General features: G+C 32.7%; 2 protein-coding genes and 4 long non-coding RNA genes across 6 annotated transcripts in view; 3 read left to right on the top strand and 3 right to left on the bottom strand.

The window, feature by feature from the left end:
• LOC127711849 (matrix metalloproteinase-19-like) overlaps positions 1 to 4,937 on the bottom strand; it is a 10,866-nt gene extending 5,929 nt beyond the window's left edge. The window contains exons 1-4 of the mRNA XM_052218013.1: positions 4,747 to 4,937; positions 3,263 to 3,351; positions 1,097 to 1,256; positions 383 to 468 (exon numbers count right to left, since the gene is read on the bottom strand). Of these exons, the coding sequence (XP_052073973.1) occupies positions 383 to 468; positions 1,097 to 1,256; positions 3,263 to 3,351; positions 4,747 to 4,884 (473 nt within the window). The 5' untranslated portion in view covers positions 4,885 to 4,937. The remainder of the gene's footprint in view (positions 1 to 382; positions 469 to 1,096; positions 1,257 to 3,262; positions 3,352 to 4,746) is intronic.
• A 10,873-nt stretch (positions 4,938 to 15,810) lies between these two features.
• On the bottom strand, positions 15,811 to 27,341 carry LOC127710983 (uncharacterized). The gene is made up of 2 exons (XR_007986434.1): positions 27,050 to 27,341; positions 15,811 to 16,370 (listed from the first exon to the last, which is right to left on the bottom strand). It is a non-coding gene; the product is annotated as an uncharacterized LOC127710983 (long non-coding RNA).
• On the top strand, positions 20,207 to 21,984 carry LOC127710985 (uncharacterized). Its single transcript, XR_007986436.1, has 2 exons — positions 20,207 to 20,587; positions 21,442 to 21,984. It is a non-coding gene; the product is annotated as an uncharacterized LOC127710985 (long non-coding RNA).
• Positions 23,919 to 26,984, bottom strand: LOC127710984 (uncharacterized). The gene is made up of 3 exons (XR_007986435.1): positions 26,781 to 26,984; positions 24,394 to 24,462; positions 23,919 to 24,016 (listed from the first exon to the last, which is right to left on the bottom strand). It is a non-coding gene; the product is annotated as an uncharacterized LOC127710984 (long non-coding RNA).
• Positions 27,342 to 29,687: 2,346 nt separating the features above from the next.
• LOC127712457 (ABC-type oligopeptide transporter ABCB9-like) lies at positions 29,688 to 60,979 on the top strand. The gene is made up of 11 exons (XM_052218897.1): positions 29,688 to 30,326; positions 30,917 to 31,031; positions 35,225 to 35,355; positions 36,177 to 36,382; positions 42,718 to 42,915; positions 45,741 to 45,869; positions 47,854 to 48,081; positions 48,663 to 48,836; positions 51,366 to 51,558; positions 52,259 to 52,365; positions 59,750 to 60,979. The coding sequence occupies exons 1-11, from the start codon at positions 29,693 to 29,695 to the stop codon at positions 60,068 to 60,070; spliced, it is 2,436 nt and encodes an 811-aa protein (XP_052074857.1). The 5' UTR covers positions 29,688 to 29,692; the 3' UTR covers positions 60,071 to 60,979.
• On the top strand, positions 54,651 to 57,683 carry LOC127712458 (uncharacterized). Its single transcript, XR_007987090.1, has 2 exons — positions 54,651 to 55,301; positions 57,139 to 57,683. It is a non-coding gene; the product is annotated as an uncharacterized LOC127712458 (long non-coding RNA).
• Positions 60,980 to 61,262: the final 283 nt, after the last annotated feature.

The following is a 61,262-nucleotide window of genomic DNA, read 5'->3' as shown; positions in this document are numbered from 1 at the left end:
CATATGCTTCGACAATGGAGAACAGTTTAATTTATTGATCCTTTTAAGTGGTTCTCAAGTAGAAGTTCAAAAAGTGAAAAGTTTACGGATGAAGGACGCCGAATGTAATACATCCGATATGAAATCTTTCTATCATATGCCTCAACAGAGGAGAAAAACAACAGTATAAAATATTTTTTATATTGACGATTAAAAATAATCAGCAAAACATAATGAACACTGTTTGGAAAAGTCAACATTTGTAAAGTAACTTGCTAACTCATACTGGAAACTTTGAAAAATCCATTCGGCTCTTGAGCTGATATTGAACCTAGTGCTGATAATACATCGGATATGAAAAATGCCATGTAATAATCTGATAATATCAAAGTGCATATTTTACCTTTGTGTTGAGGACGGAAGCTTTCTAGAATATCTCGTAGTTTTCCAAGAAATGATGTTTTTATTCCACTTATAACCTACAGTGGATCAACATAATAATAAATACAGGTCGTAGGTCAATGTCACAAAAATATAAACTTTTTTTGTGCCGAATACAAACAAGTTTATATTTTTCTGACATTGACCTAATATTGTTTTTATATTGCAGCTTAAATTAATACATTGATCGCTATTTAAATTGCAACACAAATTTCAAACTTATTTTCATCCCTTAATGAACCCCTGATTGTGGAAAAAGTGATCCATGATGAAATTGACATTCCACAAAATATAGCTTTGTTACTATATTTAGGAAATAACCACAACTAGTTGCATTATAAATACAGATCGTATGTGAAAAATTCTAACAAAAATATGTCTGAAAAAGACTCTCATGTAGTATTGACTATAGTACCATCAATTTGTTCCAGCTTGTATTTAAACAAATACATTGCTGGTGGGTCGCAGTGTCATTCATAGCCGGTAAACAAAACAAAAACAATGGTTTTTTTTCCCGGAAAGTAATGCTTTTATTACCATTAACACTTGCCCAAATATAGCTTTATATGACTGTACTAAAGTATGGAGTTTATTATTAATCAAACCACTGAGCCAACCCGCTATACATTTTTAATTATTTATGTTAATGTGTGGCAATGACAATATTACATTAGGACAATAAGTGCTGGATATATTTGCCTTGGGCTGTAAATGGTGCAGGTCCATTTGGTCCTTTGCCCATATCTGGAACTCCACAACGAGGTCGTTTCATTTGGACAATAGTATTCTTATCCATAATTCCAGAAACTGCCAAACCGTAATATTCTTGAAATAACCTACAATGTCGTAAAGGATTCAAATACAACAAGTAAAAGATACGAAGACAAATCGATGTTCCCTTTGAAAACAAATGTAGCGATGTAGAATACTTTTTAATTTTGGTTTCTTTTTGACTGCGATGTACTATGTTCTTTTCAAATATTATATTTATCGTTATGTCGGAGCATACATGAAAAACATCTTAAAGATGTGAGATAAACATAATTTGCAATTTGTTTGTTTTGAAAACATATCTTATTTGTGTCGATAACATATAATTATATTAAATATAAGCAATGTAAACAGTTTTCTCATCATATGTTAAACTGGATAAATCATGAAAACAAACATGCGTATGAGATTTTGTTCATTGCTAAAGACCGTACGTTGACCTATAATTGCTTACATCCACGTCTAAAGCTTTTTTTTTTTTACATCTAAACCATTACTGGTTTATTCTCGAGTAGCGGACTTACAAAAAATGCATGCAACAAAGCAACATACAAGCACTTAATTCTAAAACTAATGTATATATTTTTTCAAGTTTTATTACTGTAAATGTAATTGTAATGAGGCAACGGATATAGTTACTTCTAGATTTATCGAACGCTCATTCCATTTAATATGGAAAGTCCAATTAGATAAGATGTCTTTTACATGAAACTCATTTTTGTTTTCTTACTCATAAAAACTAAGCAGAGGATACCGAGGGAACATCCAAAACTCATAAATAGAAGAGAAACTTACAACGCCATTACAAAATCCGAAAGTCGATGAAACGACAAAGAAGTCAACAAAACACTAGAGCGAAAACTAAAGACTGAGCAACACTCACCCAAATTTAAACAGACAGGGTAAACAGATCCTGCTCCACCACTGGCACCAGTCATGTTGCTCATGTTAAGTACACATTTGGTAATAAGTCAAAATCGAGGAGAGGTAGGCGGGATTGTGTTTACTACAATTGGAACATTTCCCTGCACTACATAGAAATGGACTGTTCACAATTGGGTTCTGAAACAATCCCTTTTGTCGTATGGTGGTGATCTCATTATCAACTTCTAGATGATCCAAGTCATGAGAGGAGAGAGAGTTAAACTGTATATGTGGTATCTTTTATTTCAATTTCGTTAGGATAGATGTTTTTAACATATATAGTCACCAAGCTTTGAATTATTTAGTGGAATTATTCATCAAGTGTCAACAAAATTATCATATATTCCTCTCGTTTCTCGTTTTTTGTATAGATTAAACCGTTGGTTTTCCTGTTTGAATTGTTTAACACTAGTCATTTGAGGGCCCTTTATAGCTTGCTGTTCGGTGTGAGCCAAGGCTCCGTGTTGAAGGCCGTACTTTGACCTAAAATATAAAATGGCTTACTTTCTATACAATTTGACTTGGATGGAGAGTTGTCTCATTGGCACTCATACTACATCTTCTTATCTATATTTATCAACTCGAATAACATTCATAATTTCAATAAAACAAAATATGATGCTTTATAAGTATGCAATTAACAAAATCTAAATTGCTGCCTGATAAGTAAAGGAACTAGGTGATTTAGAGTTGACTTACGTGAGTTTCTATTTACTGCTGACGACCGTAGGATGATGATTACAAAGTTCGTTATGGTTGATTCCTGTTAACCCTGATTTGCAAATGCCATTGTCTCGTTACCATTTACCTCCTATTCTGTTTGAGTAACGGCTTGCCCCTTGTTACCGTTCGCCTCTTATTCCGTGGATTATAATATACTATATAACTTGATATTCTGTTGTTTATATAGATTGAGAATACGATAGCAACAAACCTACACATTCTACACATCAAAAGCTGAAAATCTAAAGGACCATACTACGCAGAGATTACTAGCAACGGGCTAATATATTTACTTGTCATCCTGGCCGAAACTACGGACAAGTGAAAACAAAGAACAACAAACAAGTATTATAACTTTAAAGCTTAACTTATTATGCTAATATAAACTAAGTAATACATGAAAATAAAAGAAAACCGCATGTACCTTACAGCTCTCTCTCTACTTTCAGCAATGTGAGAAATGTTTCCTTCTGATGTTGGCATTTCCATATATCCAAACTTCTCTAGAAAGTTCTTAAATTCAAAAAGAATAAACCAATTTTTAAACACTGTTCATGTAATTATGAAAATAAAAAATACACTTTATAAATTGCATGCGTTCGATATGTTTTTCTGGATTTACCTTCATCCAGAACGCTCAAACCCAAAATTATTAATTCAGTGATGTCAAATACTTGATGCTTAATATGACCAAAGATCATACAGGCATAGGTCAACTTTGACTCAGGGAGTTGGAAACATATTATCATAAGAAGTTTTAATTTGTCAAGTTAGAATTTCAGAAAAGATATTAGTATTTGTAAGTAAAATCGGGAGAACAGAGTCTACTGTTTTCATGTAGATGTAGTATTACTATCTATATTTTTCGGCCTTATCGTAATACTAAAACAACGAGATGTTTTTGGTTGCTTTGAAGTTCGGGTTTTGATTATCGTAAGAAACATGTCAATAAAACATTCTGTTCCTGTCCCAAGTGATTGATTGATTGATTGATTAATTATTGATTCATTGATTCATTGATCGATTTGTTATTGATTGATTGATTGATTGATTGATTGATTGATTGATTGGTGTTTAAACACGCCACTTTCAACACTATTGGTTATTTATTGGTGGTCAATTTTATTATTACATGGTGGATGAAGCCGGAGTGCCCGGAGAGAACCAATGACCTTCATCAGTTAAACTGACAATCCTAGTCGAGCGATCCTGCAAACCCTCAGTGTTTACAGGCTAGTGATACAGTAGTTGGACTACTTAGACCGAGCCCAACTTCGGTTGTTGCTTTGTACATACATCAGGCCGTTGATTTACTTATTAGAATTGTTTTACATTGTCGGTGCATTTTATAGCTTGCTATGCGGTATGCAGTATGGGTTTTGCTAATTGTTGAAATCCGTACGTGACCTCAAATAGATAACATTTACGTCATTGTGTCTCTGGTGGATGAATTTGTATTGTTGGTATTCAAACCACATCTCCTTATTTTACTAAGATTGATGTCCGTGTGGCTGTTTGGGATATATAACTACACAGTCACGCTCAGTCTAAATGAGAATGTCAAAGCCGAAGTCTTGTGTAGGTAGAGCCCCATACTCTTTATTTGTTATAGAACATTTGCAACAACTCTTTTATAGATCCGTAGATGGTCGGTTTCTGTCCTTATTCAACATACCTTCTGTTTCTAGTGGCAGTGTACAATTTCAGACTTTCATTCTGGCCGCCCTACGTTACAGATCTTCTTGTGGTACTGTTTGTTATTTTTATTTCACCCTGAATACGCGTGAAATAGTTGCCGCTGGACTTTAAACATACAACAATCAATCTATATACTGCAGTAATTCATGAGAGTGTAATTTGATGTTCAGTCTTTCTATATATATGTTTTTGAAGAATATAAACACTTACATCAGCACTGAAGTGGAAATTTCCGAGGGATGTGTCGATGTCATTTGTACCATTTTCATTACCATTCACTTGACTAGTTTTCGATGGTATAAATCCACTCATTAAACAGATACACAATATTGAAATGTGAGTTTGCATCGCTACTTCTTTTTAAAATTTATTTTTTTTTATCATTAAAACATTGCTTATTTATACAAAACAAGCTTCCGGATGAACTTTTATGAAATCATCTGTTTTTAGTGTATGGTCATCATAGATAGGCTTTTGTTCACGTACAACAAACAGTCAAGACTTTTTAAAAAAGAATGTTATTTCCTATCAAATCATAATGACATTGTTATAATGTGTCGATTTATGTAATCAAGCTACGTGAAGAAATGTATGTCCCGTCCCGATTCTCTAAGCACTTATTGAAGTACGCGTGGATACATTTAGCCATAAACATGATAATCAGACCCTACCAAGTGGGAATCAGATCCATGATTGAATCCTGTTCCAAGCGATTTTTACTACTGCGCTTATAGTCAAGTAATACCGCGCTGAACATGCTGAAGTACGTCCATTATTCGTTTTTTGGTTCATGTAATAGCATGAGAAAAAAAAACATATATGGCGACGTTTTCAATAATACAGTTTACATGTTAGCTAGAGAATATATAGTTACTAGTATATAAGGATAATTTACAGACATAAAATACAACAATATAGAACTATTCAAAAGTACAAACATTCAGTTTAAATGGTATAACTCCAAATAGTTTTTTTTACAAAAAACGAAACAAAATAAGATACCAGACTGAAATGTCCTATACGTATTTTTGTAGGGAAATCGTGGTCAGGGACAAATTAAGAAGGTATGGACAGTTTAAACGAGGACGACACGATTACTATCTAAAACGTCTTCGCCTGTTAAGCCCTACTTAATTTTAAATGACCTTAAATGACCATGGACCATGGAAAAGACTTTCTCATTTATAAAACAAAACATTTTTCCTGTTGTGACAAGTTAAGTTAACATGATCTCGGATAAAATAAAAAATTGTCCTTCCTGTCATAACTAATTGACAAATAAATTGCGTCTTATTTATAACCCCAAATAAGTGCTTTTATTTTTACATCCCAATTCTTTTCCTTTCTTATCAGTAAAACAAGTCACGTCTTTGGGACTGCTGAAATGTTAGTTAACAAAATAATATGTACAAAGAATACTCCATTACTCCCTTGAACTCTCTTATTCGGTGGTAGTGCAGGATTGCTCTGATATCTGTCTTGCTAGCGACGAGCACAGTCTTAAATAAGACCATCACCTCGGGATAGTTCAGTGGGTACATATAAGAAAACAGGTAGTGAGTGATCTACACGTTTCTTGTGCTCCCGACTAGATATATAATCAAGAATATAATTATCCTGACGTTAAGTAATGGTCAAGTAATTTTTTCGCAAAATGACAATTTCTGATTTTTGTAATAGATTCAATGGTTTCTATAACAGAAAATACTTTATGCATTCAAATATGCTCTCAGAAATTCCAGATGCAGTTGCTGCAGGTGAAAGAACCTTAACCGCAACTCGTAAATGTAAATGTCCGTCATTTCAGCGCGTCATTTCAGCTAGTCAGAGATTGTTTATGTATGGCCCGTCATTTCAGCCAGTCATAGATTATGTATGTATAGCCTGTCATTTCAGTCAGTCAGAGATTGTTTATGTATAGCCCGTCATTTCAGCCACATATATCGTTTATGTATAGCCCGTCTTATCAGCCAGTCATATATTGTTTATGTATAGCCCGCCATTTCAGTCAGTCATAAATTGTTCAAGTATAATCGCTGTCGTTTCATCTATTTCGGCACATACATGTAACATTCATTTGTAATCCGTCGTTTCACCGAGTCGCATATCATGTTAAGCCCGACGTTTAAGTTAGAAGCGCACCGGACATTTTTCATTTCAGTATAGTCACAGATTGTCAATGCATAGCTCGCCGTTTCAGCCAAGTTGCAGATTGTACATACACAGCTCGCCTTTACAGCCAAGTCGAAGATTGCATATGCATTTCCCGCTGATTTGGCAAAATTACACACCTTACATGCATAGACTGTCGTGTTAGCTATGTCACTCATTGTACATGTATATCCAGCCATTTAATTTCAATCAGTTGTACATTTACCACCGTACATGCACAGCCCACCGTATAGCCATGTAGGTCGTTCCAACCAAGTCTCAGATCATTTCCATTCGCCCTTTTATATACTAGTATAGCCATGGTCTTAATCTGCTATCAGTCAAGTATGTACATTTTGTATCTTCATGATGCGGGGTACACGTCAATGAGACAGAAACCTTACAATACAAAACCAACAGCCATCAAGAAGGCAAAAGCTTTTCATTGAACCGAGTCTAAAAAAGAGTTGAAATTAATTGATAGATTGAATGATTGAACGGTGTTTAACGCCACTTTCAGCACTATCGTGCTATTTCGTGGCGGTCAGTTTTTATTCGTGGAGGAAGCCGGGGTGTCCGGAGAAAAACACCGATCTTCGGTAGGAAAACTGACAATCTTAGTCAATTAAGATTGGAGTCGAGCCCACTTCCTGAATACGTTACAACTCAAACTTCATACATATAAAATAAAAATTTCTGAATGAACAGGAGACTGTGCAAATAACAACGTTAACGAAACATTAAGAAATGTAGGAAACAACTGGAAAAATACTCTATGCCTAATAAAATCAACGCAATGATTCATAACAAAACAACACTCCATAGTTATGATCTTACTGTTATTGTTGTCTTACATTCCACGAGTATGATAATCTTTTAATAAAAGTGTTGTATGTGTAAGGTCTCACTAGTTTATGTTCAGTTTATATACTAGTATTATCAAAAAGTACTATGTGTTAAGTTGTTTTTCAGCAAGTTAAAGGTTGATCACGTATACATACTGGGGTTGTATATACAGCCATCTTTCCGCTCTTATTTGTGTGTATTTATTGTATTATATTTTATTGCATATTGTAATCACATGATTTGTAATACCATGACAACTAAAATGCATTCAAGACGATGTTTTTTTTTTTGGTCAAACATATGAATTAATACGTTTACTGGATATGTTGAATTAAGTCTTTATTTCAGACTAAAGTCCATCAATGGAAATGGTTCTTTCCTTTTGTTTTGGTTTTCTGGTCTGCTGTGCTCAATATTTTACGCTTTCATATTTTGAATCTTATTTGTTTTCGTCTTCAGCGTGTTTGATGAAAATCATTCCATAAACACGTGAAGCGCGTTCAGAAATTACTATAACAACTAGTGATATTTTTCAATAAGGCAATAACGAGCAGGTCTCTATACATATTCCATAGTTGATACAACCTCGGAGTTAGGTAAGATAGTAACTGTATAAGTGGGTGTTCTTTATTTTTGGCCCAGACTGCTAAATACGAATCTATCTTTGTAGAGGAGATAGATGCACCAGATAAGTTTTATGAGAATTTTTCAGGTCAGAAAACAACAATGATGTAAACATACATGATTACACCTTTATAAATATATATGTATATACGTTTCGCGGATATATTTGTTATGCTATGCTTTTTGAACTTTTTTCGTATTTCCTGTCTATTTGTATTACGATTTTAACATTGGTACGGATATTCATTGTGTTCTAGCAATGTGCAATTTAATATGCATGTCCTATACTTTAATTCTCAATAGTTTGGGGTGAAATCATAGATTTTTTTTTATAAGGTCAAATTCAATTATTTATTTTCATTCTGTGTTTAATTTGGGTGCAACAGTACGTGAAGGTAAATTCCTGGGTGGAGGGACAGAGGAGGGGATTATAAGTGGCACGATCATATCTATTTATGCCCCAGGTAAATCCGCAAATGATAAAAAAACTTCCCCAACGTTTAGCCCAAAACTATTAATTTTCAATAATATTAGGATTGAAATAGTTTGCTTCAAAATCTTTCAAGCTACTCTCATTTAATGAAGGTTATTTCTCAATCACGGGGAGTGGGAGTAGATCTAAACATGGGATTTTGAGTACAGTAATGCAGCTGGGAAAACACCTTAATTCATAAATTAAAACCTTGAGAAAAAATCACGACGAATTTCCGATGGCAAAATCATGACCCATTCATAGTTTTCTCAGTAATCACATATTATACAATATAAATGATAAGATGTGGTATGATTGCCAATGAGACAACTCTCCATCCAAGTACAAGTTTTGATATCTTAATTTGAATAAAAAAGATAAAACAGCATTTAAACAAACACCTATTATAGTTCGGAGGATGAAAATTACTGACCCATTGATATTTGACCTCAGTGAAATTCAGTGTATGGCATTAATATAATTTAAATATAAAAAGGAGACCCATTTCAGCGGCACTTCTGTGTATACCTTCATTTTGTCATAGAACCCCAAATCTAGATTGAGACCCATGTGCGTGTCCTCAATATCCCAGTTCTGAAATATAGTCCCATTTATATTATTTATCTCAGGTGTACCACCCCTTTTTTCTTTCTAGGGTAATATTTTACCGTAAAAACTTTTAGCATTCTAAACGAAGTGTGAAAACTTAACACTTAGGCAGTAAGCATCGGTATGTACGCCCCCCCCCCCCCCCCCTGAAATAAACGTTCATTTGATTTGTTCCAACTAAAACAATGAAATTCAGATGCATGCAAACTTTGAAAATATATTTGCTGCAACTCATTTAAAGCCTTCTTCTCTAATGAGAAAGGTAAATATGCTAGATATACTTACTGGAGGTGTGATGAGATGATTGAAGCTGTTAATTTTCTCCTTGACAATATTTATGTACGTTTCGGCATCAAAGTTTATCGACAAGTTGTAGGTATTCCTATGGGCACTAATTGCGCCCCTTTAATAGCAGACTTGTTTTGTACTGTTATGAATCACAGTTTATGACCTAACTCAGTAAAGACCCGTCTAAATTGCATTTAATTGATAAATTCAACAACACTTACCGTTATCTTGATGATATTTTTTCGTTAAATAATCAAGAATTTTCTCAATATTTACCCAAAGGAACTTACTTTGAATAAATAAAATTTAAACGGTAACAACTGTCCTTTCCTAGATTTAGATATTTCGGTTTTATCCACGGGAAACTCCACACTAAAATTTACGACAAAAGGGACGATTTTTCGTTCCCTATTGTTAATTTTCCCTTTTTGGATGGTGATGTTCCTTTGGCACCATCTTACGGTGTTTATTTTTCACAACTCGTTCGCTATGCCCGTGTCTGTTGTGACGTTTTGATTTCAACGAACGTAATCTATGTATTACTGGTAAATTATTAAGCCAGGGATTTCGTTACCACAAATTACTTAAAACCTTTACTAAATTCTTCCACAGATATAAAGATTTGGTGTTGAAGTTTGGTTGTACCTGTAGAAAACTTATTTCAAAACCGATTGCACATCCTCATTTTTACGGCAATATTATTTACCGTGCCCGGAAATTTAGAAAAGATCCTGGTAAACATATCGATCCTTTAAATAAACTTATTCTAAAAGGTTACCAATTCAACACTGTAATTAGATCATTAAATATTGTTTTTGTTGGTACTGATATTGATTTTGTTATCAGTAAATTAAAAGCAAACTAAATATTATTGTTATATACATATACACATTCATGGATCTACAATCTGTCGATACCTGTATCTTGGCATTGCACAAGGTCATGTTTTTCTCTGACTGTTTATGACGTCTTTACACTAAATCCATTGGATGTTGGATGTGTACGGATTGATAATCTAGTCTTAGATGCATGATTTTGTTTATTAGTTGTTAGTGGCTTTGAACTAGCTGTCAGTAACTGCGAGTACTCTCAGATCTGTACTTAGTGTCTTTTTGTTGTTTGGATGTACAAGTACCAGTCCACGTCCACTTGTATTTGTAGCATTTGTATTTTTATCCATCTGATGAGTTAAGCCTCTTTCAACTGATTTTTATAGTTCGTTCTTATGTGTACTGTTACAACACTGTCCCAGGTTAGGGGAAGGGTTGGGATCCCGCTAACATGTTTAACCCCGCCACAATCTGTATGTATGTGCCTGTTCCAAGTTAGGAGCCTGTTATTCAGTGGTTGTCGTTTGTTTATGTGCTACATATTTGTTTTTCGTTCATTTTTTGTACATAAATTAGGCCGTTGGTTTTCTCGTTTGAATTGTTTTACAATGTCATTTCGGGGCCTTTTATAGCTGACTGTGCGGTATGGGCTTTGCTCATTGTTGAAGGCCGTACGGTGACCTATAGTTGTTAATGTCTGTGTCATTTGGTCTCTTGTGGAGAGTTGTCTCATTGGCAATCATACCACATCTTCTTTTTTATATTTGCAACACACTAACATATTGTATTATAAGACATTTGGCAGAGATTTAAGTTAAGATTATAAAATAAATATTTATTTCGTTTCATTTCGTTTCGTTTTGCTGTATTTCGTTTCGTTTTGCGCTATTTCGTTTCGTTTCGTTTTGTTCCGTTCCGTTTCACACTTTACAGGTACCCCTTTATTAAAGTTGAGGAACGAATGTTGTCCTCAAGATGTCTGCATTTTTTGTTGGGTTGTTTACTAATGGACGTTTATCCCACAACTGCCTTCATTCATAAAAGTAGTAGGGTATGAATAGTTGTTTAGTCCTCGCCCTTCAATTTTCATTTGATAAGTTAAATAGCACAAACTTGTACACAGAGACAAATATAATTAAAATCCGTACAGAAAAAGCACTTACTCTATTAACAATAGTCTATGTTACAGCTAAAAGTAAAACAATGCTGGATAATCGAAACAAAATTTTGTTGAATTGCTTATATAATAGTAGTTAAAGTTGTGTGCATTGTTACATATACTTCAATATTGGCCGCTGCACTTGCAAGCAGATTCGTAATGCAGTAATATTGTATAACGCAGTGTAAAGTAGGTATGGCCCAATATGACTTACCGTATACGGTATGGGTTTTGCTCATTGCTGAAGGTCGTATGGTGACCTATATTTAAATATATCCATGCCATTTGAACCCTGGTGGATAGTTTCATTGTCAATCACACTTTATCATATTCTTATTTTTATATCGGGTAGAGATTTTCAATACAAAATAACATAAATGTAATTATTTTTAGCCATGTCTCAAACTATAAACATGATAAATATGATCATTAATTTCATTGAATAAAAAAAGATTTCTTGGTTTTATTTCACTTTCTGTTATTTTTTGTTTTATTTCACTTTCTGTTATTTAATATGTATTTAGGAAAGTAATATAAATCAGTTGATTACTCTATAGTATTAATAACAGATGTTGTTGTTCAAAATCAATGTATTGTTCGGATGAATGTTTTTCCCGAGTAAGGTAAATATAAGTTAACACAGTAATGATCACGCTAGCAGATATTTTTAAAACTTGACATTTAACAAAGTTAGTTCATAGTTTAAAATTTACGTTTCCGCTTAGCTGTCTAATCGTTTAATTTAGCAACACATGTAGGTGTACCATTCCCCTGTAGAACCTTGCCATCGATTGTCGGCTGTTTCTTACTGCTTTGGGGAGCGTTCGGTGTTGAGTTGGTATATTTGGCAGTCTATGTTGCATTTAGCTTCAATTTATTTTGATTGGGACCAGGTTGAAAAATGAAAACAAAATATCCCTAGAAAAATACACGCCCTCCCCACAACCCCCGCGTAAAATGTTCAGTGATCGTTGCCTTAATAATAAAAATTAACAGTTTGTATATTTTGATAACCTTGTCTATTCTCTACATAACATTGTAATAAAATGCTTCGCAGGGCGCAGCTTGATACGACCGCAGAGGTCGAACCCTGAACAGTTGGGGCAAGTATGGACACAACATTCAAGCTTGATACAGCTCTGAATTTGGATTGTGATTAAATATTTGGCACAGCATAGGTTTCTGACACAGAATGAATGTGGTCTAAGAACTTAAAAATTTTATATTGGACATTCACCTATTATGGTCCAATATCCAAAATCTAAATACATGGTTAGATTCAGCATATCAAAGAACCCCAAGAATTCAATTTTTGATGAAATCAAACAAAGTTTAATTTTGGACCCTTTTGACCTCAATGTGGACAAAGTTGATAATGGGGCCCAAAAATCAAAAAATTAAATACATGGTTAGATTCAGCATATCAAAGAACCCCATATATTCAATTTTTGTTGAAATCAAACAAAGTTTAATTTTCGACCTCGATTTGGACCAACTTGAAAACTGGGCCCATAATCAAAAATCTAAATACATGTTTAGATTCAGCATATCAAAGAACCCTAAGAATTCATTTTTTGTTAAAATCAAACTAAGTTTAATTTTGGACCCTTTGGACCTTAATGTAGACCAATTTGAAAACGGAACCAAAAATTAAGAATCTAAATACACGGTTAGATTCGGCATATCAAAGAACCCCAATAATTCAATTTTTTATGAAATCAAACAAAGTTTAATTTTGGACCCTTTGGACCTCAATGTGGACCAATTTAAAAACGGGGCCCAAAATCCAAAAACTTAATACACGGTTAGAATCAGCATATTAAAGAACCCCAAGAATTCAAGAATAAAACCCCATTGAAATTGGTCAAGAAATAAGCAATTTATACGAAGTATCTTCTTTTGCACAATACTGTGCAATTGAATATTTCTTGCTATTGCGCAATACTGTACAATTGACAATTTCTTGCTATTGCGCAATATTGTGCTATTGGATATTTCTTGCTATTGCACAATACTGTGCAATTGAAGATTTCTTGCTATTGCGCAATACTGTGCAATTGAAGATTTCTTGCTATTGTGCAATACTGTGCAATTGAAAATTTCTTGCTATTGCACAATACTTATTATATAATAATTTACACATCCTGTTTGGTGTGTATCTCCTACCATATCATTATTATTTGCTTAAATTTTAAAAGAAAAAAAAAAGGAAAAAAAGAAAAAAAAGGAAAAAAAAAAAAAAAAATCCCCCCCCCCATAAATTTTTTGAACCCCCTTATGATTCATCACCCCCAAACTCTATCCCAGCCTTCCCTTTGTGGTATGGTACCTTGCAGTACAATTTCAGAGAGATCCATACACTTGAACACAAGTTATTGTCTGGAAACTAGAAAAATGCTTATTTTTGGCCCCTTTTTGGCCCCTTATTCCTAAACGTTTTGGGCAATTACCCCCAAACTCAATTCGAGCTTTCCCTTTGTGATATGGAACCTTTTAGTACAATTTCAGAAAGATCAATACACTTACACACAAGTTATTGTCATGAAACTAGAAAAATGCTTGTTTTTTGCCCCTTTTTTGGCCCCTAATTCCTAATATTTTGAGGCAATTACCCCCAAAATCAATCCCAGCATTCCCTGTGTGATATGGAACCTTGTGGTACAATGTCAGAGAGATCCATACACTAACACACAAGTTAAGTCTGGAAGTTACAAAAATGCTTATTTTTAGCCCCTTTTTTGGCCCCTAATTCCTCAACTGTTGATACCATAACCCCCAAAATCAATCCCAACCTTCCTTTTGTGGTATTGAACCTTATGGTAAAAATTCATAGAGATCCATTCACTTAAACTAAAGTTAGAGTGCGAAAACCAATGTGTCTTCGGACGACGCCGGACGACGCCAGACGACGACGACGACGACGACGACGACGACGACGCCAACGTTATACCAATATACGACCACAAAAATTTTTTGCGGTCGTATAAAAATGGAACATCCTATTATTAACATTATACTTTTATTCCCCTGTGCATCTAAGCACTCTAAACAGTTAATCAGTCAGTAAACGCTGGTATCAGGAAGATAAATACTCTTGTTTTATTGTGAAAGTTATTATAAGATAAATCGAAGTAGAAATTATCAAAACGATGAACTTGATTGATCGATCATACAAATATATATTTGTAACATCGGCATTCCAATTGGTACTAGTTGTATGCCTGTGTTACTCAGCTTTATTGTACTGATATAAGGGAGAGTTTTTACAAAATCTCTATACACGACAAACTTGTTTATACATATACAGATATGTATTGATGAGGTTGTTTTTGGTGTTATTACACTAGACAAAGACATGGTCTCTTTCATAACTATATTTTTTTTCTAAAGAAAATGACAGTTAGTGACAGTTCGTTAAATATATATAATCTATGAAAAACGCGACAATTTCAATTTGCCTTTTCTACACGTTCTAGATTCTGCGATATTGAGCCTACCATATCTAATAGTATTATTTTGTCATGAACAGTTTTTGGGGTGTCTGTAGATATAGGAAGATGTGGTATGAGTGCCAATGAGACAACTCTCCATCCAAGTTACAATTTATAAAAGTAAACCATTATAGGTCAAGGTACGGCCTTCAACACGGAGCATTGGCTCACACCGAACAGCAAGCTATAAAGGGCCCCCAAAAAAAATACTAGTGTAAAACCATTCAAACGGAAAAACCAACGGTCTAATCTATATAAAAACGAGAAACGAGAAACACGTATGAACTACATAAACAGACGACAACTACTGTATTCAGATTCCTGACTTAGGACAGGTGCAAACATTTGCAGCGGGATTAAACGTTTTAATGGTACCAAACCTTCTCCCTTTTCTGAAACAATAGTATAACATCACAACATAGAAAAACACATTATAAAATATCAATTGGAAGGCTTAACTCAATCAAAAAACGTAAATTAACACACAATGAACGAATAAATTTGACCTGTGACACCTGAATGCAAATAAACAGTAATAAAAAATTAAAAGGGATAAATAATTAAAGTCAAAAGTAATGTTTCACTGACGGTGAATTAATGTTTTCTTTTCTAACTGTGGAGAAATATATAATGTTTATTGTTGTCCTTCTATTGACATTTTTGTATGTGGTATTTGATTTTTAAATCTTTAGGTTTGAGCATTTCTGATGAAGGTAAATCCTGAAATACACTTCCACTTAGAACATACGAAATTTATAAAGTGTTACTAATATTTACTTTTCATAAAAAAAATGGGAAACTTCGTTAAAAAGTACAAAAGATTTATTTAAACATTTAATTTATTAACTTAACCATACCATACACACTTTTCTCTAAGATCACATGTACACATATATTGGGTAAAAAAAAACATGCAAGAATAAGACAAGGGAAAATAACACAATCAATATTTTCTAATATAACTATACAGCCAAACTGAAAAGTTTATGGTAACATAACAAGTTACCCAAGTTAGCGAGATTCACCATATAGTTCGCATGTCTTTCTCATTACTCTGTGAAAATTCATCATGTTGGTCTATAATGTCTGGTGATGTGAAGTGTCTGAACCATCAAGGAACTTCTGACCACTATATAATTCACAGTTGCAGGTCATTTCTAATCCACATGTCCTGCATCCTTTATGGTCAGCCGTCTTGAACAATATATTGCTAGTGTTACTGTGCATACTGTCAGACAGATGAAGAATATGTAGAATGTTTCTTCATCGAATATGTCTGTGAAGGCAGGAATATGAGCCGACAGCTTACTTACTATCTTTTTAGTGCTACCATCTTTTGGCAACATGATGATTCTTTGAAAAACCTGTAAAAGAAAACATTTTTATACGAAAATAAGCATGGCCTTGTTATTTTATCGAGGTATGGTGTGGTCTTACTGAAAAATGACTGATGCGCGTTCACTTCTAGGAACTGATACATGTAAATGTTTCGTTGTTTAATTTGTTTATACATGTAAAAATAAAAATATTCCTGTGTGTACATGTCAATATTTGAAATTGTTTTTTTTTATAATATGTGCTTGGCATTCCCTGACAAACGATCGCACCTCTATGATTTGTAGTTAAGTTAGAACTAGATCAAAACACAAAACTTAAATGAACATTAACCAAAACTACATCCATGCGTAAAACACCCCAAAAAATGAAAGTCAACTAGATGGAAGAAACGTTATATCCCCGACCCTTCAACATACATTTGTTGGGCAATTGGATAATAAAAGGGTGTGTGAGGTTTACGTCAAACAGACAGCAACCTAAAGACTCATCAAACCAAGACGCCCAGGTCAACATACTAATCCATATTCGTCCTCATCGAGACATAATTATGATAAACAACATGAACAATGAACAATTTCGTGTAATCATGGTAATGTACAATTGTAGATTATGGCAAAATTAATAGGTAAATAAGAAAAACCATGACTTTGAAATTGACATATATTGCTGAATTCTACTAGAAGTATCAAGTCCTTCATGTATTAGTCCTAACATCAACATTTTTCCATTGTATCAGTTTGATACATCTGCATGTAAGTAAAGAACTAGATATAAATTCACCTACATTTTAGTCTGAACTGTAATTCTATAGAATCCATATTTGAAAAAAAAACCTGTTTTCCTTTTTTTTTGTTTAAATCAAATTTATTAATTGAATTCAATGCCTTTAGTTTTTCCTGGGACTACTACAACACAGACAACATATGTGTTATAGTAGTCTCCAAACGTAAACGTACTGAGACAAAAAAAAGATAGGCCAAAGATACCAAAGGAACATTCAAACTCATAAGTCAAAAATTGACTAACAACGGCATCATGGGCATGGCAAAACGAAAAAGACGAAAGAAAAAAAAACAGTATACAAAACATAACATAGAAAACTAAAGACAGAGCAACACTAACCCAACAAAAAACCGGGAGTGATCTCACGGGTGCTCTGGAAGGGTAACACGTTTAAGTTAACGCCTTTTCATTGAACTATCCTTTTTATGCAGTAAAGTATAGCTATGTCTTATTATATCATGTATATAGAGATACATTGAATAGGTTTACCACATGTGCAACGATTGTTATTGCCCCCCCCCCCCTTGGGTTTGTCACATGTTAATTAACTAATAATCAGATCAATACGATATCTCGGTTGATCGATAATTGACAGAAACGTTTATTCATAATTTATTCATATATATGTTGTGTACAAGTTATCATTTTGTACAAATTATTATTTGTACAAATAAATTGTACAAATTATAATTTGTATTTTGACTTTGTACAAATTGTAATTTGTACAAAATGTGCTTTGTAATTTGTACAAAATTTGACAAAAAATCACTTATAACTTGTACAATGATTTATAGTATGGATTTTGTTATATAAAAAGCATTGATACATACTATAGAATTTTTATTCAATGACCACACAATAAACCTTATTTACAAAATACAAAAAGAGTTCTGTACCATTTGTTTGAAATGTGAGTGAATTATGGCATCGGGAATTGCACAAAATCTTTTGCTTTTTACATTTACATTTAAAAGTGCTGCACCCCTTTGCATTAACATGAAAGAAACCCCCGACCACCATTTTTGGAAAGCTTTGTAACTGCTTCACGTAGCGAAAGTTGAAGCTCAGGAACCGTTGCTGCGAATACAGATGTGTCTTTAACAGCTTCAATTTGATTTCTCGACAAATATCCTGTTAAAATTCCTACAAACATTCCAATGCTGTACCCAAATTCTCCAGATTCAAAAATTACACCTAAGATATTTCGAGGATCAGTTAGGGCACGATCATCCTGAGGAATTGGTATAAAGACATTATCCCCCACATCAAGTTCTGATAATTTCGGTTTCGTTTTTTTTGTTAAATTTTTGGCTTGGAACTGTTGGCCAAACAGCGCACGTTTTCTGACACTTATGATTGTTGTTTCAACGTCAGTGTCACCCTGATTGTCACTGGGGCCAATTTTTATTATATTATCAGAATTGTCACTAGGGCCAATTTTTATTATTCTATCAGAATTGTCACTCGGGCCAACTTCTGTTGTACCTATCAGAATTGTCACTGTGGCCAATTTTTATTATTCTATCAGAATTGTCACTGGGGCCAATTTCTATTGCACTATCAGAATTAACTGGCATGCATGTATCAATTACATTTCATGTCTCCATCTGGGTATTTTCATACGACCGCAAAAAATTTTTGGGGATCGTATAATGGTATGATGTCGTCGTCGTCTGCGTCGTCCGAAGACACATTGGTTTCCGGACAATAACTTTAGTTTAAGTGAATGGATCTCTATGCATTTTTTTAAGAAGGTTCAATACCACAAAAGGAAGGTTGGGATTGATTTTGGGGATGATGGTCCCAACCGTTTAGGAATCAGGGGCCCAAAAAGGGGCCGAAAACAAGCATTTTTCTAGTTTCAGGATAATAACTTGTGTATAAGTATTTCAATTGCTCTGAAATTGTACCACAATGTTTAATACCACAAGTAGAAGGTTTGGATTCATTTTAGGGGTTATGGGGGCAACTGTTTAGGAATTAAGGGCCAAAAAGGGGCCAAAAACAAGCATTTTTCTAGTTTCCAGACAATAACTTGTGTGTAAGTGTATGGATCTCTCTCTGACATTGTACCACAAGGTTCCATATAACAAAGGGAAGGCTGGGATTGAGTTTGGGGTTAATTGCCCCAAACATGTACGAATTAGGGACCAAAAAAGGGTCAAAAACAAGCATTTTTCTAGTTTCCAGACAATAACTTGTGTGTAAGTGTATGGATCTCTCTGAAATTGTACTACAAGGTTCCTTACTACAAAGGAAAGGCTGGGATTGAGTTTTGGGGTTATTGCTCCAAGGGTGGTTTCAAAAAGTCGGTGGGGGGGGGGGGGATTCTTTTCTCAATTTTTTTAAGGGATTCATTTTTTTTTTCAAAATTTAAAAAATTTCGAGTTTTTTAAAAGTTTCAAGAAGAAATCTTCAATTGCACAGTATTGTGCAATGGATTTATAAGATCTTTGACCACATTTATTTTGTGTCAGAAACCTATATTATGTCAAAAATTTGATCACAATCCAAATTCAGACAGTATCAAGCTTGAATATTGTGTCCAAATTTGCCCCAACTGTTCAGGGTTTAGACATCTGCGGACATATCAGGTTGCGCTTAGCGAAGCATTTTATTGTATTTGGGAATAAGGTTTATTGTGTGGTCAATGAATAAAAATTGTAGTGTGTATCAATGCTTTTTTTTGTAACAAAATCGATACTATGAATTATTGTACAAGTTATAAGTGAATGTTAGTCAAATTTTGTACAAATTATAATTTGTACAAGCACTTTTTGTACAAATTACAATTTGTACAAAGTCAAAATACAAATTATAATTTGTACAATTTTTTTGTACAAATTATAATTTGTACAAAATGATAACTTGTACACAACATATATATACATTAAAAGATGACAGTTGTATATAATTTGCATTTTCTTTCCCTGGAACTCTGCCTTATCAGTCTTATATGATATATTTATATTGTATGTCTCTGGCCATTTACAGTTTTACAACTTATTCAATAAACGGAGTGAAGTCGTGTCCATTCCCACATTTTCACACTCTAAATTTAGAATATCTAACTGAATAGGGATCATTCGTAATATTTCTTCCTGTAGACGTCGCTGGTGTTCCATAAGTGGTTGTCGGAAACGTTTTAATCACTTGGACGCTTGAATCGCATTACGTTGCACATGTTTACATTAGTAACCACAAATTATCGACACTCGCTAATTTCACCAACCTAAGCTTCAAAATTGTTGTGTCCCCGGCTGCAATTATTCTGAAGGGGGACCACAGATTCCCAAAAGACAATGAAATTCTTTTGAAATGGAGAGAAGGCATCAAGAGAGTTGATCCACCCATCAAAAATATCTAGCCTTCTAGGGAAACCCGGCGGAAAGTCGACCAAGTTTGCCATAACCAGCTGATAACCATGTCATGCCAGGAGATTATATAACAACAGGATTAGGTTATTATGTATTTATATTTTTTTTTATATTTAGTACATTATTAAACCTCTTTGTTTCATTTTTTCTCGATTAAACAGTCCAATAATTTGACAGGTTATTATTTATTAAAATAGGGGGATGACACAGGGATGTATTTTATTCTTCAAATATACCCTCACACTTTGCAAGTTTTTTCCTAGTCTTCACACTTTATAAGTTTTTTCCTAGTTCTCACACTTTGTAAGTTTTTTCCTAGTCTTCACACTTTGTAAGTTTTTTCCTAGTCTTCACACTTTGTAAGTTTTTTCCTAGTCTTCACACTTTGTAAGTTTTTTCCTAGTCCTCACACTTTGTAAGTTTTTTCCTAGTCCTCCCACTTTGTAAGCTTTTTCCTAGTCCTCACACTTCGTAAGTTTTTTACTAGTCTTCACATTTTTTCACCCTTTTACCTTTGTTTGCATTGTAAATAAGAAATAATAATTATGTTGTGCACTTAATTATAGCAAGTGAAATATATTTCCCTGACAAAACAATGCATGAAAGGAAGAGAACTACATATATTGGGAAATATGACAATCCCTATATTGCATTCTAAAAAAAACCATGGTACACATGAGCATAATTTTTTTATTTGTTTGTCGCAATAAAGTCTGAATTTTCTAAGGACTTTACATTAAACTTATGGCAAAAGCTGTGTGAACAATTTTTTTTAATTCTTCAAAGTTGGAAATCAAAGAGTATTTTTGTGAGAAAAAAAACATCACACACATACCCGCATTAAACGCTTGTCCTTTATGAATGATAAGAAAAATTTCTGAACCTGCAGTTTATTAAATAACATGATGCTTTGTGGTTTCCTGTTTTAATATTTCAGAAGCCATCATGGATAACAGACTTTTTACCCAACCATGAAGTGATGGATGGGATACATCTTTATGTTTAAAATGAATTCATGGTTAAAATCCAAGTGGCTGCAAGTGCGAGGATCAATACTTCTGTCAGAACCAGATGTAAAAAAAAAATTTGACAAAGGTGACAACAAATGGCAAATAGTGGAATTATGAAACAGGATTTATTTACTAGCCAAGACAGTTCGATCCTTATATTAACACACAAACTTTTCTGAAAGGGAAATTCCAACTAGATCAGAAGAAAGTAGTTTGTGATAGAAAAGTGTCATCCAACCGAATTCACATTAAAAGAGTCCTTGTATTGTCTAAAAGTTACACAAGGGTAAAACTTAATGCCCCTCCTTCGCTGTGGCAGGGGAATAAAAAATCTGAAACATGTAATTCCACGTGGAAACTTCTAATTCAACTTGGTTCCAGAATTATCTATGTTTGCTGTGTTCTTTCTAATCTCATAAAAATACATTGTAAATAAATATGCATAAAAGATGAAATGGATTTACATGCAATTGATTTTATTATTTGTTCTAATGTGGTGCTGTTTCACCACTGCTTTCCCAGTTAGCACCAAAAAAAAATAGAAAATGTTGAAAAAATATTGTAGAAAAATATCAAACTCATGCAAAAATGTATGGCGTTAAAAATATTTTCAAAACATTTTCATGATACTTTTCAAACATCATTAAAATGTTACTGAATTTTGATGACAATGTTTGTAAAATGTCTTATAAATGATTTGAATGTGTCTGTTAATCAAATATCCCTGAAACATTTTAAAAACATATAAAAATTCATTTCTGCAGGATAAAATGTTTTGAAAAAGTTCAAAAAATATTTTTTAACAAAATGTTTTAATCATCTTCATATTCTCAAAAAATCGTTAAAAAAAAATCATTTAAATGTTATACGAAATATCATTATAAAAATGTTTTCTAACATAATCTTTCAAGTCCTTTTATAAAATATTCAGAATATAATTGAGAATGGAAATGGGGAATGTGTCAAAGAGACAACAACCCGACCATACAGCAGACAACAGCCGAAGGCCACCAATGGGTCTTCAATGCAGCGAGAAACTCCCGCACCCGGAGGCGTCCTTTAGCTGGCCCCTAAACAAATATGTATATTAGTTCAGTGATAATGGACGTCATACTAAACTCCAAATTTTACACAAGAAACTAAAATTAAAAATGATACAAGACTAACAAAGGCCAGAGGCTCCTGACTTGGGACAGGCGCAAAAATGCGGCGGAGTTAAACATGTTTTTTGAGATCTCCCCCCTCCCCCCATACCTCTAGCCAATGTAGAAAAAACAAACGTACAACAGTACGCATAAACAATGTTTAATATCAGAGACAGATTTAGGAGTGGGGTGCCTTTATGGCCCTTATGGAGCTACATTTATGGTTAATCCAGATTTTTTTATTACTCTCAAAACTTTGTCTAGTTTGGGGTATGATGACCCCTTTCTATGCCCCCGCAACTGAAAGTTGGGGGAGGGGGCATATTATTTTACCCCGGTCTGTCCTTCTGTCTGTCTGTCCGTCCGTCCCATTATGGGTATATAGTTATTCAGCATAACTCCTCCTACAGTTAGAATCCTAGGAAGTTTTCACTTTGCTGTCTGTTTGTACATATATTGAAGATGTGCATGTGGTCAGGGTTTTGATTTTTATTAATATTTGCTCTTTTGGGAGATACAATGTAGTTGAACTTTGTCATTTTTGGGGTATAAGCGGTTAAATGTTATAGTTATTTTAAAATAACACTTTGCATCTACGGGGGCATCAATTGTGTCTCCCAGACACAATAATATCTCAAAGAAAGTCCTACATTGACTTTGTTTTAATACAGTTACTTCAGAGTGGATTAGGGGGGATCACTTTATTTAGATTCAAAATCCTGGATCAACATTTGAGAAAACAACTGCCGTCATACTGATCTCCTTTTACATTTGTCTGCATGCTGTTGATGCCGGCTTAATCTACATATATTTTGGCTATTTTTGTCGGGTTGATGTCTCATTGACAAACCCCAATATTTCCTGTCTTAGATATCAATTTTATTGAATAGTCCATTTTTTTGTATTTTGCACTGAACACATATGAAAAAGAAGATGTGGTATGATTGCCAATGAGACAACTCTCCACAAGAGACCAAATGACACAGAAATAATTACAACTATAGGTCACCGTACATCCTACAACAATGAGCAAAGCCCATACCACATAATTTGTTTCACTTGCATAGAGGTATTAATTTTTTCAGATTATAAATATCCTCATGCATTTCATTTGGTCCAGCATTGAACAAATTTTTTTCTTAGAAGTGTTTTTTTATCTTTTGTTTGATCATGTGTAGCATCTGTCATTTTCTGTCTGAACAGCTTTTCGATGGTTTTTTTTGCTGTCTTGGTCAACAATACACAAGATAACAACAATAAGAAATGCAAAAATTTTATTTAATTTTGTCATTTCACTGTTCTTTTTCATTTTTTCTTTTGTTCCATTCTTTTTATTTCTCTTGACTTCTGCTGGCTTCTGTAAAGAAAATGTTAACAAATTAGTCCTGTTGTTTAGTGAGTAAACTAGTGGAGATAATTTAAATTTCACCAAATTACACAAGAAAATTTTATTTTAATCCAGTCTGGTTTCATAAAAATTTATATTGAAAAGCGACATCTAATCAGTGTGGCTGGATTCGGAAGGAATATTCATAGCTATTAGATATGCACGTACATCTGTGGAGTTTCAGGTGTATTATTATCATACGAGTCTGTAACGGTAGAGTTCACCAATACTAAAATAAAACTGTACAGTACCATTTTCCCAACTGAGATTAGGTCCTGTAACCTTTACTTGGTCTTAACACAAATACATTTTTGTGATATAGATTGAGGCTATAAAAGGATAAATACCTTCACACAATCTGCTCCTCCAGAATGTTTTGAACCTAAGCTTATACATTTTGGCTCCTCTAACTGATTCTACAAAAGATAAAAAAAAAGACAAAATATCAAATAAAATACAGTCAAGAAAAAATCACATTGTACAAGTCAGCTACAAAGGTCACAACATTCAAAAATGAAAGAAAATTCAAACAAGAAAACTAATGGCTTGATTTTAAATTATAAAATAAGACAATAAAAAAACAAATATATATGTATATATATCAGAAATTAACCAACTATAACTACTAGATTAAAGGCTCCTGACTAGGATTGACACATTAACAATTATCTATACTTACAAAAAATGTATCTGGCCTGGCCTGAAGGGCTAGCGATTAATCACAGGCACTTGTCTCAGAAAAAATTTCCTATATGCCTTAATATAACACGTGTTATATATTGAGGTATATAGGAAATTTTTTTCTGAGACAAGTGCCTGTGCGATTAATCATGAAAACTGTATAATGAATATATTGTCTTTCATGGTTACAAATATCTATCAGTAGAAAATGTTATCTATCAGTAGAAAATGTCTGCAATATTTCACTATTTTATATTACTTTACTAACTAATACATTGTTGATGACGCTGAAAACAGCATACCTAATATATGCTATGTCTTGCTTTTGGACTCTGTCAAGGCAAGACAAAAAGGAAAGAAATCAATGATTCAAGTTCAAATATATTGATGGATTGTTGGAATCTTAATGTCCAGTGACAAATATTTAATGCATGTTCCAGCCAAAGTTTAATTAAACAAGCTAAGGAATGGTTTGAATTTTTTTTAAACATGTAGGTAAAGATTTTTTAAAGTACTATTACATAGATTAAAATGTTAGGATTACAAAGGAGGTTTCTGCTTGCCATGAAATATTTGAAAAACAAGATATCAAGTGGATTTAATGGTATAACTAATAAAATTTTGAAAAATTCTTGTATGCTGAATGTTGGGCATGATATGTATATAAAATTATGAAACACTACTTTTTTCTTAAAAATTAATAAAATTTTCTCTCTAGCAAGAAGTTCTTATTGGAGAGAAAATTTATTTAACCCATATTCAAAGGAAGATGTTTTAATAGCCCTTCAAACCATAGAGGTATAACCCTTTTTACTAGTTTAGGAACATTTTTTTCTAGAGAATAATAGTTTAGAAAACTATTTAGAATCATATAAGATTATCTGCCAAGAACAGATAGGATTCAAAAAAGGACGTAGAACTATAGGGACCACATTTCTAAGTTTAAAAAATATTTAGTTGGGTTAGTTTTCATAATTATTTTCTAATCAATTTTGAAGAATTTGAAATTATTCCATATTTAAATAATTCCTTGTTTGAACTTGAATTACAAATAAAACTTCATTATAGATGTATATATCTTTAAAATTTCCAAAAATGGCCCCATCATGTTATATGTAAAAAGTTTGCAGAGAAGGGCCTTTATATTTTTTTTACAGTGTCTTTTTTTTAAGTTGATGAAGCTGAGACATATTAAAAGATTTAAAGCTTAAAAATGTAGAATCATGTCTTGTTTAAAAGTGGTATTGGGAGGATTTAATACTTTCCTTGTGTAATTGTCCCATTTTCAAAAGTAATAAATTGTTTATATATAACTGGGACTATAATACTATTAGTATAATAGTCCCAGTGTATAACAAGTTAAATTTAATTTTCCCTTGCCCAGTCTGCATGGTTTATATCACATTTCATGGCCAACAGATAATATCTGTATAGAACCCCTATTTTTAATTATTATTATACAAAATCATTTAAATGTATCCTAGAAAGTTTAATTATACATTCATGACTATTTATAAGTTCAGTGGGTTTTTTGTTGTTGTTTTTTTTCTAACTTGGGGTACATGTATTTGTCACTTGGTATTTCACTAAATATTTCATAAAAAATTGCATTTCAAAAGATTATTTAGGGGACATTTCTGATTTGATTTTATGCAACTTGGTACCAACAGCAGAATAATTATTTGTTTATTTTCATTTTCTTCTGAGATAAACATAAATATTATTGTCTATTATAAACAATCTTGCTATATATTTATATTTCAACCAAATTGAATTGTAAAAAATAGTACATGTGTTCACATCAGGAGAAAATAAAAACAACTGATGACAGAGCTATGACAAAACAATCAAATACTCTTTATATACAATTCAGCGTTTTTCAACACATTATTTGTAAAAATACAACCATAAATGCCTCCAATAAACGTGTTTTTATATGAAATATATAGCCCAAAAATGTAGGTACCGAAATCTTTTTGGCCATGTACTGTAGCGGCGTTTCCGCTTTATATAATAGAAGAAATCTCAATATTTTTTTAAATACATCGTTTACCTTTCTATAAGATCTATAGTTCTGTCTCTTGTGACAGCTCCATGTAACGTTAGTTCTGGAACAGACCAGGTGATGTAATCATCGGATGCCATTGTTTACGTTGTAAATACAGATGCAAGCGTTTTACGTGATTGAAGCGTTCAAGTAACCACTTATGGAACCGCAGCGCCGCCACGCGTGAAAAGTCGTGAATGATTCCTATTTCCGGGTATCAAATTTCTTTTAAAAAATCTATTTAAAAGTCAACAAAACAAAAGAAAAAGAAATACCTTATTCGTTTCAAGACCTGGGAATCAATCTTCACACAATACCACTCTCCAAGCTATATTTTGAAATAAGATCTGTCCACTTGTTTGTAATTTCCAAATGAGGTATTCTTGATACGGATATGCCTAGTTTGATCTCACTTTGAGTTACTATCGTGGATCTACTTTGTTATAAACACTCTTTCATAGTAAGAAAACAAAGTTAAACACAATGTTTACGTAACACAATGCTCCCAAGTCCTAGGCGTGTGTAATTCAATGGTTAATGAGTATTGATCTGAAGTTGCATGTCTAAAATTAGAACAAAATCTGGTATGGATATGAATGAAATTCAGGCTGTATAATTATAAATAATGGAAAACTACATTAATTCTGGAACACGAGGATGAAATATTAATTGAAAAGAACCTATCCTAATGCTAAGACTAAACAAACTTTCCTTGAACAAAAACAAGAGAACAAGTATATTATGTTATTATTTTGTATTTCTCATTATAAATTGTACGGGGAAACAACATTATAGTGTTGTTAACAAATGTTACTGGGTCTGCTTGTGCTAATTGTTGAATATAAATTCTGTGTGTTTATAATGCATGAATGTCTTGTTAAAAAATATTAAACACTATAAAATTAGATTAATGGTAATTAGAAAAAAATGGAAATTTAAGGAGACACCCATCAGAAATTACAATTTAATAGCATTATAGTTAAAATTATTGTTTCACCATTAAACGATGTAAATTATTTTTATTTATGATTGTATGTATATTTTTTGTGATATGTGTGTTCTTATAGATGTCATCATGGTCATGCAGTCTGATACCTTATATATATAGATGTGTTCAATGCTATCTTGCCCGAAAGAATATTACAAATTGAAAAATTTGCATAAATCTTAGCCTGCATTTCAAGAATTGCTACCCAACTTCATTAACTTCTGCGAAATTATAGATTAACTATCCACAATTGGAATTTCAAATGTATGTACATTGTACATTAATTTTTAACATGATTAAAACATGCAAACAAGGAATTATTTGAATCTGGAATAGTTTTGAATTCTGGAAAGTTGATAAAAAATGCTTGATGAAAACTAACCTAATTAAGAAGGATTATCCATGCATGCATGGCCAAGGGGGGTTATCTAGTTCATACTGAAACATAAGTGAAAGTAAAATTAACTTTAGTCATGCATGCATGGCTAACCCTATTTAGTTGGGTTAGTTTTCATCATAAATTTCTAAGTAATTTTCCAGAATTCAAAATTATTCCAGATTAAAATAATCCCTTGTTTGCATGTATATTGGACATGTATGTACATTAATTTTTAACACGATTAAAACATGCATGTATATGACATGTATGACAATTACATTGCTGTAGAGAAACAAATTTAGTGTAAGCTGTTACTGGGTTCACAAAGACATAGAACGGTGGAGCACAAACAATAGTTATTAGATCTACTTATCCTGCAGTAAATGAATGTTGCTGAAATGGTTCTTTTTATACCCCAAGTGTTCTAAAGCATGCAGTATAGTACTGGTGGGGAGTCTTTCCATCTGTCTGAAACAGCTTCTGAATCACTTGACCATCTAAACCATATAATGCTGGTGTGCACCTCCTTTTTTAATTTTTTTATCATACTCATTTTTGGGGTTACCGGTTTCCCTTCATTTTTTGGAGGGTACCGATTTTGTAGCAGCAAATTTGATCAGTAGCCATTTTGTATCCACAACTCCTAAACCCCTTATTACAATGTATTTAAACTTTCTCACAATCTCACTCATATATTCATGATAACGCTAATGTGCAACTCCTATTTCTTTTTTTCATCTGAATCAATTTTTGTGATACTTTCAAGTTACAGCAAATCATGTGCACATGTTACACATTTATATCCCCTTCTCCCAAACCCCATATCAGAGTTTGATGAAATTGTATCAGAATCTCCACCATGTGCACCTCCTATTTTGTTATTTTTATTCTGAAATATTTGTTGGGGTTTCCCTTACCTAAGCATAAACTTTGCAAGGGCCAGATATCATTTGTAATCTTTAGTTGCAATAACTAGTTCTAGTTTAAAATTATTTTGAAGTTGATGGCAATTCATCATGATTGTCCTCTACATGTATCCAATAAGAGAACAATAATATTCAGCAACATTTTACTTTTTACTGACCTTCATTTTTACAGGAACAACTTTTTAAAAATTTTGCGGTGCAGACAATTCAAATTGTCAGAATACCTTGAGCATGTTGAGTATGATATTTCACTGCCACAATAATTTGATTATCATTAACAACCATGATTATATATAAAGGTTATATAAACATGAAAGGTTATTTCACTCCAACTATTCCTTAAACAGTTTTATATTTTAACACTGTCCAAAAGAGTTTTTTTTTAACATTTTTTCCACTCTCATGCTTTTTCCGAACAATTGTACTTCAACTTGTAATTTAAAAGGACCAGCATCTTTTTATTGACTGTAACCTACGTCATGCTATTCTCAGCATAATGTATATATTAAATTAATGAGAAGATATTTTGTTTTAATACTTCCCATTTCTGCATGATTCCCTGATGACCAAAAATAAAATTTTATCATTTCAGATTTTTACGTGGAACGTGAATTAATCAAGAACCATGAGAAGACTACCAACATTACTAGTCACTACAGTAATCAGTATGGTTGATATGGCAGTAATTACTATTTTGTTTTGCCATGGAAACAAATTTAAGCATTATTTACAACAAGGACTTTACCATTTTTCATTCCAAAGATCTGTTTTTGATTTGTTTGTTTTTGGATTTTTACGATTCTGTCTTACCATGGGGCTTTCACTATCTGGTTTTAGATATTCATATGATTCTATTTATAGAATAAGAAAAATTAAAACTGTGATATTTTTAGCTTCTTTAGCAACAAGTATATATACAATTATAAAACTACTGATACAATCAGAAATTCCAGGAACATTGACAGATAAGTGGTTTTGGTTGATATTTTCCTGGACACACCTATCTTGTTTGTGGCTGTCTCTTCATTGCTTATTTCTTAGTAAAATTCACATAAACATTGAGGTCAATAATATGAGCATAAACAAAGAAGATGGAGATGCTTTAGAAAGAGAGCCTTTGATTGGATCCAGTGATGAACAAAGTGACAAATCACCAAAGACGTCTGCCAAAGTGACTATATTTAGACTATTTTCTCACTCAAAGCCAGATATACCATTTATAATCATGGGATTTATATTTTTGACCATATCATCTACAGGTATAGTATATTATATGTAAATTTGACTGCCAGTTTACATGGTTGACAAAGACTGTTTACCACTTACTAGGCAATGTTGACCTTGGCTACTCTACTGGTCATAGTTTGGGATGTTCATTATCATTGGTGGGGCACTAAATTGTGTAGATTTTTTTATGTATAAGTGAACCAAAAATTTTAATATTCAAAAGAATAGTACATATTTCCTCAAATTCCTGTGGACTTGTTTTTTGAATTTGTTATAATCGTTTTTTGAATTTAATTGTTATAATCGATCATAATTTCCACTAAAATCTATTTTTGCTGAGTTCATGAAGAATGGTACCTATAAAAAAAAAAATTAATCCACAATAACAGTTTGACTTTAAATTTTTAATGGTCATCACAGTTTGATGAAAATCTTTGAAATATTTTCATTGTGAACTAATTATTTATGTTTTGTTCCAGGACAAATATTAATCCCATACTTTATGTACTACACAGGAGAAGTTGTAATATGAACATATTTGATTATGTTTTTCAGGACAGATATTTATACCATACTACACAGGAGAAGTTGTAATATGAACATGTTTGATTATGTTTTTCAGGACAGATATTTATACCATATTACACAGGAGAAGTTGTAGACAGTATTGTTATAGAAAAATCTCAGAAGAAGTTTACCCAATCAATCATCATCATGGCAGTCATATCTGTTATAAGGTTAGTACATCTGTGGTACAACTCCCTGTTAAAAGGATGGTCGTTTCATTATGATTGATTGATTGTTGGTTGCCTAAACTTTAGTGTCAAATGTTTCATGCGTATTCAGGAAGATATATTTATTATGAGGTAATTATGAAAATAAGAAGATGTGGTATGATCACCAACAAGACAACTCTCCACCAGAACTTAAATGACATAGAAGTTAACAACTATTGGTCATTGTATGGCCTTCAGCAATGAGTAAAAGGCCCTGAAATGACAAATGTAAAACAATTTAAACGAGAAAACTAACAGCCTGATTTATGTAAATACAATGAACTAAATACAAATACAACAACCATTGACAACCACGGAATTACAGGCTCCTGACTTGGGACAGGCACATAGAGAATGTGTCCAGGTTAAACATGGTAGCAGGATCCCAACCCTCCCCCTAACCTGCGACAGTGGGGTTACAGTACAACATATGAACAAACAATAAAAATCAGTTGAAAAGGGCTTAACTCATTAGATCGATACAAATCATAAAAACAAGTAACAAAAACACAGACCGTATGTGGGAGGGTATTTGTACATCCCTACAACAAAATAGACACTAAGAACAGATCTGAGAGTACTCGCAGTTACTGACAGCTAGTTCAAAGCCAATAACAACTAATAAAAAAATCATGTATCTTAGACTGAAGTATCAATCAGTACGCTTCCAACATATAATGAATTTAGTGTAAAGACGTCATTAACAGTCAGAGAAAAACATGACCTTGTGCAATGCCAAAATACAGGTATGGACATAGATCAGTTGTCCTTGGCATCAATGTGGTGCTAACTTTTAGTATAAGTATAGAATAAGGAGATGTGGAATAATTGCCAATGAGACAACTATCTACCAGAGACCAAATAACATAGGTATTCACAACCATGATGATAAATTTAAAGAAATAGAACAATTATAAAATTGTAAATGAAGACAGCTCTCTCACAAGCAAAAAGCCCATTTCTATGAAATACACCACACCTTATTTACTATGAGTTAAAGGTGAAATAAAATTAAATATTTGGTCTATAAAATCATTGTAAGGTGTTCTGGTTTGTCTGGCCGAAATCTTTTAACCTTGAACTTTTTCATGGTTTAATGATCAACATCAGGTTTTAATACCTAGGTCAGTTCTCGGCTACTTTGAGTAATAGGTCAGCTACAAAATGTATATTAGGTCTATGAATCATTTTCAGCTGACCTTGTCATTCTGATAGGGTCATTTGACCTTTATATCATTTACATGTCAGATTTAATGATCAACATTAAATTTTTTGAGATAGGTCACTTTCTCTTTTTCTATGAGCAATAGTGACTGTTATACATCAAGTATAATTTGGTCATGTTTGTGTAACAGGTTTAACAATTATTTGGTCATGTTTGTGTAACAGGTTTAACAATTATTTGGTCATGTTTGTGTAACAGGTTTAACAATTATTTGGTCATGTTTGTGTAACAGGTTTAACAATTATTTGATGTCATTTTTATGGCTCTAAGATACTTAAATGATTTGTCCAGATTGTTGTTCTAAGGTGAATTTTCCAGTGGGTATGAATATTAGGTAAACTTAATTTGTTACATGTATATAGATTCCTTTGAAGATGTACATGTTCATCTCAGACAGTACTTTACTGACCTTCACCTCATGTTCATAGCTCATTCATCAAGGTTGAGTTGATACGGGTACATGTGGTGAACCTTTATTTTTAAGAATGTAAACATATTATTCAGTTATAATTAAGAAACTTAGTGGTGTATCAACTCTTCATTGATTGATTAATTGTTGCTTAATGTCCAGTAGTTTCAAAAATTCATGATGGCATCTTTTAATATTGATTGGTATTTTATTTGAAATGATCTTCAAGTGAAAATTGTTTTTCACTATGTGACTTGCTTGTTAGCTCACCGCCATGTGAGCTTATGCCATCACTTGGTGTCCGTCGTCTGTTGTCGTCATCTCCGTCGTCATCTTAAACTATTTCAAGAATCTTCTCCTCTGAAACTACTGGGCCAAATACCTTCAATCTTTAACTGAGTGTCCCTTTGGGTATCTAGTTTATAAATAGTATCTGGAGTTTTGATCCATCAACAAACATGGCCACAATGGCTAAAAATAGAACATAGGGGTTAAATTCAGTTTTTGGCTTTTATCTCAAAAACTAAAGCATTTAGAGCAAATCTGACAGGGGTACAAATGTTCAATAGGTCAAGATCTATCAGCCCTAACCAAACAACCCATTGTTGGGATGCTGCCACCAAATTGGTAATTTTAAGGAAATTTTGCTGTTTTTGGTTATTATCTTGAATATTATTGAAGCTAAAGATAAACTGTAAAAGCAAAAATGTTCAGCAAAGTAAGATCTACAAAAAGTTAGTATGACCAATATTGTCAATTGACCCCTTAAGGAGTTATTGCCCTTTAAAGACAATTTTAAACATTTTGTTCATTATGTTTGCTAACATTTAAAAATCTTCTCCTCTGAAACTACGGGGCCTAATACTTTTAAACTTTAACTGCATGTTCCTTTTGGTTACTTGTTTATAAATTGTATCCGAAGTTTTGATCCATTAACAAACATGGCCGCCATGGCTAAAAATAGAACATAGGGTCAAATGCAGTTTTGGCTTTTATCTCAAAAACTATAGCAGTTTTTATTACTAAAACCAAAAGTGACAGGAGTTTAAGTGATAAATAAGTCAAAATCTATACCTGCTATGAAATTTTCAGACCAATTGGACCAACCATTGTAGGGTTACTGTCCGAAATAGTTTATTTTTATGAAACTTTACTGTTTTTGGTTATTATCTTTAATATTATAATAGATAGAGAGAAAGTGTGAAAAGCAAAAATGTTCAGCTAAGTAGGATCTACAAATAAGTCAAATGATCAAAATAGTCAATTGACTCCTTAAGGAGTTATTGCCCTTGAAATGTTTATTTTTTACATTTTTTCATGCAAGTCTATTATTTTTTCAAAAATCTTCTTCTCTGAAACTACTTGGCCAAATACTTCCAAACTTTAACTGAATGTATCTAGTTTATAAAATATATCCGAAGTTTTAATCCATCAACAAACATGGCCGCCATGGCTAAAAATAGAACATAGGGGACAAGAGCAGTTTTTGTTTATATCTCAAAAACTACAGCTGTTAGAGCAAACGTGAAAGGGAGTTAAAGTGATAAATGGGTCATGATCTATCTGTTATGAAATTTTCAGACATGTTTGACAACCCATTGTAGGGTTACTGTTGGAAATAGTTTATTTTTATTAAATTTTACTGTTTTTGGTTATTTTCTTTAATAGAAAGTATAAATGGCAATAAATGTTCAGCTACAAATAAGTCAACATGATCAAAATAGTCAATTGACCCCTTAAGGAGTTATTGCCCTTAAAATGATTTTTTTTTAATTTTTTGTGAAAGTCTAATTACTTTTTCAAAAATCTTCTTCTCTGAAACTACTTGGCCAAATACTTAAAAAAAACTTTAACTGAATGTTCCTTAGGGTATCTAGTTTATAGATTGTATTTGGGATTTGATCCATTCAAAAACATGGCGGCAGTTTCTAAAAATAGAACATTGGGGTCAAATGAAGTTTTTGGCTTTCATCTCAAAAACTAAAGCAGTAAGAGCAAAACTGACATAGGTGAAAGTGTTGAACAGGTTTAGATCTACCTGTCAAGTAATCTTCAGACCAATAGGACAACTTATTGTTGGGTTACTGTCCAGAAATAGTTAATTTTTAGGAAATTTTACAGTTTTGGGTTATAATGCATTATCTTTAATATTATTATAAAAAGAGAGAAAGTGTAAATGACAAAATTGTTCGGCAAAGTAAGATCTACAAATAAGTCAAATACCTGAAACTGAAATTGCAGGGGAGCGATATCAGGCTCTCATGAGCCTGTTGTTCTAAATAATGACCTAAAGCTAAAACTTCACTTAACAATATTTTGTATGATTTATAAGTATATGCATTTTATGGTGTAAGGTTGTTCGTGTTGTAAAAAGCCCATCAAATTTAACTCTAGAAATCTATAATAGGTATCCAACTAAAAATTATGTATCCACATTATACAGCAAGATCAAACTTTATTAGTTCGAATTGCAGATTCACATGTTTCTGTTTGACTAATTTTATCATAACGTTTCTATAGTTCTATTACAGCCGGTTGTCGTGGTTGGTGTCTCAGTTTAGCTATGGCACGGTTAGGAATCAGAGTACGGAATAGATTATTTGGATCTGTAATAGAACAAGAAATAGGTTTCTTTGATACGGTAAAAACAGGTAAGATTCAGTTCTGTAGAGTGTACAAGTCCTCATTGAAGTATTCTAATGCAAGATAACTTTCCATAATTAACAAACAAATATTCTATAAACGATGCCCTAGTAGTCTATCAATTCAATAATAACAATTGACTAATCTGATATCTTGGTAATCAATTTATTATGTATCTGTATTTACTCTTATGTCCCTTTGATGTTCTTTGTTTAAAAATGACCAATGTAGATACAAACATAACTGATATTGAAAGTAAAACTGAATCTGTGCAAAAACATTTCTTGAGGGGATCATTAGTGTGGATTTCTCACAGACAAGAACTTTGTGCCAGTGCATTGTCAAGCAGAACAAGCACACACCCCATCCCCATCCGAAAAAAAAAATAGTTAGAAATAAAAGAACAAGGCACCTTAAATTACAGATGTAAATCATGATTACAACAATATGTAATTGAATGTTATGTCAATGTCTCAAAACTCATCATGCTCATTTGCTTGCAAAAATGTAATCTCTCATATTTAGTAACTTTAGTATGCAATATTTATCACTTGAAGTTAGGCAACCATCAATTAATCAATCAAACATGTTTACAATATGACGATATGCATCTGTAAATGCTGAAAATTCTTTTGTGATATAGGTTTCAGCCTTGAACCATGCACTCCAAGCTACATCACTGTACTTGAATCCACACTGAGACCTGAACTCTCAATTTTAAGCTTCAAATGGTCTGTCTAACTAGAAATAAAGGTCATGCTATATTCCGGCAGCCTGCAGATCCTGGGACATTACTGGTATTAAAAATTGTGATATTTTTTCTTTTCAGGGGACATAACCTCACGTTTGACCTCTGATACAACAGTGATGACAGACACAGTTACCTTGAACATGAATATATTTACACGTAACCTGATATTAGCCGTTGGAATCATTGTGTTTATGTTCAAGTTGTCATGGAGACTATCTTTGTTGACCTTGATAGCATTCCCTATTGTGTTGGGTGTGTCTAAAGTGTATGGGGAATATTACAGAGTAAGATTTTAACATAATTAACCAGTATACATTTTGTTCTTGATGTATTTTTTTGTACTTTGTTGTTGATTTTTTATCAGCTAGTTGATGTTGATGTAATTTTTATACGACCGCAAAAAAATTTTGTGGTCGTATATTGGTATGATGTTGGCGTCGTCGTCGTCGTCGTCCGAAGACACATTGGTTTTCGCACTCTAACTTTAGTTTAAGTGAATGAATCTCTATGTCTTTCATGACAATAACTTGTGTGTAAGTCTATGGATCTCTCTGACATTGTACCACAAGGTTCCATATCACAAAGGGAATGCTGGGATTGATTTTGGGGGTAATTGCCTCCAAATTTTAGGAATTACGGGCCAAAAAGGGGCAAAAAACAAGCATTTTTCTAGTTTCATGAAAATAACTTGTGTGTAAGTGTATGGATCTTTATGAAATTGTACTACAAGGTTCCATATCACAAAGGGAAAGCTAGAATTGAGTTTGGGGATAATTGCCCAAAACGTTTAGGATTAAGGGGCCAACAAGGGGCCAAAAATAAGCATTTTTCTAGTTTCCAGACAATAACATGTGTTCAAGTGTATGGATCTCTCTGAAATTGTACTGCAAGGTACCATACCACAAAGGGAAGGCTGGGATTGATTTTGGGGATAATTGCCTTAAAATTTTAGGAATTAGGGGCCATAAAGGGGCAAAAACTCAAGCATTTTTCTAGTTTCAGGACAATAACTTGTGTTCAAGTGTATGGATCTTTATGAAATTGTACTGCAAGGTTCCATATCACAAAGGGAAAGATCGGTTTGAGTTTGGGGGTAATTGCCCTAAACATTTAGGAATTTGGGGCCAAAAAGGGGCAAAAAAAAAGCATTTTTCTAGTTTCCAGACAATATCTTGTGTTCAAGTGTATTGATCTCTCTGAAATTGTACTGCAAGGTACCATACCACAAAGGGAAGGCTGGGATTGAGTTTGGGGGTAATGAATCATAAGGGGGTTCAAAAAATTTGGGGGGGGGATTTTTTTTTCATTTTTTCTTTAAAATTTTCCATTTTAAATTGGTTATTTCTGATTTATATATAAAAGCAAATAATAATGATATGGTTTGAATAGGTAAATTAAATTTTATTAAGTTCTTAGACCACATTCATTCTTTGTCCGAAACCTATGCTGTGTCAAATATTTAATTACAATCCAAATTCAGTGCTGTATCAAGCTTGAATGTTGTGTCCATACTTGTTTGGTATTATATGTAATAATGACTTACGAAAATAAATTTGCTTTTTAAATGCTTATTTCACATGGTTGCACTTAAATTTCTGTTAAAAATCTGGAAAATTGTACTTTTTTATCAGGCCAAAAAATTGTTCTCTGATTTGTAGGTGTAGAAGGGCTCTTATTTGGTCATTATTTAGATATGAAAAGTGATTCAAATTGATGAATAAATATGGGAGAATATGAAATGGAATGATTACTGTCAAACTTTCCTTATAAAGAATTGACATTTATGTAGTCAGTGTTTCAATACTGACATGATTTTAAAATTCCTCGTGAATAATTAAAAAAATATTATGTAACTAAGGTTCCAACTCCCTCAAGCATACCTGTCAACCTATGACAATGAAAATGCAGGTGATGACCTGCATAGAAGAATGAAATCTCAGGTCATAACGCGTACGCACTTTTTCGAGCTGAATTTCAGTATTTAGCGGACATTTTTCTGATAATTTATATCAAAGTTTCCAAAACATGTCCACATGGTTAAGTAATTTAAAATTGTACATATTATTATTTCATTGCACCTGGAGGCCATTGATAGATTTGTGTTACATTGCCTTAATTCCTGTTCATATTCATTCCATGACATACAATGTGCCAATGTGAAGTTTTTATTTTATATTTGTGCAGCTTTTAAACAGTAGAACATATCATAATGATGATGTATCATATGTTGATATTAGAAAATAATAGTAAAAGTTAAACAATTAAAGGAGGTATAGATGAAAAAAGTAATTTTCAAAATTTTTATTTTTTAATTGTTCTAAGGTAGAACAATAAGTAAAAGTATTATTATGATATGTTTGTGCATTCAATTCATTTTAGATTTAATCTTTTTACAAAAAAACCATAAGTTTAAGGAGTATATTGTGAATTGACAAAAAAGGGGAAGTAACTCAAATTGTTTTTAAAACAACTTTGAAATACACAAATTATTTACGACCTAAAGCTAAGGTAATTGGTGTTAATTAACAGTGTGTTTGACACCAAAGCTGTCAAGTGAAGCCATGCACTGAAATGGGTCAATTGAGCTGAGTTTACACAGCTAGTTGAACTTCTTGTCCAGGAAGAATTACGAATTTGTCGGTATTTCATTGAAATCACTTTATATCTAATCAGTCTGAAGGCTAAGGAATCCGGGTGAAAACAGGTTATTTTTCCGAATTCCCGGGTTAATTGGTCACCCGGCGGGTGTTCTGGGTGACCCCTCAGAATTGTGGAATTCTCGGGTCACACCCGCAGGATTCGGGTCAGTTGACAGGTATGCTCAAGGCAAGTTGACTTTAGATGAATTTGGCTATTGTTTTTAGGTCCCTTTGTTTCATATAAAAACCGTTTTATGTATTTTATTTAATTTGCATTTACACCCCAAATAGAAAAAAAAGAAGAGATTTTGGTAAATGTTTTCCTGGATTTCATAAATGTCCAAATCAGGGTTATTCAGGTTCATTTTTTTTGTCTATGTATGCACTTTGTTTCCTCTTACAAAAAAAACCAATCATTTTGATGGCCTGTTTATTTCCCCTGCCCAAAAAGTTGCGGGGGACATAGATATACTGTGCGTCTGTCTGTCCGTCTGGTCTTGAACTTATATCATAGGTTTATATCAGCAATGTCTTGGACGAGTTTCGAAAATTAGTGCCGATCAATTATTTTTAAAAGAGTTATGCACCTTGGAAACCTTAATTATTGGAAATTTGCATTGTTAGCGCTCTCATGTGTACAATTTATTGCCAGATTTTTAACCGGATTTTCGAAGGAAATATCGGTTATTGATTTGGGGATGTACGGTGGGCAGGCGGTCGGGCGGGTGGCTGCTAAACAGTGTCCGTTCAATAACATGAAAATGCTTTGATGAAATTTTTTCAAATTTAGATATGTTGTTTCCTGTGACTAAATGAAGGTCAAGTTCAATTTTCACGATTTTAGCTTTTCTCCTTGTTGAGTTATCGCCCTTTTAAATATCCAAAAGTGGTATTTATAATGTGATTGAGTTATTCCTCTTTGTACAGAAATGGTTAATTATATATATAAAGTCTGATTACACTAATACTTTTAAATAATTTTCTCCTGTCATCAGATTATGACAAAGCATATGGTAAATGTCTTATCTCAGAATTATGATTGGAGTGACATATTTATTTGAAAATTTTCTGTTTCCTAAGTGCTGATGATTATAAGCTATATTTTTAGACATTTTGAAGATCATTACAGATAAGTTTTATAGATTTTTAAAAGACATTGTATTAATGATAAATAAAATTTTTGATTTTTATATGACCGCAAAAAACATTTTGGGGTCATATATTGCTATCATGTCGTCATTGGCGTCGTCCTCGTCGTCCGAAGACATTTGGTTTCCTGACAATAACTTTAGTTTAAGTGTATGGATCTCTATGAAATTTTACCAAAAGTTTCAATACCACAAAAGGAAGGTTGGGATTGTTTTTGGGGGTGATTGTCCTAACGGTTTAGGAATTAGGGGCCCAAAACAAGCATTTTTCTAGTTTCAGGACAATAACTTGTGTATAAGTATTTTGATTGCTCTAAAATTGTACCACAAGATTCAATACCACGATTTGAACGTTGGGATTCATGTTCGGGGTAATTGCCCAAACTGTTCAGGAATTAGGGGCCAAAAAGGGTCTAAAACAAGCATTTTTCTAGTTTTCAGACAATAACTTGTATTTAAGTGTATTGATGTCTCTTAAATTGTATTTTTTTTTCAAAAAGGGGGGGGTAAAAAAAATATTTTTGGGGGGGACAATTTTTTATCCTCAAGATTTTAGAAATTAAAAATAAAATTTCTGCAAAAACTTTTTTTTTGGAAAAAGGGGGGTGGGGGTGATGATAAACAATTTTTTGTTGTTGAGGGGTCAATTTTATTTCTTCAAGATTTAAGAAATTGTCAGTTTTCCAAAGAAAAATTGGGGGTCACAATTGCTAATTCTTTGTATATACATGATATAGTCTGAAAACAGATTTACTAAGTATTGCACAACAGCAGAAATCTTCAATTGAATATAAATTCAAATCATATATCCAATTTTAAGTTCTTTGACTACATTTAGTCTGTGTCAGAAACCTATAATGTGTCAAATATTTAATAACAATCCAAATTCAGACCTGTATTGTGTCCATTTTTGCCCCAACTGTTCAGGGTTGGACCTCTGCGGTTTATCCAGCTACGCTCGGCGAAGCAGTTTATTTTTTCCTTTCTTTGGTAAAATGGAATGAAGAATTTTGTGGTAAGTTTGTTTGTTATTCTGTAATTTTTTGAATGCTATATATATATTTTTTTTTTGATGAAGTGAACTCCTTTAAAAGCTAAACCTATATTGTCTATTAATAAACGTATTTAGATTTCTGATTTTGGGCCCAGTTTTCAAGTTGATCAAAATCAGGGTCCAAAATTAAACTGTATTTAATTTCAACATAAATTGAATATATATAGGGTTCTTTGAAATGCTGAATCTAAACCTGTATTTATTTTCGATAATACCACATTGGGGTCCAAAGGGTCCTAAATTAAACTTTTGTTTAATTTCATCAAAAATTGAATTCTTGGGTCCTTTGATATGCTGATTCTAACAATGTTTGAGTGTTAAATCATATCTAATTTTAGAGAACTTAGTCATCACTGATTGTTGTTATATTATTAATTATAATTTGAAAAATTACATCATATCTAATTTTAGAGAACTTAGTCATCACTGGTTGTTGTTATTATATTATTGATTATAATTTGAAAAAATACATCATATCTAATTTTAGAGAACTATTTATCCAGTTTGAGTTATTTCAACATAAATTAAATATATATAGGGTTCTTTCAAATGCTGAATCTAAACCTTTGTTTAAATATTAGAGTTTTGGCCCCAGTTTTCATGTTGGGCCAAGTCAGGGTCCAAAATTAAACTTTGTTTGATTCAACAAAAATTGAATTTATGGGTTTTTTTGAATGCTGAATCTAACCATGTATTGAGAGATTTTGGATTGTGGGCTCCTTTATCAAATTGGTCCACATTGAGGTCCAAAGGGTCCTAAATTAAAATTTTGTTTTATTTAATCAAAAATTGAATTCTTGGGGTTCTTTGATATGCTGATTCCTACAATGTACTTAGATTTTGGATATTGGACCATAATAGGTAAATGTCCAATTTCAAATTTTTGAGTTCTTTGACTACATTCATTTAGTGTCACAAACCTATGCTGTGTCAAATATTCAATCACAATCCAAATTCAGAGCTGTTTTCAGCTTAAATGTTGTGTCCATACGTGCTCAACTGTTCAAGGTTCGACCTCTGCAGGAAAATCCGGTTTGCTGTCACTCGACAGCCTCTTGTTATGAAACTCATATCATAGATTTATATTATATCAGCAGTGTCTTGGACAAGTTTGAAAATCAGTGTCGTTCAATTATTTTAAAAAGAGTTATGCCCCTTGGAAACATTAATTATATAGAAAATTGCATTGTCAGCACTCTCATGTGTACAATTCTTGCCAGAATTTTATCAAACTGATATCATAGGTTTATATCAACTATTTCTTTGAAACTTGAAAAAAAGTGCTGATCAAATATTTTTAAAGAGTTATGTCCCATGAAAATATTAATTATAACAGAAATCACATTGTGATTGCTGTGGAGCCTTCATTTCTCTAAGATATTTATAAAAAGTTTTAAAGAACAATAAAAAGTGTGTGTACCTTGGATAGAAAAAATATGTGCAACAATGGGTGACACTGAAACCCTGTTCTTTTATTCACAAATTTGTAATTTCGTGGATATTGTCTATATACAAGTGTATTAAAAATTTATACTCCGTTAAACATGTAAGTTGGTTTTTCACGTTAACCCCGCGAAATACACGAAAATTGGTATCCAACAAATAATAATGAATCCACAGTAATTTTTTACATTATAAAAAGAATGCTTATGTGTAAATTTGAAAAAAAAAAAACATTTTATTTCTCGTCATTGTTTTAACTTTGATGCATTGTTGTATTTATAGGATCTGGCCATAAATGGTCGGGATCCTCTAGCAGATAGTTTATTATTTTATAGGATCTTGCCTCAAAAGTTCAGGATGCTTTGGCAGCAGCCAATAATGTTGCAGAAGAAGCTTTATCTGCTATCAGGACAGTCAGAAGTTTTGCTAATGAAGATGGAGAGAAAGATCGTTACAGAACATCACTTCATAAAGCCTTCAAAATAAATGTCAAACAAGCAAATGTGTATGCTGGTTATGTCTGGTGTACACAGGTAGGTTACTAAACATCACTGCATACAGCCTTCAAAAATAAATGTCAAACAAGCAAATGTGTAAGCAGGTTATATATGTATGCAAAGGATATTGAAAAAAACAGATTTTTATGATTAGAAAATTGATATACAAAAACTCTTTGTATGAATGATGTGATTTTATGTTTGACAGTTGCCAGTTTGCATGTGATTTTGATATAGCAGATACTGTATTGGATTTTCATTTATTTGAGCTAGTTGTGTGGCCTGACAGCAAAGTTGTAGTGACACATATATGGATCTTTTCTGTTGTCTTTCATCATTGTTGTACATGTAACTCTTGGTTTATCATTAATCTCCTTAAGGTGGTACCTAACACTACAGGGAGATAACTCTGTAAAAAAAATCAGCTAAACGTTTTAATTACGTTGTATTGTTAAGGAAATATTAAGCTTCTCAATGATCAAAATTAGTGTTTGTCAAACTGCTATATAACCAAAGAAATTTTTCTGATAATGTGGTTGATTCAAATTTTTTGAACTTTTTATATTTTTGTCAAAGGGTCAAAGTAAACATTTTGTCAAAATTTTATGAAATTAAACGAGCCAAATTAATATTAGTCAAGGTATTAGGTACCCCCTTAATAATGACAGAATTCAACCACACTTGTAGAGATTCTTCTACAGGACATAAAGTTGTGCATCTGCTATATTGAATTTTTGGGGTTTCTCATACCAAAACATCGACTGCTATTTCTGCTTATATTGTAAAGTTTAAGTGTTAGGTTTTTAGCAATTTGACTTAGAGTTCATAGTATTTTTAACTATTTGAGCTAGTTTTGATATCTTACTATTTTTTCTTTTCTTGGGCCCTATTGTAAAGGCTCCTTCCATCTTTCTGGAAATATATATTTATTAGTAGGGCCCTTGATGATCAGGATTTTACTAGTAGCTCTACATTTGACAGTTTCTGTTAATATTTACAGTTATTTGAATACTTTTGATGGTTAAGTATATTGATTTTATATCAACTATCAGAGTTGGTATTGACAGTATTTGATATAGGTTTGAAACTGACATTTCAGTGTTGTATTTTAACTATTTGCAATATTACGATCCACCTTTGCCAAAAGAGCGTTGTACTATAGGACCACATTGCATGAATAACATTACAAACCCTTTTCCGAGATTGCCGATCCATTCTAGAAAGAAAACGATTAACTACCACACACAAGGACCAAAGAAGATTACCACAAAACGGAATGAACCGCAGAACCACACCACTTTATTTTCAAAATGAAATCGTACTTTCTTGTTTATTTGACCTGTTGATACTAATTGTAATGCTTTTTTGTTATTTAATGTTATTCAGGGTTATATCTGGTCTACATACCAGCTTTGATAAGTGTTTGGTATTACTATAAATTTTCACTTCTTCATACTATGAACATCAAAATTATTTATTTTGTAAAAGTATTTCCTTTCTCCATTTGAACTGTAACACACATACCTAACAACAAAATTATTTTTATTTACCTGTGTTTAAAGTAATTGCAAATGGCTGATATTTTGTTCAAGCATATTGTTTTTCTTAAATTGTTTAACATTTTACAGCGGTATAACATGTTACTTTAATTATTCTTCCCTTAGTTTATTTATTTTGTATTTACATTGTATCATAGATCAAATTTATTTGTTCAGTGTAAGTTCACTGGTGTTAATATGTCTTTTGATTGAGTTAAGCCATTTCAATTGATATTTTAAAGTGTGTCTTTCTATGTTGTGATGTTACACTTATTGTTTCAGATAAGGGTGAAGGTTTGGTACCATTAAAACGTTTAAACCCGCTGCAATTGTTTGCACCTGTCCTAAGTCAGGAATCTGATGTTCAGTAGTTGTCGTTTGTTGATGTGGTTCATAAGTGTTTCTCGTTTCTCGTTTTTTATATAGATTAGACCGTTGGTTTTCCTGTTTGAATGGTTTTACACTAGTAACTTTTGGGGCCCTTTATAGCTTGCTGTTCGGTGTGAGCCAAGGCTCCGTGTTTAAGACCGTACTTTGACCTATAATGGTTTACTTTTATAAATTTTGACTTGGATGGAGAGTTGTCTCATTGGCACTCATACCACATCTTCTTATATCAATTGAAACATGGCTAGTGTACCATAACCGCGAATACCATACAGATTAACCGCAATTTCCACAATGCCCTACATAAGCGACTACCATAAATCCCACACTATTCCCGACGCAATTGGAAATAGTACCTCATTCAGAGTGAAGCTAGTTGAAATGGTACGGAATGTCCAGTGAGGCGTTGTCCATTTTTTAAAAGATACTGACAATTCATTATTAAGTTTTACTTTTTGACTTTCATTTTAACATTGTCAAACCTATTATTGTGATGTTACGTCTTGTTAACCTTTTTGTAACCCCATATGAACCGCATTTTATGTACTTCTACACTTGTTTCCTATCATTAAATTGTCCTGAAGACGCCACCGTAAGTGGCGAAACATGTAGACTAGAATAAAGCATTTCCTTGCAGTAATCCAGGATGTTGTTGTCTTTTTATAGTTATATTTTCCCGAGGTTTTAAGACAACCACAGTATACTTCGGTATCCATCCTGATTACTCTACCAGCCTATACCGTTAGAAGGTGTTGGTTCACTTGTCTCGATATTTGCAATATTGTTTTATTTTTTCATATATTTTTTGTTATAATGACTATGAACGAAAGAAGATAGTAAGTCAATAGTAAACAAACTATTTGTGGATTTGAAGATTTCAGCATTAAATTTCAAGCCATTCCAGCTAGGTTTGAAAGTTTTATATTATATTTTCAGCTGTTTGAACTTGGTTTGACAGTAGCAGTATTATACTATGGTGGTCATCTAGTACTGACGAAGACTTTATCTGGCGGTAACCTAGTGTCTTTCATACTGTATCAAATGCAGCTAGGAAACTGTATAGATGTAAGTTATTTTTTGTATTTTAACTTTACAAGTTCAATATACTGTAAATTCAGAAATTATTGCATGCATTTATTATTATGATTTTTGAAGAATGGACGTAAATGCAAGATGAATTTGTATGATTTTAGGAAAAGCTGCATACAGATGTATGTATCAGGTATCAGAATGTGAGATATTATTGTGATACTCACCCAGTCGCATTATTCACATTGATAAAATCCTCGCAATAATTTCTGAATGTACAGTACCGACACAAATGTCAGATAGTACAGATAATGGAGAGGACTTTGACTAAATGGATTGTTTCATACATGTTGTATTTATTTTCTCTTCAGTTATATATCATGTATATGTAATGAAAAAAGATAAGAGAAAACAAAACAAAACAAATATAATTCTATAAATTTTCATTTTTTATATGCCCGTTTATGGGTCGTATTATGGTATACTGTTGTCAGTCTGTCTGTCCGTCCGTCGTCAACATGTCGGACATTAACTCAGAAACGCTTTAACCAATTTGCATAAAACTTTGGTGAATTGTTTATATCTATTGACGTGAGCTCCCTTTCTTTTTTATAAATTTCAGATTTTACGTTTCCGAGTTATGAGGTTTTATTCATTAAAAAAAGGGGGATTTTCCAGTTTTCGGACAATAACTCCAAAATGATTTCACCAATTTGCAAGAAATTTTCGTGAATTGTTTATATCTATTTGAATGAGCTCCCTTTCCATTTCCATAAGTTTTAGATTTTAAGTTTCTGAGTTATGGGGTTTTATTCATTAAAAAAAAGGGGCAGTTTACAGTTTTCAGACAATAACTCCAAAATGTGTTGAGCAGTTCTCATGAAATTTTGGTGAATTGTTTATATCTATTGATGTAAGCTCCCTTTTGAATTTTATAAATTTTAGATTTTATGTTTCTGAGTTATAGTGTTTTATTCTTTAAAAAAGGGGGGATTTTCCAGTTTTCAGGGAATACCTCAAAAATGCTTTCAGCAGTTCTCATGAAACTTTGGTGAATTGTTTAAATCTATTGACAAAAGCTCCCTTTTGATTTTCATAAATTTCTGATATGACATTGAGAAGTGATTGAACTTTATTCTTTGAAAATGCTATTGGCGTATCATGCGCTCATGGCGCAGCTGTTTATTACCTATACATAAGGTAAAAAAAGAGGCACAAGGCAATTTCAAAAGACAGCAAATTGCATATATTTCTATTTAGTCAGAAAGAAACAATTACTTTAACATTCATAAATTTGTTTAATTACAAAGAATTTTTAAAATCTCTTGCAGTATTGTCTTGTGTCAATAACACAAATTACTTTTTACTAAAGGTACAGTCTTCATCAATAGACAGGTTTCACATGTTATACTATATGTGAAGTTCCATTACATTGACAACTGCAGTTTACTTAAGTGTTGTTGTCAATGTAGTGGTATTTGATTTTTTTTTATCTGACAACCCTGCATACCATCTGGTATCCATTTAAGGGAACTCTACCAGCACAAAACATAGGAGGCATTGGTTCAGCAGATCTTTACATATGTGAAGTTATAAATGGCCTAGTTTCTAAAGAAGTTTTGAATAAATTTAAAAGAGACCCTCTGAGTGTTGCTGATGAAGGTGAATCCAGAAAAGCGCCTCAGACCCACAAAATTTATAAAATGCTGTTTTCATTTTTTTTTAAAGATCTGCCATCAACATCAAATATTCAAATAGAAAAATAAAACAAACATGGCCGCTATTACTAAAAATAGACCAGTGTGGTAAAACTGCAGTTTTTGGCATATATATCAAAAAAAAATCTGACAGGCTTAAAATGATCAACAAGTCAAAGACTTTTTCCCACTAAATTATCAGTAAAAATTTGACAATCAATATTAGAAATATTGTTCTTGATCTTTAATGTGCATCCATAAATCGGATTTTTGGGGATCTTTTTGGTTTTGTTTTACAGTTTTGATATCCTTGAAATTTGTAGGAAATGGGTGAAGTATTCACTGGATTGATGCAGGCAGCAGGAGCATCTGAAAAAGTGTTTGAATACATTGACAGGGAACCAGTTGTTAAAAATACAGTCAAGGACAGAATGGATACAGAGTCTGTGATTGGCCAGAGTGAAGTTGAATCAGACAAGATTTCTGGTCTGATAGAATTCAAGAATGTTACATTTGCATATCCCTCGAGACCAGAAACTACTGTGCTAAAGGTAAAAGTGAGAGTAACAACATCGTGTGTTAATACAACTGTTACACAGACATAAAGAAAGTTATTAAAATTTAAGTTAGTTCTAGGAATTTTTGGGGTTTGATCCTTAGTTTTCATTATTCAACACTTCAGGGCTTACTGCAGTATGTTCAAGAGGTAAAAATTATCCCACAAACTTGTTATACTGATGTCTTCATAATACTTAAGATGGGTCATTCATATTTGGTATTGCCAAGAGAAGTTGGCCCAATATTAATGTCATGAATGTGAGATGGAGTTTGTATGATGTGCCATTTACTATTAGGCTAGATGAGGTTGTAGCAGTCATGGTCTTAAATTGAGAATAAAATATTTCTGTTTAAATAAAAGAAAGAAGATGTGGTATGATTGCCAATGAGACAACTCTCCACAAGAGACCAAATAACACAGAAATTAACAACTATAGGTCACTGTACAGCCTTCAACAATGAGTAAAACCCATACCACATAGTCAGCTATAAAAGGCCCCTCATTTAGAACAATGCAAAAAGAGATCATAGTAGCATTAATAATGTTAATTGGAAGATTGTTTTCTGTTTTCAGAACGTGTCGTTCACAGTCCAGCCTGGAGAGGTTGTTGCTTTAGTGGGACCAAGTGGAGGTGGTAAATCTTCATGCATCAATCTACTAGAACATTATTATGAACCACTCACAGGACAAATCTTACTGGACGACAAACCAGTACAGGAATATGATCACAAATTCTTACATACCAAGGTTAGTTGTTTGTATGACAAATCTTACTGGACGACAAACCAGTACAGGAATATGATCACAAGTTCTTACATACCAAGGTTAGTTGTTTGTTTGACAAATCTTACTGGACGACAAACCAGTACAGGAATATGATCACAAGTTCTTACATACCAAGGTGAGTTGTTTGTATGACAAATCTTACTGGACGACAAACCAGTACAGGAATATGATCATAAATTCTTACATACCAAGGTTAGTTGCTTGTAGATCACTTATCTGGTGGCATTCTAGTTTATGGTGTCAGAAGAAAATTATCCTCAAGAATATATATATACAATATAAGGACAATGTCAAACTTTTTTGTATGAAGCTTAGAGAAAGGACGAGGTTTACATTGCCCTGATAATGATTTTATACTGCAGCTAATAATTGCTACAATTATATTTAAAGAAAATGTTAACAAAAATAAAATTTATTTTCCATCCCTAATTGAGCCCCAAATTGTGATAGATAGTGGCATGACATGAAATAGACATATCAGTGGTTGTCGTTTGTCAAATCTAGACAGTTAAATTTTAAACATTTAAAACACTCGGCAAGCCTCGCCTTTTAAATTTGAAAATTTAACTGTCTCGAGTGGATAAATATCATAACACACTTGATGCAGTGGTAGAATCTATATATATATATATCTACCCATTGTCTGTTTCATAACATCTGAGCAAATACAATGTACCTTTATTTCAAAGAACAAGAAATGTGTTTAACAACATTTATTTTATATCTAAGATTCACAAAATGGCTTGATTTTTCCCCATCATTTGGTACTAGGCTATTTTGTATACTGTGGAGTCTTCTTTTTTGGTGGAAACCAATTTATGTAGATTGAGTAGCAATTGGAATTTCTAAAATGTTGAAGTCTGCAAACAAGCATAAAGAAAATTTATGCTTCCTTAAACATTAGATTCGCATGGATTAACAAATGTTCCTTTATTACAATAGTATCGAAAATAACTTTCCTCCAGAACCCGTTAACTACAGAAAGCTATACCTTGTTTATTTTTAAGAAATTAATCTACGGGTCTTGAATTTATCATGGTTTTACCAGAGTGACAGCAAGGGGTAAAATATCAGCAAACAGGGCCAACTCGTGGTAAAATCAGTATAAATTCAAGCCCTCATGAATTATTTCTATGTGTATACTCAAAGCGTTTGAAGAACGTCATACTAGAATGTTGATTGAAAGGACATTTTAGAAAATGATCATCTGTCAACGACTTATTTACACAAAAAAATATGAATTGGATTAAAGTTTTTATGCTGTAACAGTCAGGGGCATTACTTAAACAAGTAACATTTAAAATTACCCATACAAGTAATGTTGAAAACGAGGCTATTTTAAATATAACTTATATAAGTAATTTTTCTAAATATTATTTTTATAGGTGTCCAACTACACAGATTTTACTAGCTTTAACAAATTTTCATGATCATCTGGTTATTTTTCCCATGAAATATAAAATTTAATTTTTCTGAAACACTAATTGCTTTCTGGCGCATTATCTTTCATATTGACCTTTATGTCAAAGATTGGTCTCTTGGGACTATTAAAATATCATTTTCCTCAAAAATCCTGAAGGTAGTCAGATATAAATAGATAGAAACTTGTGAATTAATTAAGACTTGAAGTTATTTATAATTTGTAACCAAAAACACTTACATATGTTCCTTAAATAAGTGTTATTACTTATTAGTCCCCTACCGACGAAGTCGAAGGGGACTTTAGGTTTGCACTCTGTCTGTCTGTTTGTCTGTCCATCCATCTTTTGAGTAATTTTATAATTTTTAAAAACAAAAATTACCTATATAAGTAACTAAAAAAAATGACTTGTTTAAGTAATGCTCCTGACTGTGTAATGGAAGTGAAATGTAATTGTAGACTTTGCAGGGTATAATGTCATTTTTGTTTACTACATAGATGTCAACATTTAAAGGGAGCCAATACAGTATCAGGGGAGATAACTCTTAATACGACAAAAGATTCAGTGAGACCTGTCAGAGGATTTTAGAATAATAATCAATTTAATGAATTATAGCTAATACGGCAATGAAATCCAAAAAAAATGGTACCACAAATAATTATGAATCCACAGCATAATCAAAAGCAAAATCACAAAAATACCAAATTCTAAGGAAAATTCAAAACGGAAAGTCCCTTATCAAATGGCTAAATCAACAGCTCAAACACATCAAAAGAATGGATAACAACTGTCACATTCCTGACTTAGTACAGGCATTTCCTTATGTAGAAAATGGTGGTTTAAACCTGGTTTTATAGCTAGCTAAACCTCTCAATTGTATGACAGTCACATAAAATTCCATTATATTGACAACGATGTGTGAACAAAACATACAGACATGATAGGTAAAAATGTCAAAATAGACATTTTGCATTATGTATATACATATATCTCTATAGTAAATGTATTTTAGATCAAAATGCAGTTCATGTTAATTGTTTTTTTAATCTTTGTATACAATTTCTTGCAGATATCCTTAGTTGGTCAGGAACCTGTTCTGTATGCAAGGTCAATCAAGGATAACATAGGGTATGGATTAAGTTCAGATATTACCATAGAAACAGTCCAACAAGCTGCTGGTATGGCTAATGCCCATGAATTTATTATGGAAATGGAGAAACAATATGAAACAGAGGCTGGAGAAAAGGGACAACAGTTATCTGGTTTGTTTCACCAATAAATTGTAACTTTGAAGAGAAACTGTAATGAAAGTATCCCCTTTCGAGAATATTTTTAATTATACCTCATGATACGTAGGTATGATGTTTTTGATCCATCTGTCAAAATGTCAGTCAGTCCTGTTCTTGTCATCGCAACTCCTCTGAAACCAGACAACAGAATTTCATGTAACTTTGTAGATAATAAGGACATACTATGTAGATGTGCAGATAGACAGGAAATTATTACTTAAATTATTTTTCAAGGAGATATGCCCCTTTGACTCATAAGGGAATATATATACTATTCAAAAACAAATTTAATACGAAAAGAAAATATTTAATATTTATGTTTCTATCTTAACAAGGATATGATGTAAATTGACTGAATTTAATTTTACTTTATGTTCTAAAATTCAACTGTTTCTAAAAAAACAAGTGTTTCACTTTCCATTGTTCAGTGTTTAAAAATATCCCCTCGTTTTTTACCAAAAAAGGTTTTCACTTTTTTCTTCTTCAATTTTTCAATTACTGTGGATTCATTTATATTTGTTGGATACCAATTTACGTGGATTTCGTGGGTACAGTTCAACCACGAAATTAAATATCTACAAACACGAAAATTTTCCATAATCCACAAAAATAAGTACCCACGAAAATAAATAAATCCACATAGTGCAGTAACAGAGAAGTGTTACATTTTTAGGTGGCCAGAAACAAAGAATTGCTATCGCCAGAGCCTTAATCAGAAAGCCAGTGGTATTATTACTAGATGAAGCTACCAGTGCTTTAGATTCGGAATCAGAACATCTGGTTAGTTAACTATAATAATTATACATATAGAAAAAAGTAAAATCACAAAAATACTGAACTAGGAGGAAAATTCAAAACAGAAAGCCCCTCATCAAATGGCAAAATCAAAAGCTCAAACACATCAAACGAATGGATAACAACTGTCATAGTCATTTGTTGGTTGTAAACAGACTAAGACTGCACTTTATGTCCGGCGGGACCGACTTGTCTGCCATTTGTTATCGTCGTTGTTGTGCTTACTACACACCTTTTTCAAAAAAGAGGTAACCAAGGGAGATAAACAATAGGGTAAATGATGCGTTTTGATTATTTTATTTAAATAAAATTTCCAAACTTTTTATTCCTTGAAAGAGAAGATATGTATCAAATGATGTCAAATATAAATAAATACGTGTGCCAAGCATCTGCTGTTTACAGAAAAACAATATCGATGTTGACCCACTTTCAATGCTTTACACTGTTGTCTATGCGGAGGGCAATGCATATTTTCTAGGCAAATATGGTGTCCATTGCTATAATACTGTGGTTTTGTCATCTTTATTAATGAATTACAAATTTCACCATATTTATTGTTAATGGACTAATCAGTTTTTGTCTCGCCTTGACAGAGTCAAAAAGCGAGACATAGGTATGCTGTTTCCGGCATCGACGGCGGTGTTGTGGTCAACAATATATTAGTTTGTGATTAGGTCTAGTTCATGGTGAACCACTAGTGGTAGGTCAATGATATTTGGTATGCAGTTGTATTAGCATTGGCACATCTCATTACCATGGAGATTATTTGGCCCCGCCCCCTCAGTCAAGGTCTGTTGACTTTGAAACTTTGCTTAGTTTACATGTATTAGTTTGTGAAAAGGTCAGTTTATTGGGAACCATTAGTGGTAGGTCAATGATATTTGGTATGCAGTTGTATAAGAATTGGCATATCTCATATCCATGGAGATTATTTGGCCCCGCCCCCTCATTCATGGTCTATTGACTTTGAAACTTTTGCTTAGTTTTCATGTATTTAGTTTGTGATTAGGTCAGTTTAAGTGGAACAATTAGTGGAAGGTCAATGGTAATTGGTATGCAGTTGTATAAGCATTAACACATCTCATTTCCATGGAGAATATTTGGTCCTTAGCCCTCAGTCATGGTCTATTGACTTTGAAACTTTTGCGTAGTTTACATGTATTAGTTTGTGATTAGGTCAGTTTAAGATGAACCACTAATGTTAAGTCAATGATATTTGGTATGCAAACGTATTGGCTTTTGCAAGTTTCATTTCCATGGAGATTATATAACCCCACCCCCTAATTATGGTTCATTGACTTTGAAACTTTTACATAGTTTACAAGTCAGTGTTTGTGTTTAGGTTTGTTTAAAGGGAACGACTTATCAAAATTTGGTTTGCAGTTGTATTAGCATTGGCACATCTCATTTCCATGGAGATTGTTTAGCTCTGTACCTTCAGTCATGGTTCATTGACTTTGAATATTTGCATAACTTACATGTTAAATTATTGCTATTTTAATTTCAACATTTGCATTATCAAAATAACAAATAGGCGAGACATATCTCTGTGTTAACAGTTTATTATTTGTGTATTTTATTTTTACTTCTGACAAGGATAATTTGTATTGCCTTATCCCTCTTTGTTCTGTTTCAGTAGATTGAGTAAACTAATACTTTTGGTATCCTGATAAATTAGTGCTAAACATATCTATCTTATTTAAGTTGTTTCCAATGGTTTTTGACTAACACTTTTCACAAAATATGATTTAGCTTATCAAAACAATATAAAAACTGCGTTTATTAATGAAATGATGTTAAAAATTGTTTAGCTTTATATACATTATTTATTCTTCAAGTATTTCTTATGACCTGACAAGTGTAATTACGGTACAGAAAATAGTCTAGCTAATTTCAGATTCAGGGACCTAAGAATAGAAGAACATTAGTCATTTTTATATTTTGTATTGTTTCATTGTTTCATGTGAAATAAGACAAATTGCATAAATATGACAGAAGGCCAATCATTACATCTGTGATTTTTTACAGGCATAACAAGCTATTTAAGGTGGTATGGGTGTCTTTCGCTATCTTGGATTGTAAATAACAGATCTAGAGAACCTAAGGTCCATATTTTCAATGAAATTAGCAAAATTTGATGAGGAATGCAGATAACTAATGTGAATTTTCATTTAAAAGAATAATTTTATAATATTTTAACTTATAAATATTAATATTTTTACAAGCCTAGATTATTTTTGTTTGATTTTTATTATATGACCGCAAAAAAATATTGCGTTCGTATATTGGTATGACGTTGGCCTCGTCGTCGTCGTCCGAAGACACATTGGTTTTCGCACTCTAACTTTAGTTAAAGTGAATGGATCTCTATGAAATTTTACCATAAGGTTCAATACCAGAAAAGGAAGGTGGGGATTGATTTTTGGGGGTTATGGTACCAACAGTTAAGGAATTAGGGGCCAAAAATTAGCATTTTTGTAACTTCCAGATATAACTTGTGTGTAAGTGTATGGATCTCTCTGACATTGTACCACAAGGTGCCATATCACAAAGGGAATGCTGGGATTGATTATGGGGGTAATTGCTTCCAAATTTTAAGGAATTAGGGGCCAAAAAGAGGCAAAAAACAAGCATTTTTCTAGTTTCATGACAATAACTTGTGTGTAAGTCTATGGATCTCTCTGACATTGTACCACAAGGTTCCATATCACAAAGGGAATGCTGGGATTGATTTTGGGGGTAATTGCCTCCAAATTTTAGGAATTAGGGGCCAAAAAGGGGCAAAAAACAAGCATTTTTCTAGTTTCATGACAATAACTTGTGTGTAAGTGTATGGATCTTTATGAAATTGTACTACAAGGTTCCATATTACAAAGGGAAAGCTGGAATTGAGTTTGGGGGTAATTGCCCAAAACGTTTAGGTGTAATACCACCATTGATTTTCCCCTATTAGTCTTTGTTAAATTTGCACTTTTCAAAAAATTGTGCAGAATTTATCTTTGTTTCAAATAAAGAAATACTTGGCATGAGTAAAGTTTTATCCTGTCCAGTACTATAGAAAAAATTTCACATAACATTTCATTGCATATAAGAAAATAACCATCACTGGAAGTTAACCAATCAAATTTTCCCCCTTTTTTAACCTGTGTACAAGCTTTAGTAACCATGTAACCTCAAGTTTCCAAAATATTCTATAGAAACCCCAAATAAAGAAATAATGGTGCTTTGAAATACCCAAGATATATGTTTATGACTCAGAAATGTTTTACTGCAATGAAATGTAGGATCAATTACCTACAACTGTCAAATTCAAGGGAATATTTTTTTTCGACCTATTTTCGTATGCAACCGGATGTGACGTACTATGATTTGGTGGTATTACACCTAAAGAAGACTTTTTTGTTGAATAAACTGAATGTGACTTTTTTCCTTTGTAATACTGGTTATTTCAAGCATTCCTGTCAAGTTTTGTCATAATCAGTTCAATAGTTTGAGAAAAATCTAGTATAATGTAAGACGACATCTACAGCGATTCGAGCAAAATTTCTTCGAAAAATTCAAACCAAGCCGCATCATGATAGAATATAGTGTGGACCAATAAATGATCAAATATTTATCTCATCTGCCTACAAACAGTTGAATATGATACAAAAGATGACTTTAGGATGATAAATACTACTAATGGACCTCTTATTCTTCCTTATAAAGTCTCTTTTGGTCCATTTATACCTCTCATTTCCTCAAAATTTCTACTTTTTAGGCCAATAAATAAAAATTTTGGGGTAACTTTCACTCATTTATGATAGAAATGTTATTATAAATGATTAATTGAAGTATTCAAGCTGCTTGAACTATCCGTATAAAAGTTTACTGCCTCCAAGGAGGTTTCAATAAGTCCTTGCGTAAAACTTAAATTTACGCCGCGTTCCAGAGAGGGACATACAAAACTTCTCTTTTGGTGAATAATTTGTTGTTACTGCTTTAAAAATAATTTCATTTACTTAAAACTATATATTTATTAAATTATTTCTTAGGAAAAAATTTCTAGTATAGCAGAATATAAGAAATAAGGAGAAAAAGCTCCCCAAGACTCTAAGTATGGCTTGTTCTGTCAACTAATATTCATGGTAAAGTCCTATTTCAAGGAAATTTTCTCATAAAATGTATTTTGGAGACTCAATCCACTCAGAATATTTCATTATTTGTAATATTTCACTTAAATAGCAAGAAATTTTAACACATGAGAGTACTCACAAGGTCAAAGGTGCATGTACAGCTTCCCATATTAGGTGTAATACCACCATTGATTTTCCCCTATTAGTCTTTGTTAAATTTGCACTTTTCAAAAAATTGTGCAGAATTTATCTTTGTTTCAAATAAAGAAATACTTGGCATGAGTAAAGTTTTATCCTGTCCAGTACTATAGAAAAAATTTCACATAACATTTCATTGCATATAAGAAAATAACCATCACTGGAAGTTAACCAATCAAATTTTCCCCCTTTTTTAACCTGTGTACAAGCTTTAGTAACCATGTAACCTCAAGTTTCCAAAATATTCTATAGAAACCCCAAATAAAGAAATAATGGTGCTTTGAAATACCCAAGATATATGTTTATGACTCAGAAATGTTTTACTGCAATGAAATGTAGGATCAATTACCTACAACTGTCAAATTCAAGGGAATATTTTTTTTCGACCTATTTTCGTATGCAACCGGATGTGACGTACTATGATTTGGTGGTATTACACCTTTAGGAATAAGGGGCCAAAAATAAGCATTTTTCTAGTTTCCAGACAATAACTTGTGTTCAAGTGTATGGATCTCTCTGAAATTGTACTGCAAGGTACCATACCACAAAGGGAAGGCTGGGATTGAGTTTGGGGGTAATTGCCTCAAAATTTTAGGAATTAGTTGCCAAAAAGGGGGCAAAAAACAAGCATTTTCTAGTTTCAGGACAATAACTTGTGTGTAAGTGTATGGATCTTTATGAAATTGTACTACAAGGTTCCATATCACAAGGGAAAGCTGGGTTTGAGTTTGGGGGTAATTGCCCTAAATGTTTAGGAATTTGGGGCCAAAAAGGGGCCAAAAAAACAAGCATTTTTCTAGTTTCCAGACAATAACTTGTGTTCAAGTGTATGGATCTCTCTGAAATTGTACTGCAAGGTACCATACCACAAAGGGAAGGCTGGGATTGAGTTTGGGGGTGATGAATCATAAGGGGGTTCAAAAAAATGGGGGGGGGGGATATTTTTTTCCTTTTTTTTCTTTAAAATTTTCCATTTTAAATTGGTTATTTCTGATTTATCTATAAAAGCAAATAATAATGATATGGTTTGAATAGGTAAATTAGAAATTTTTAAGTTCTAAGGCCACATTCATTCTGTGTCAGAAACCTATGCTGTGTCAAATATTTAATTACAATCCAAATTCAGTGCTGTATCAAGCTTGAATGTTGTGTCCATACTTGCCCCAACTGTTCAGGGTTCATCCTCTGCGGTCGTATCAAGCTGCGCCCCAGTGGAGCATTTTATATATATATATTAACTTCAAATGCACATATAGGAAGTAGTTTTATTTTAACAATGGCATCAATTTGTATGAAGTGGTTTTACAATTGACAGAGAAAAAACAAGGTCGGTCATATTGATTCATAAAGCAGCTCATCTAAAGGTCAAGTTGTGTTTTCAGATTATGAATGACATATGCAGTTCAAATTTATTACAAAAATACTAGTACTTCCAATTTTGAAAGGATTTTCAAGAAAAGAAGTGAAATGCCATTGAGATAGTATTTTTTACTTTGTGTCTACACTACATCTCTGAAGAATTCTGTCATTTCCATCTGCCCATGGTTTGAGTGGGTACAGAATGGGCAAAACTTGTAAACAGTCCTCTGTGACAACCTTTTGTGGTACCAGTGGCAGATTCGGAAAAGGGGGGGGGAGTTAGAGGGAGGATCAGGAAACAAATTAGTTTTATACGCCCGTTTACGGGACGTATTATGGTATACTGTTGTCCGGCAGTCCGTCTGTCTGTCCGATGTCAACATGTCCGACATTAACTCAAAAACACTTTAACCAATTTGCATTAAACTTTGGTGAATTGTTTATATTTACTGACGTGAGCTCCCTTTCGTTTTTAATAAATTTTAGATTTTACGTTTTCGAGTTGTGGGGTTTTATTCATTAAAAAAAGGGGGATTTTCCAGTTTTCGGACAATAATCAGGAATGCTTTCACCAACTTGCAAGAAGTTGTGGTGAATTGTTTATATCTATTGACATGAGCTCCCTTTCGATTTTTATAAATTTTAGATTTTACGTTTCCGAGTTGCAGGGTTTTAATCATAAAAAAAGGGGGATTATCCAGTTTTCGGACAAAAACTCAAAAATGCTTTCAGCATTTCTTATGAAACATTAATGAATTGTTTATATCTATTGATGTAAGCTCCCTTTAGAATTTTATAAATTTTACATTTTACATATCTGAGTTATGGGGTTTTATTCATTAAAAAAGGGGGGATTTTCCAGTTTTCTGACAATAACTCAAAATTGCTGTCAGCAATTCTCATGAAACTTTGGTGAATTGTTTATATCTATTGATGTAAGCCTCCTTTTGACTTTCATAAATTTCTAATATGACATTGAGAATTAATTGAACTTTATTTGTTTATAGTCTGACAACAGATTTACTAAGTATTGCGCAACAGCACAGTGTATTGCACAACAGCAAGAAATCTTTTATTGAATATAAATTCAATTCATATAACCAATTTCAAGTTCTTTGACTACATTTATTCAGAAACCTATAATATGTCAAAATTTTTTTACAATCCAAATTCAGACCTGTATCAATCTTGAATATTGTGTCCATTTTTGCCCCAATTTTCAGGGTTGGACCTCTGCGGGCGTATCCAGCTGCGCTCAGCGAAGCAGTTTATATTTTTTAGATTATCATTTAACGGGGAGGTAACTCTGAAATAGTGCATTTTCTGAAGGAATCTACATGAAATTTTGCTATTTTGTATTTTAGCCGGAAAAAACGTACAGTGACCCTATCTTTTCTTTTGATATTCTCAAAGCATCTTCTAAAAGATATCTTCTCATATTTTATTTTACAATTCTATCATAATTTATTAGCTTATAATCACATAATGATGTTTTTTCCTGTATAATCCATACAGAATCTGGAGAGGAAAATTGTAATCACTTTTGTGTTTAATCATTACAGGTATTACAAGTTATATGAAAGACCCAGGAGGGTGGGCAGTTATCACTTCTGTGTTTTATTGTAACAGGTCCAACAATCTATCTACAAGAACCTGAATGGAAGATCAGTTATCACTTCTGTGTTTTGTTGTTACAGGTCCAACAAGCTATCTACAAGAACCTGAAGGGAAGATCTGTAATCATTATAGCTCATCGACTTAGTACTGTAGAGAAAGCTGACCGAATCATTGTTATAGATAAAGGCTGTGTAATTGAGGAGGGTACACACTCTGAACTACTCAGAAATAATGGCAAATATGCTAGTCTGGTACAACGACAACTATTACAAACGGAGGATGAAGTAGAAGATAGAGTTATCTCCCATGATAATGATAGTCTTGGCGTAGGAATTGCCAAGAGAGATATAGGATTACATTTTAGGTCTACATGTCTAATCACGTCTTCCAGCTGGCACTGATTATTGAATTCATGTAAAATTCAAATTTTTTTACAGTCTATCATTAACAAGAATAGAATCATTAGAATTGCGATTTTAGAAATTTTTCAATATAAAAAAGAAAATGTGGTATGATTGCCAATCAAGTTCAGGTAGAAAATTGCTCATTATTTGTTTAGAAATAAGAAAAGAATGGTTGGGTTTTGTGCATAATATCAATTTTTATACTACCGCAAAAAAATTTTGCGGTCGTATATTGGTATGACGTTGGCATCGTCGTCGTCCGAAAAACACATTGGTTTTCGCACTCTAACTTTAGTTTAAGTGAATGGATCTCTATGAAATTTTACCATAAGGTTCAATACCACAAAAGGAAGGTTGGGATTGATTTTGGGGGTTATGGTACCAACAGTTAAGGAATTAGGGGCCAAAAAGGGGCCAAAAATAAGCATTTTTGTAACTTCCAGACATAACTTGTGTGTTAGTGTATGGATCTCTCTGACATTGTACCATAAGGTTCCATATCACACAGGGAATGCTGGGATTGATTTTGGGGGTAATTGCCTCAAAATATTTGGAATTAGGGGCCAAAAAAGGGGCAAAAAACAAGCATTTTTCTAGTTTCATGACAATAACTTGTGTGTAAGTTTATGGATCTTTCTGAAATTGTACTACAAGGTTCCATATCACAAAGGGAAAGCTGGAATTGAGTTTGGGGGTAATTGCCCAAAATTTTTAGGAATAAGGGGCCAAAAAGGGGCCAAAAATAAGCATTTTTCTAGTTTCCAGACTATAACTTGTGTTCAAGTGTATGGATCTCTCTGAAATTGTACTGCAAGGTACCATACCACAAAGGGAAGGCTGGGATTGAGTTTGGGGTGATGAATCATAAGGGGGTTCAAAAAATTTGGGGGGGGGGGGGGGGATTTTTTTTTTTTTCCTTTTTTTTTCTTTTAAAATTTTCCATTTTAAGTTGGTTATTTCTGTTTTATATTTAAAAGCAAATAATAATGATATGGTAGGAGATACACACCAAACAGGATGTGTAAATTATTATATAATAAGTATTGTGCAATAGCAAGAAATTTTCAATTGCACAGTATTGCACAATAGCAAGAAATCTTCAATTGCACAGTATTGCGCAATAGCAAGAAATCTTCAATTGCACAGTATTGCGCAATAGCAAGAAATCTTCAATTGCACAGTATTGTGC

This window comes from Mytilus californianus, unplaced genomic scaffold, assembly GCF_021869535.1.
Source record: "Mytilus californianus isolate M0D057914Y unplaced genomic scaffold, xbMytCali1.0.p SCAF_8, whole genome shotgun sequence".
NCBI lineage: Eukaryota > Metazoa > Mollusca > Bivalvia > Mytilida > Mytilidae > Mytilus > Mytilus californianus.
This window is presented reverse-complemented; position numbering and strand designations above follow the sequence as displayed.

Coding starts and splice junctions, on each gene's coding strand:
- LOC127712457 (XM_052218897.1), top strand. CDS start 29,693: ATGAGAAGACTACCAACATTACTAGTCACTACAGTAATCAGTATGGTT. Junction 45,870..47,853: donor AGCTAGGAAACTGTATAGAT/GTAAGTTATTTT, acceptor TGAAATTTGTAG/GAAATGGGTGAAGTATTCAC. Junction 52,366..59,749: donor ATTCGGAATCAGAACATCTG/GTTAGTTAACTA, acceptor TTGTTGTTACAG/GTCCAACAAGCTATCTACAA.